Here is a 71457-nt window from a genome sequence, read left to right as displayed (position 1 = left end):
TGGGAGGGGGGAGAGGACGTGGGAGGGAGGAGGACGTGGGTGGGAGGGAGGGGGGGAGGACGTGGGAGGGAGGGAGGACGAGGGAGGGGGGAGAGGACGTGGGAGGAGAGAGGACGTGGTGGGGGAGGGGAGGATGTGGGAGGGGGAGGGGGGGACGTAGGGGGAGGGGGGGACTTGGGAGGGGGGGGATGTGGGAGTTGGGAGGGGGAGGACGTGGGGGGAGGAGGGAGAGGACGTGCGGGGGTGGGGGGGAGAGGGCGTGGGAGGGTGGGACGAGGGAGAGGACGTGGGGGGAGAGGACGTGATGGGGGGGAGAGGAAGTGGGAGGGGGGGAGGACGTGGGGGGTGGACGTTGGAGGAGGGGGAGGGGGAGGATGTGGGGGGGAGGACGTGGGGCGGGGAGAGAGGACATGGGGGGGGAGAGAGGACATGGGGGGGAGAGGACGTGGGAGTGGGGGAGAGGACGAGGCGGGGAGGACGAGGTGGGGAGGGGGAGGACGAAGGTCGGGGGAGGACGAGGGGGGTAGGGGAGGGAAGGGGGGGAGGACGAGGGGGAAGCGGGGAGCAGGGGAGGGGGGAGGGTGGGGTAGGGAAGGAAGGGGGTGGGGAGGGAGGGTAGAGGGGGAAGGTGGGGAGGGGGAGGGAGGGTAGAGGGGGAAGGGGAGGGGAGGAGTGTGAGGGGTGAGGGTGATGTGAGGGTTATGGAGGGGTGAGGGGGGGTGTGTGAGGGTTGTGGAGGGGTGATGGGGGTGTGAGCGGTGGTGTGGGTCATGTGTGGGGTGAGGGGTGTGTGTGTGTGAGGTGTGTGTGTGGGAGGTGTGTCTGTGTGAGGGGTGTTGGAGGTGTGTGTGTGAGGGGTGTTGGGGGTGTGTGTGTGTGTGAGGGGTGTTGGGTGTGCGTGTGTGAGGGGTGTTGGGTGTGCGTGTGTGAGGGGTGTTGGGTGTGTGTGTGAGGTGTGTGTGTGTGGTGTTCGGGGTGTGTGTGTGTATGTGTGTGAGGTGGGTGTGTGTGTGAGGGGTGTTGGGTGTGTGTGTGTGTGAGGTGGGTGGGTGTGTATGTGTGTGAGGTGTGTGTGTGTGTGTGTGTGAGAGGTGGGTGTGTGTGTGTGTGTGTGAGAGAGGTGTGTGTGTGGGTATGTGTGTGTGTGAGGTGGGTGGGTATGTGTGAGGTGAGTGGGTGTGGGTGTGTGTGTGTGTGTGTGAGAGGTGGGGGTGTGTGTGTGTGTGAGAGAGGTGTGTGTTTGGGTGTGTGTGTTTGTGAGGTGGGTGTGTGTGTGAGGTGGGTGTGTGTGTGTATGTCAGTGTGAAGTGTGGGTGTGTGTGTGAGGTCGGTGTGTGGGTATGTGTGTGTGTGAGGTGGGTGTGTGTGTGTGAGGTGGGTGTGTGTGTGTGTGTGTGTGTGTGAGAGGTGGGTGTGTGTGTGTGTGAGGTGTGTGTGTGTGTGAGAGAGGTGGGTGAGGTGGGTGTGTGTGTGAGGTGGGTGTGTGGGTGTGTGTGTGAGGTGGGTGTGGGTGTGTGTGTGAGGTGGGTGGGTGTGTATGTGTGTGAGGTGGGTGTGTGTGTGTGTGTGAAGTGTGGGTGTGTGTGTGTGAGGTGGGTGTGTGTGTGTCTGTGTGAAGTGTGGGTGTGTGTGTGAGAGGTGGGTGTGTGGGTATGTGTGTGTGTGAGGTGGGTGGGTGGGTGTGAGTGAGGTGTGTGCGTGTGTGAGAGGTGTGTGTGTGTGTGTGTATGAGAGGTGGTTGTGTGTGTGTGTCTGTGAGGTGTGTGTGTGTCTGTGAGGTGTGTGTGTGTGTGTGAGGTGGGTGTGTGTTTGTGAGAGGTGTGTGTGAGGTGGGTGTGTGTTTGTGAGAGGTGTGTGTGAGGTGGGTGTGTGTGTGTGAGGTGGGTGTGTGTGTGAGAGGTGTGTGGGTGGGTGTGTGTGTGTGTGAGGTGGGTATGTGTGTGTGTGTGAGGTGTGTGTGTGTGAGGGGTGTTGGGTTTGTGTGTGTAGGTGGGTGTGTGTGTGTCTGTGTCTGTGTGAAGTGTGGGTGTGTGTGTGTGAGAGGTGGGTGTGTGGGTATGTGTGTGTGTGAGGTGGGTGTGTGTGTGTGTGTGTGTGAGGTGGGTGTGTGTGAGGTGGGTGGGTGTGTGTCAGGTGTGTGTGTGAGTTAAGTGTGTGCGTGTGTGAGAGGTGGGTGTGTGTGTGTGTCTGTGAGGTGGGGGTGTGTGTGTGTGTGAGAGGTGGGTGGGTGTGTGTGAGGTGGGTGTGTATGTGAGAGGTGTGTGTGTGTGTGAGGTGGGTGTGTGTGTGGGTGTGTTGGAGAGGTGGGTGTGTGTGTGTGGGTTTGTGTGTGAGGTGGGTGTGTGTGTGAGAGGTGTGTGTGACGTGTGTGTGAGTGGGGTGTGTGGGTGTGTGTGTGTGTGTGTGAGTGAGGTGGGTGTGTGTGTGTGTGTGTGTGAGAGATGGGTGGATGTGTGTGTGTGTGTGTGAGGTGGGTGTGTGTGAGGTGTTGGGGTGTGTGTGTGTGTGTGTGTGTGAGGTGGGTGTGTGTGTGGGGTGTTGGGGGATGTGTGTGTGTGTGTGTGTGTTTGAGGGGTGTTGGGTGTGTGTGTGTGTGTGTGTGTGTGAGCTGTGTGTGTGTGTGTGGGGTGTTGGGGTGTGTGTGTGTGTGTGGGGTGTTGGGGTGTGTGTGTGTGGGGTGTTGGGGGTGTGTGTGTGAGGGGTGTTGGGGTGTGTGTGTGTGTGTTTGAGGGGTGTGTGTGTGTGTTTGTGTGTGTGGGGTGTTGGGGGGTGTGGGTGTGTGTGGGGTGTTGGGGGGTGTGGGTGTGTGTGGGGTGTTGGGGTGTGTGTGTGTGGCGTGTTGAGGTGTGTTGGGTGTGAGTGTGAGGGGTGTTGGGGGTGTGTGTGTGTGTGAGCTGTGTGTGTGTGTGTGTGTGTGTGTGTGTGGGGGGTGTTGGGGGGTGTGTGTGAGCTGTGTGTGTGTGTGTGGTGTTGGGGGGTGTGTGTGGGGTGTTGGGGTGTGTGTGTGTGTGGGGGGGTGTTGAGGGGTGTTGTGGGGTGTGGGGGGGTGTGTGTGGGGTGTTGGGGGTGTGTTTGTGAGGGGTGTTGGGATGTGTGTGTGTGTTTGAGGGGTGTTGGGTGTGTGTGTTTGTGTGTGTGGGGTGTTGGGGTGTGTGTGTGTGGGGGGGTGTTGAGGGGTGTTTTGGGGTGTGGGGGTGTGTGTGTGGGGTGTTGGGGGTGTGTTTGTGAGGGGTGTTGGGATGTGTGTGTGTGTGTTTGAGGGGTGTTGGGTGTGTGTGTTTGTGTGTGTGGGGTGTTGGGGTGTGTGTGTGTGTGGGGGGGTGTTGAGGGGTGTTGTGGGGTGTGGGGGTGTGTGTGTGGGGTGTTGGGGGTGTGTTTGTGAGGGGTGTTGGGATGTGTGTGTGTGTGTGTTTGAGGGGTGTTGGGGGTGTGGGTGTGTGTGGGGTGTTGGGGTGTGTATGTGTCGGGTGTTGAGGTGTGTTGGGTGTGGGTGTGTGTGAGGTGGGCGTGTTTGTGAGGGATGTTGGGGTGTGTGTGTTTGTGTGTGAGTGTGGGGTGTTGGGGGTGTGTTTGTGAGGGGTGTCGGGGTGTGTGTGTGTGTGGGGTGTTGGGGGTGTGTTTGTGAGGGGTGTCGGGGTGTGTGTGTGTGTGTGGGGGGGGGTGTTGGGGGTGAGTTTGTGAGGGGTGTCGGGGTGTGTGTGGGGTGTTGGGGGTGTGTTTGTGAGGGGTGTCGGGGTGTGTGTGTGTGTGTGTGTGTGGGGTGTTGGGGGTGTGTTTGTGAGGGGTGTGTGTGTGTGTATGGTGGGGGCGTGTTGGGGGGTGTGTTTGTGAGGGGTGTTGGGGTGTGTGTGATGTTGGGGGTGTGTTTGTGAGGGGTGTTGGGGTGTGTGTGTGTGGGGTGTTGGGGGGTGTGTTTGTGAGGGGTGTCGGGGTGTGTGTGTGTGTGTTGGGTGTTGGGTGTGGGGTGAGTGAATCCGATCTTTTATCCCCTTCACCATCAGCACGGATCACCTGAAGATGGTGGGAAGATGTTTCAGAGGGGCCGGGGTGTGCACCAAATTTTGAGACAAACGTATCATCAAGGTGAGGCTGAAACGGGAGATTTTTGGGAGCACGCTCCATTTTGGGTAAAACCATGGTAATCATGTGTCAGCCACTCACTCTCTTGTTGTACGTGGGACGTCTGGCCCCTTCCCTGTTGCAGTCACCGGAGCCGTCTTCCACTTTGTCTGGATATCTAAGATGGACCATGTCCGCAGGGACACCATGTACAAAGCTGGGGAGAAGGAACCTACCCAACACCAGCCTCACCTTGTGGCTGTATCATGCTGTGCGTAGACCATTGTTACAAAAGCTCCATGTGTCCCTACGTGCTGAGGCTCTACCTCAGTGTTGCAAAGGGTGGGACTGGCCTCACTGCCTAGTAGTTAGGCTGTTCCATATCACCTGTCCTTCATGGAGAAATGTGCAAAGAAAAATACCTTTGTGGCCAGCACATCCTTGAGGCCCCGTGGGAAAAATGAAAGGGTGGATCCTGGTGGGTTGTCCCCTGAGCAGGCTGTAAAATCATTTGGCAGAATGCCTCCTCGCCTTAACTTTCCATTGAGCACCAAGCTATCTGTTCGCTGGTGGTCAGAAGGATACTACCTGTGAGACCCTTCATGTCCACCCAGTCAGCCTGCACCACCACGAGGGTTGAGAGACTGTCACATCTCCTGCTGGAGTGTACCTTTGCAAAGGAAATCTGGAGAGAGATGCAGTGGTTTTTGTTGAGATTAGTCTTGAACCTCTGTGACGCAGAACTCTGTGCTGTATGGACTGTTCCTCAGTACACACACCAAGACCCATTGACTGCACCTGAGTACCATCAACTCAGTGAAAGATACTGTTTGGTCTGTCCAAAACTTGTTTGTTTTCCAGCACAAGGAGTCGACCTTAACCGAGTGTTGCAGACTGGCACATTCCATTGTCCAGGAATACGTGCTGAGGGATGCATTAGAGCTTGGGGCAGCTGCTGCCAAGGGGCATTGGGGAAAGACCACTGTCTGAGGTCTTTCTGCCAAAGCACAGTGAGGTTCCATTCAATTATCAGACCCTCTCGATCACTCAATATGTTTAAATATTGCCCTGCGCAAATAAGAAATGCCTTAGTTTTTTCAGAGATAGGAACTGCAGATGTTGGACAATCTGAGATGACAAGGTGTGCAGCTGGATGAACACAGCAGTTCAAGCAACATTAGAGGAGCGGGAAGGCTGACCTTCCTGCTCCTCTGATGCTGCTTGGCCTGCTGTGTTGATCCAGCTCTACGCTGTGTTATCTCTTGCCTTCGTTTTTTGTTTGGAACTGCAGGAAATGTCAAATTTCAATTTTTCCTTTTTCTTCATGTGTAAAGACTGTACAGAAATGCTTCAGTAACTATGTATGGATATAAAGATTTTTCACGAATGAAGTATATTTTTGCAATAAAAGAAGTGAGAGCAAGAATCCAAGAGGGTGAGTAGGAATATCCCAAAGGGCAAGTGGGAATGTCCCTGAGGGTTCTCTTTTCACGGATGCTGGCACATTTGAATTTCTCAACACTCTCTGGCTTTCGCTGCTCTCCTCAGGCAGTTTTTTTGACATTCGGCCCAAATTCTGGACTGTTCTGTCAGTTACCTGCACCTAGCCCCTGACCCTTGCACTGCAGCCTGCAGTGACATTCCTCACAACCTCAGCCCCATTCCTCACCCCTTCCACACCCCATTTCTCACCCGCCCACCCAACCTTCACCCCTACCTTTGTCCTCCCTCATCCACGTCTCTAACCCCCATCTCCCTTCACCTCATGCCCCTTCACCCCATCACTAACATTACATGACACCTTCACACCCAAACCCTACCAATGTCTTTCCTCCACCTGACATCCCCAAACCCTAGACTCACTCCAAGCACTCCAAAGGCATTTTCCCAATTCCCATCCCTCCAAGGATGCTATCTTTCCCTTTCTTGCCCCCCTCTTCCCCCCCCCCACCAAATCCAGGCAAGATGTGACACTATGAAATGTTATCTCCTGAGATACAATAGTTTTCAAGTTTTACATAGTACTTTCAGTAGTAGTATCATGCAGAGTCAAATCTCTGATTGCCCTCATTTACTTATTATTTAGAAAGCTATAAATGTCAAACTTCACCTGTCTTCCATCACCAATCACATTGGCTCCTTGAAATCGCAAAACTAGAACTTTCATTTTGTAATTATTCAACGTGGGAATGTCAACTAAGGGAAATTTGACCAGCTTCTTAAAACAATATTTTGCAACAATATTGCTGAACTGACGAGGTGCAGTGATGAGTATGTACTTCAATAAGCTAATGATCCATTAGACAACTTGCAATTGCTCCTTCCTTCAAGAAAAACAAACATCTTAAATAATAGCAGAACATTTCACACAGCTGGTTCAGAAGGTGATCCGGAGGACTGGTATGCTGATGTATTTACACACTCTGCAGTCAGTGCATATTGTTTTCCAAAGACTTGCATCAATTAGAACCTGCTGGATGACAAGCAAAGGTGGGGATCAGTTTTGGAACAGGGCAGCAGATCAGCTCAAAGCCAGTAGAAATAAAACCAACAGCGATGAACTGTAGGTACAGTAAATGATAAGCCCTACAAGAAATAGGAACAGCATTAGTTCCCCTTTATTCTGAGACTATACCCTTTGGTTCTAGACTCTCCCAAGAGGGGAGACATCCTCTCAGCATTGACCCTGTCAAGCCCCTTAAGGATCCTATATGTTTCATGAGGTCACCCCTCATTCTTCTAAACTCCAGTGATTAGAATCCCAAACTGTTTAGCCTTTGGTCATCACACAATCCCTCCATACCAGGGGTCATCCTAGTGAAGCTTCTGTGAACTTCCTGCAATGCAGTAACATCTTTCCATAATTATGGGGAGCAAAAGTTTTCACAGTACTTCAGAAGTGATTTCACCAGCATCTTGTACAGTTGGAGTAAGACTTCTCTACTGTTATACTCCAGCCCCTTTCTGATTACTTGCTGCTCCAGTGTGCTAGCTTCCAGTGTTTCATGCGCAATTACCCTAAGTACCTTTCAGTTGCAGCTTTGCAGTTTTTCTCCATTTAAATAATCTATTCTTTTGTTCTCCCCTCCAAATGAGCAACTTCACATTTTCCCACGTTATGCTCCATTTGCCAACTCTATAATAACTTGTTTAATCTACCAATATCTCTCTGTAAACTTTGTATCCTCTTTGCAACTTCCCTTTCCACCAATTTTAGTGTCATCTACAAATTTGGCTACATTCACTTCCTTCCTCCAAGTTTGGTTCTCCAAGCTCGTCGGTTAGGCCATTATCGGAATACTGCATGCAGTCCTGGCCTCCCAGCTATAGGGAAGACGTTGCGAAGCTTGAAAAGGTTCAGAAATGATTTACAAGGATGTTGCCAGGTTCAGAGGGTTTGAACTATAGGGAGAGGCTGAATATAGGCTGGGGCTATTTTTCCTGGAGCATCGGAGGCTGACGGGTGACATGATAGAAGTTTATAAAATCACGAGAGGTGTGGATAGAGTGAGTAGACAAGGTCTATCCCTGGTGTTGGGGAGTCCAAAACTAGAGGTTTAAGGTGAGACTGGAACAATTGAAAAGAGACCTAAGAGTCAACTTTTTCACACTGAGGGTAGTGCATGTACAGAATGAGCTGCCAGAGGAAGTGGTGGAGGCTGGTACAATTATAACATTTCAAAGGCATCTGGATGGGTACATGAATAGGAAGTGTTTAGAAGGACATGGACCAAATGCTGGCAAATGAGACTAGATTAATTTAAGATATCTCTTAGGCTTGGATGAGTTGGACTGAAGGGTCTGTTTCTGTGCTGTATATCTCTGTGACTCTGGTCAGGATGTGGGGAAGAAAGTAAATCAGGAGATAAAAAAGGCAGTGTAAGAAAGACACTATTACAACAATAATGAGGGATTTCAATGTGCAGGTGGACTGGGAAAACTAGTTTGGTGGTGGATTCTAAAAAAAGGAATTTGTGAAATGCCTAAGAGATGATTTTTTTGGACAGTTTGTGCTACAGCCCCCAGGGAACAGTCAGTTCCAGATTTGGTGATGTGTAATGAGGCAGACTTGATGAGGGAGGTTATGGTGAAGGAGTCCCTAGGGGTAGTGACCAAAATATGATGGAATTCACCCTGTGGTTTGAGAGACAGAAACTGGAATCAGATGTAATGGTATTACAGTTGAGTGAACATAACTACAAAGATGTGATGGAGGAACTGGCCAGAGTGGGTTGGAAGGGGAGTCTAGCAGGGAAGATGGTGGGACAGGAATTTCTAGGAGTAATTCAGAAGACAGAACAGAAATTCACCCAAAGGGAAAAGGAACTTACTAATGAGAGAATGAGGCAACCATGGCTGACAAGAGAAGTTAGGAACAAAATAAAAGCAAAAGGAAAAGCATAGAGTTTTGTGAAGATTATTGGGAAGTCAGAGGATTAGAAAACCTTTAAAAACCAGCAAAGGACAACAAAAAAAGCAATAGTGGGGAGGAAGTGAAAAACAGGAGTAAGCTATCTGGTAATATAAAAGAAGATTGCAAGTATGTTTAGATAGCTAAAAGGCAAGAGAGATGGAAACATGGACATTTGACTACTGGAAAATGAAGCTGGAGAAGTAGTACTGAGGAACTAAAAATGATGGAGGAACTGAATAGGTATTTTGCATCAGTTTTCATAGTGGAAGACACCAACGCCATCCGAGAACTTCAAGAGAGTCAGGGGGCAGAGGTAAGTGTAGTGGCCATCTCTAAGGAGAAGGTGCTGAGGAATTTGGATAAATCAGATGCACTACACCCCTGAAGGAGATAGCTCAGGAGATTGTAGAGGCATTGATGGTGATCTTTCAGGAATCGCTGGAGTCAGGAATGGTCCCAGATGATGGAATATAGCTAATGCTCCTGTTTTAAAAAGGAGGGAAGCAAAAGACAGAAAACTATAGGCCAGCAAGCTTGATCTCAGTTGTTGGTAAGATTTTAGAGTCCATTATTAAGGGTAAGGTTGCAGATTACTTGAAACTGCATGGTACAATAAATCTGACTGAGCGTGGCTTCACCGAGGGAAGGTCATGCCTGACAAATCTGTTAGAATCCTTTGAGGACAGGCAAAGCAAGTTTGGCAAAGGAGAGCCGATAGATGTGATCTATTTGGATTTCCAGGAGGCCTTTGCCAAGGTGCTACAGAGGAGACTGCTACATAAGGTAAAGGCCCATGGTGTTAGAGGCAAGTTATGGTATAGATAGAGCATAGGCTGACTGGCTGAAGACAAATGGTGAGGATAAAGAGGTCTTTCCCAGGCTGGTAGCTGGTGACTAGTGGAGTTCTGCAGGGGACAGTGTTGGGACCACAACTATCCACATTAACAATTTGAATGAGTGAACTGAGGGCATTGTCGCTTTGTTTGCAGATGACACAAAGATAGTTGGGGGTCAGGTAGTGTGAAGGAAGCGGCTGGCTGCAGAAGGACTTGGACGGGCTAGGAGAGTGAGCAAAGAAGTGGCAGATGGAATACAATGTGTGAACATGTAAAGTTATACATTTTGGGTGGGAAGAAAAGAAGTGTAGACTATTTTATGAATGCAGTCTGGCTTCAAAAATCTGAAGTGCAAAGAAACTAGCAAATCCTATTTGAGGATTCTCTACAGGCTAACATGCAGGTTTTGTTAGCAATTAGGAATTCAAATACAAGGCTAGCATTTATTTCAGCAGGGCTAGAAAACAAGAGCAGAGCTGTAATGCTGAGGCTGTGTAAGGCTCTGGTCAAACCACATTTAGAATATGGTGAGCAGTTTTCAGCCCCACATCTAAGGAAGGATGTGTTGGTGGTGGAGAAGTCCAGAGGAGGTTTACAAGAATGACCTCAGCGATGAAGAGCTTGTCACATGAGTGTTCAAGAACGCTGGGTCTATACTCAGTGGAGTTTAGAAGAATGAGGGGGGATCTGACTGAAACTTATGGAATACTGACAGGCCTGGTTAGTATGGATATGGAACAGATGTTTCTTCTAGTAGGAGAGACTAGGACACAAGGGCACAGTCTAGGAGAGAAGGGATGACCCTTTAAACCTGAGATGAGGAGGAATTTCTTCAGCCTAAAGCTGGTGAATCAGTGGAACCCATTGCCACAGAAGGCTGTGGAGGCCAAATCATTGGTGTATTTAATCCGGAGATAGATAGGTTTTTGATTAGTAAGGGCAATTGAGGGCAATGGGGAGAAGGCAGGAGAATGGGGTTGAGAAACATGTCAGCCATGATTGAATGGCAATGCAGACTCAATGGGCTGAATGGCCTAATTCAGCTCATATATCTGACAGTCTTATGGTCTATTTTCTGTTAATAATTCTCCATCTCACTTTTTACAGGATCAATTCTCACTTCATTAACTCTCTTTAATTACCTCTCAAAACTCATAACATTTGTTTTCATATAGCTAACTTTCGCTCCCTTGTATTCTAATTTTTCCATTCTTAATAACTTGCTTTTATAGATATTCCATCCAATTTTATGACCTGTCATCCATTTTAATGTAATAATATGCTTTTTCTTTAAGTCTTATATTGTTTAACCTTCTTAGTTAATGATAGGTAGTAAGAAATATTGCAAAATGTTTCATAAAATCATAGATCAGACAAAATTTGACATCATTTACCTGAAGAATTCTTTATTTTTCTTCTTCTTGCAACCTGCAAAAGGTGAAATGAAAGATGCATGAGTCACTATTTGAGCTTCACAGTGCCAGAGATTTTGTAACGCCTCATACATTGAGGTAAATACAGTGGGGCGACAAGGGAAACTTTGCAAGGAACGTAGAGACCCGAATACTCATCAACCACAGGTGCTCTGATAGTGTGTAGCACTGACTGATCTCAGGGTGCTGTACTGGAGCACCAGTAATTCGTTCATTGCTTTTATTTTATCCATTCTCAGTGTCAGTGATAAGGTTGGAAGTTACAGTTGTCTCACTAGTTGGGATCTGGACTTATGTAAGGGTAGAATTTCACTGAGGGCACAGTATTCTGCCCGATACCAGTGATTACAGTGAGAAACATGTTCCTGGCAGTCAGGGCTACCCCACAGTCATTAGCTGCAGCAAGTTGTCAACTCCTCACTCAGGAGGAAGTCCTATCTCAGATTGCAGTGTAGTCTCAGGAATGTCACCAGGAATGGTGGCCACTGCTGGGATTACAAACTGTACCCAGAGCCAAAGGGCAGAATTTTAACAGAGGGATTTGCAGGGTCTGTAAAAGAGCCAAATAATCTTCCCACTATTCTCCTGCCCACCCCCAATTTGTACAGTTTATTGGTGGTGGGAGAGACCTGGGACAGCCTGAATGAGGATGAAAACTTCTTTTCAAGTCATTTGTTGCATCTGGAGGGCAAATAGCATCAGTGGGGATGTATTCCTTACCATCTGGAGAATAGGACACATGCAAGTTTAGGGTCTTACAGTGGGGATGGGAGATCAATGGGGTGGGGTCATAATTGGAAGTACAGGCAGGTTAGATGCAGTAAGGCAGCTGAGAACCTATATTGTGTGTTTTGGGATGTCAGGGGATCTATAATCCATTGTAATCCATAGTATTTCCTCTGCTTCAAATCTGATTTACACTATTGGCCAATATCCATCCATCATCTTCCCTTGCACAAGCAAAGGCTCAACTTTTGTTTTCAATCCCTGAAGTTCCATTCCTGTTGTTGATGAGCTTCCCAATGGGGATCATTTTGTATCCCAGCTATTTCAGGGAAGAATCTGGTGCCTTCTGTGATTTCAGGTTAACCATCTTTGAAAATGGTCAGTGAGTATCCAGATCCATGAACTTTGCTCTGGTGACAGCTTTGGGGTAGGGAAGCTGAAAAAATGTTAAAACGAATTTTGTGAAACAAGTTTGGACATACAAATTAAAATAAAGTCTATTTTTCCTGACCATATTAATAAAACTGTCACCAGAATCTATAATATTTTATTCCTGTTGAATATTGGCATTTTCACACATTTCTAAATTTGTGTGCAGAGCAAAGACGTGGATTCCTCTCTGAAGTTTCACGGACAACTTGATGAAGACAATGTAAAGCATTGCCAAAGGACTAACGCTGGGAAAATGTTCTTCAGCATTGAAGACCATGTGGGATTTCTGTCACAAGTTCGAGTGCTCTCCAATAGGTAAATATTAAATTATCAGATTTAAATTCAGGTTTAATTTATCAATTATGTATTTTTATATACATGTGATAATTAACCTGAATCAGAAAATCACAGCAAGAAACAAGAATTAAAATTTTAGTTATACTTGTGGTTTTAAGAAAGCTTTCTCCATTTTCTGTGAGAAACATTTGGGGATGGTTAGGGGATGAATTTATATTCAAAAGGCTGGGATCAGCTAAAGATATTTTGGTGCAGCCTTACTCTACCTGGCCCTATCGTAATAGATAAATGCTACCTTTGGGCTCCTGTTCAACAAAACTTCCAGCTATACTGTGTGTTGCATTCATGAGACCAAGAATAGTACCTTGCCTTCTCCCCACAACCCTCGATCCCCTTATTAATCAAGAATCTACCTCTGTCTTAAACACATCCAGTGACTTGGCCTGCACAACCTTGTGCGGCAGGGGGTACTACTTGTTATCTCCTCAAAGAATTCTAACTAATTTGTCAGGCATGGCCTCCCCTTGATGAAGCTATGCTGATTCAGTCCTATTTTGCCATGCACTTCAAGTACTCTGCAATCTCATCCTTAATAATGGACTCTAAAATCTTACCAGTGACTGAGTTCAGGCTAACTGGCCTATAGTTTCCTGTCTTTTGCCTCCGTTCCTTCTTAAACGGGGGTATTACATTAGCCATTTTCCAAACCTGTGAGATCCTCCCTGACTCCAGTTATTCAAGTGCTCGATCCTTGAGCACAAGTGAGGTCCCTGGGGACTGGAGAATTGCTAATGTTGTCCCGTTGTTTAAGAAGGGTAGCAGGGATAATCCAGGTAATTATAGACCGGTGAGCCTGACGTCAGTGGTGGGGAGGCTGCTGGAGAAGATTCTTAAGGATAGGATCTATTTACATTTGGAAGAAAATGGGCTTATTAGTGATAGGCAGCATGGTTTTGTGCAGGGAAGGTCATGTCTTACCAACTTGATAGAATTCTTTGAGGAAGTGACAAAGTTGATAGATGAAGGAAGGGCTATAGATGCCATATACATGGACTTCAGTAAGGCATTTGATAAGGTTCCCATCATAGGCTGAAGGAGAAAGTGAAGTTGCATGGGGTCCAGGGTGTACTAGTGAGATGGATAGAGAATTCCATTCCCCCTCCCATTCTTGAGATGACATGTCCATCATGGGCCTCCTGCAGTGCCACAATGATGCCACCCGAAGCTTGCAGGAACAGCAACTCATATTCCGCTTGGGAACCCTGCAGCCCAATGGTATCAATGTGGACTTCACCAGCTTCAAAATCTCCCCTTCCCCCACTGCATCCCAAAACCAGCCCAGTTCGTCCCCTCCCCCCACTGCACCACACAACCAGCCCAGCTCTTCCCCTCCACCCACTGCATCCCAAAACCAGTCCAACCTGTCTCTGCCTCCCTAACCTGTTCTTCCTCTCACCCATCCCTTCCTCCCACCCCAAGCCGCACCTCCATCTCCTACCTACTAACCTCATCCCACCTCCTTGACCTGTCCGTCTTCCCTGGACTAACCTATCCCCTCCCTACCTCCCCACCTATACTCTCCTCTCCACCTATCTTCTTTTCTCTCCATCTTCGGTCCGCCTCCCCCTCTCTCCCTATTTATTCCAGAACCCTCACCCCATCCCCCTCTCTGATGAAGGGTCTAGGCCCGAAACGTGAGCTTTTGTGCTCCTGAGATGCTGCTGGGCCTGCTGTGTTCATCCAGCCTCACATTTCATTATCTTGGATAGAGAACTGGCTGGGCAACAGGAGACAGAGAGTTGAAGTGGAAGGGAGTTTCTCAAAATGGAGAACTGTGACCAGTGGTATTCCACAGGGATCCATGCTGGGACTACTGTTGTTTGTGATATACATAAATGATCTGGAGGAAGGTATAGATGGTCTGATCAGCAAGTTTGCAGATGACTCTAAGATTGGTGGAGGAGCAGATAGTGAAGGGGACTGTCAGAGATTACGGCAGAAATATGGACAGATTGGAGAGTTGGGCAGAGAAATGGCAGATGGAGTTCAATCCAGGCAAATATGGGGTGATGCATTTTGGAAGATCCAATTCAAGAGTGAACTATACGACAAATGGAAAAGCCCTGGGGAAAATTGATGCACAGAGAGACCTGGGCGTTCAGGTCCATTGTACCCTGAAGGTGGCAGCACAGGTCGATAGAGTAGTCAAGAAGGCATACGGCATGCTTTCATTCATCGGACGGGGTATTGAGTACAAGAGTTGGTAGGTCATGTTACAGTTGTGTAGGACCACATTTGGAACACTGCGTACAGTTCTGGTCACCACATTACCAAAAGGATGTGGATGCTTTGGAGAGGGTGCAGAGGAGGTTCACCAGGATGTTGCCTGGTATGGAGGGTGCTAGCTATGAAGAGAGGTTGAGTAGATTAGGATTATTTTCATTAGAAAGACGGAGATTGAGGGGGGACCTGATTGAGGTCTACAAAATCATGAGGGGTATAGACAGGGTGGATAGCAAGAAGCTTTTTCCCAGAGTAGGGGACTCAATTACTAGGGTTCATGAGTTCAAAGTGAGAGGAGGAAAGTTTAAGGGAGATATGCGTGGAAAGTTCTTTACACAGAGGGTGGTGGGTGCCTGGAACACGTTGCCAGCGGAGGTGGTAGAGGGGGGCGCAATAGCGTCATTTAAGATGAATCTAGACAGATACATGAATGGTCAGGGAGCAGAGGGATACAGATCCTTGGAAAATAGGCGGCAGGTTTAACTAGAGAATCTGGATCAATGCAGGTTTGGAGGGCCAAAGGGCCTGTACGTGCTGTAATTTTCTTTGTTCTTTGTTCTATTCCTAGAAGATCAGCACCAATGCTTCTACAGTTTCCTCAGCTATCTCCTTCAAAACTTTGCAGTACAGTCCATCTGGTTCAGGTTATCTATCCACCCTCAGACCTTTCAGGTCCCTCAGCACTTTCTGTTTAATGATGGCCACTGTGTTGACTTCTGCCGCTGACTGTATGGAAGTTCTGGTATGCAACTGGTTAAGTTCCCCTGTGAAGACTGATGCAAAGTACCTGTTCTGCATTGCTACTTTTCCAGTGATCCAATGTCCACTTTTTCTCCCTCTTTCCTTTTAGATAGTGAAAAAAACTCTGCAGTATTCTTTTATATTACTGCCTAGCTTACATTTATATTTCATCTTCTTCCCCATTATTGCCTTTTTAGTTGTCCATTGCTGGTTTTTAAAGGCTTCCCAATCCTCTGGCTTACCACTAATGTATGCAACATCATATGTTTTTTCTTTTTCTTTCATGCTGTCCCTGACTTACCTTGTTAGACATGGTTGCCTCATGCTCCCCTCGGTATGCTTCTTCCTCCTTGGGATGAATTTCCGCTGTGCCTCCCTAATTACCCCTGGAAATTCCTGCCATTGCTGCTCCATCATCTTCCCTGCTAGGCTCCCCTTCCAACCCACTCTGGCCAGTTCCTCCATCACATCTTTGTAGTTATGTTCACTCAACTGTAATACCATTACATCTGATTCCAGTTTCTCTCTCTCAAACCGCAGGGTGAATTCTATCATATGGTCACTACCCCTAGGGACTCCTTCACCTTAACCTCCCTCATCAAGCCTGCCTCATTACACATCACCAAATCTGGAACTGACTGTTCCCTGGGGGCTGTACCACAAACTGTCCAAAAAAACCATCTCGTAGACATTTCACAAATTCCTTTTTTTAGGATCCACCACCAATCTGGTTTTCCCAGTCCACCTGCACATTGAAATCACCTCATTATTGTTGTAATAGTGCCTTTCTTACACTGCCTTTTTTATCTCCTGATTAATTTTCTTCCCCACATCCTGACTACTGCTAGGAGGTGTGTACACATCTTCTTTTGTGGTTCCTCAACTGTACCCTCATAGTTTCTACACTTTCTGAACTTGTAATTGCTTCTTGCCAATGAATTTCTTATTAACAAGGCAGTCGTACCCCTCGCTGTCCATCTGTCCATCCTTTCGATAGGATGTGTATTCTTGGGTATTTAATTCTCCTCCCTAATACTCTTGCAGCCATGTGATGCCCACAATATTGTAGCCACCAATCTATGCTCACAGCTCAGTTGCCTTGTTTCATATATTGTGTGCATTTAAGTATAACACCCTCAGACTGCCAAGTGCCTCCATGGACTTTGGTGAGGACTCAGAGGGATATGGACCAAATGCCAGCAAGTGGGATTAGTTTAGTTTGGACAACTTGTTCGGCAAGGACAGGTTAGATCAAAGGGTCTGCTTCTGTGCTGTAAGACTCTATTTCTCCTTCTCTAAGATTTTGAGACAAGGCTGCTTGCTTGTTGCACGTGTGGTTTGCTGCACAAACAGCTGGCACGTGGAGCAAGTGTGAGACTGACACAGCACAACTGCCATATAGCAGGTGTACACGCCCGTGACTGAGGACTGCTGACCCATGCACACTACCTGGTTTTATGGTACAGCCAAGAAGAGCATAGATAGTATGAGTATGTAGATTTCAGATACCAATGTTTCTGGACGAGGGGTGCGTGAGATGATGTTTGGTTCTGAACAATATTGAGACTCGTTGCAGCAAGTGGTGAGCTGCAGTCACCAGGAACCTGCTCTGTGTCAAGAATGCACATGTTGACCTTGTTTGGTGAGATGGGAAATTGAATGTTAATGAAGTGAGTTGTGATATTAATAAGGGGTTTAGCAAACTGTAATCCCCTTCTTTGTCAACTCACTATTGCCTAATGAGAAGTCCCCCTCATTGATCAGCAAACGCATAAAGATACAGTAAGTTGCACCTGCCATCAAGATAAGCCTCATCAGACTTCTTACATAATTCTGTTTCAAATTGTACTGTGCCTTTCAAGCCCAAGATTCTGTGTGACTACTTTTTCAGGAATGACAGGATCATTTCCTGTGCCTAGGGTGAACGTGGATGCTCTGTCCAGTTTTGATGGATTTTGGAGGCAATCTGATGCAGGCATTTAGGATCAACCACATTGCTGTGGTCTGGAGTCACATGGGCCAGCCCAGGTAAGGATGGCAGATTTCCTTCCCTAAAGGACATTAGTGAATCAGCTCACTGCCATCTTCTCCAGGGCAATTAGGAATGGAATAAATGCATACCAATGGACAATACAAAAAACTTCGCAGTCACTATTGGACTAGTTTTTTTTATTCCTGAGTTAGTAAATTAATTTAAATTTCACCATCTGCCATGGTGTAATATCAGCCCAGGTCCCCAGAACATTAGACTAGGCTTCTGGATTTCCAGAGCAGTGACATTGCACTGCATCATTGTTTGTGAATGAAGGGAAACAGATTCTTAATGTAATTAACAAATGAAGAAATGGTGCCATGAAAAATGTGTCATACAGTGATGGATAACAAAGTGTGGAGCTGGATGAACACAGCAGGCCAAGCAGCATCTCAGGAGCACAAAAGCTGACGTTTTGGGCCGAGACCCTTCTTCAGAGAGCTTTCTGATGAAGGGACTAGGCCCGAAACATCAGCTTTTGTGTTCCTGAGATGCTGCTGGGCCTGCTGTGTTCATCCAGCTCCACACTTTATTATCTCGGATTCTCCAGCATCTGCAGTTCCCATTATCTCTGAGACAGTGATGGGGTAGGATCTGAAATGTGCTGGCTGTAAATGCAGTAGAGATAGGTTCAGTTGAAACTTTTAAAAGACAACTGGATCATGTGAAATGGAAAAAGCATGAGAGCTGTTGGGAAAAGACAGGGTGGCACAGTTGTAATAGCTCTGACAGAAAACTGGCTGAATTGCCTCCTTCTGTAACCATTCTACAACAACACAATGATTTGTCTTTTTATGCTGTGAAGCTTTACTTTAATTTTGCTTACCCTCATTTGGTGTAACTTCAAGAGTTCTGTCATCTTGCACTTTTTTGAACAATATTTTCTGTGGACTCTCAATTGAGCTCACTGCAATTTTATTTTTCTTTGTATTCTTCCGTTTTGTAACCAAGCCTGGAATGAAGACATTGCTGGTTTCTCCTTCAATCATCTGATCCTTTGGCTCTGGAACATTCTGGTTTTAAAACAAGAAGCATAATATGATGTTGATCAAGTTTTTATTATTTTTTAAGTATTTAGCGTTCAACAAGAACATAGACCTCGCATTTCCCTTGCTAGGGTCATCTAAGCGAGCTCCTTGCGGCAGCTAGCAACCCATACTTATTGCACAGTTATATAAGGATTTGATTTTTTTGTTATTCTCTGGCTGGGGGTGCAGTTATTGTTCTCTGTCCACATTAATAGTCACTTCAATAGCTTCAGTGGACGCAGTGTAAATGTGATACCACCAGGGATTGGTCTTTCAGGGCAGGATTTCAGTCTGTAGCCAATGGTGAGACTTTGATGGCCATAGTCACAAATCACCCATTCCTTGTGTTTCACTTGTGGAGCCAATAATCAATTCTTCCCTGGTCTATCCTCTACCGTTTCAGGATGTCCAGATTTTCCCTGGATGGTTGAACCTGGGACTTTGCTGCTAGGATTAGTTCCCAGGTAGTGTTTGATGATGTTTAGATTAGATTAGATTCGCTACAGTGTGGAAACAGGCCCTTCAGCCCAACAAGTCCACACCACCTTTTGGGGCATCCCACTCAGACCCATCCCCCTATAACCCAAACATCCCTGAACACTACGGGCAATTTGGCATGGCCAATCCACCTGGCCTGCACATCTTTGGACTGTGGGAGGAAACTGGAGAACCCGGAGAAAATCCGCAAAAACACGGGGAGAATGTGCAAACTCCACACAAACAGTCACCCAAGGCTGGAATCGAACCCAGGTCCCTGGTGCTGTGAGGCTGCAGTGCTGACCGCTGAGCCACCTACAACAACTGAGGTCTGTGTTGTCCAGAGGTGGGGCTGTCACTGATTGGCAGAGTGTGGAATGTATTCTAATGGTGACTGTGGGATTGCAGATAACCAAGGGTTTTTTTTGAGGTCCTACATCAATGGGAGTGCTTTGTTAACTGTTGAACAACAGTGTTCTGAGGAAAGGTCACTGGACCCAAAATGTTAACTCTGATTTTCTTCTTCACAGATCCTGCCAGACCTGCTGAGCTTTTCCAGCACTTCTATTTTTGCTTTTGACCAATAGTGTTCTTTGAGGAGACTGATTTCTTGGCACACACAGCAAGTTCAGTGGACATTAGCACAGGCACTTGAGATAATGGGAACTGCAGATGCTGGGGAATCCAGGATAACAAAATGTGGGGTTGGATGAACACAGCAGGCCAAGCAGCATGTTAGGAGCACAAAAAGCTGATGAAAAAAGAAAACTTCTTCTGATGAAGGGTCTAGGGCCGAAACGTCAGCTTTTGTGCTCCTGAGATGCTGCTTGGCCTGCTCTGTTCATCCAGCTCCACACTTTGTTATCCTAGCACAGACACTTCAGGTGTGTTAGTTTTAATGACCCAGCAATAATTGTTGGACAGTTATCACATTATAGCAGCTCCTGAGCTGGGTTGAGTAACAGTATTCTATCACTGGACAGGTCCAACAAAGCAGTGTCTAGTGTATTAGCTCTGCTGTCTCAGGTTGTAGCTAACATTATGGGATTCACACTTCATCCTGACTTCAAAAGCTCTGTAGGCATTGCCAGTAGTCAATGTACAGTCACGCGGGAACCCAAAGTATTTTGACATTGCGTTATGGGTAAATGGTTAGTCATAGAACTGGAAATGTAGTTCTTCCCTCAGACTGGAATGGCAGCCTTAACAGTGTTTGGTCAAATTCATCATTTTCTGAAATAGGCCGAGATGCAGCAAGCTGGGCTTCATTGAGATCTCACCAACCAAAGCACTCACCTTAGAGATGAACCAGTGAAGGTTCACTAGATTGACTCCTGGAATGAGAAGATTGTTCGAAGATGAGTAACTGACTAAATTGCGATCAGCATTCAGGAAACTCTAGGCTGTAGCCAGAGGTCACTGTGGGGGTCACATTGCAGGGGGGGCACCCTGTGGGGGTCACATTGCAGGGGGGCACCCTGTGGGAGTCACATTGCAGGGGGGCACCCTGTGGGGGTCACATTGCATGGGGACACCCTGTGGGGGTTACATTGCATGGGGGCACCCTGTGGGGGTCACATTGCGGGGGTGGCACCCTGTGGGGGTAATACTATGGTTGTCACCCTGTGGGGGTCACAATGTGATCCAGCTGCTGTGGGCACTTTTAATATAGTCCTCTCAAAGTCACAGAGAGGGTTTTCATAATGTTTCTGGGGATAACACTTTTTCCAGCACCAATTCCAAAGAAGAATCTTTCAACTGAAAACATTAACCCTGTTTCTTTCTCTCCACAGAAACTGGGAATCTTTCTCTAGTATTTTCTATTTTTATTGCTATGTATGATATGGCCTGAGTGCACCTAGATGTGAGTCAGTGTAACATATATCACAAAGGCTGGGTTCTTGTTGAGACAAATGTCTTGAAATGTATTGATAAAACTCATTGTTTACACTGCTACAATATCTCAAAAATAACCTTAGCATGGATTCAGTACTTAGTGAATACATAAAGGTTCAGTAAATGCCAACCAGCTCTAACCATCACGACTGATTGCTACAACCATTCCTACTGAAGGTGAGGCACCTAACTTTATACTGGAACATCGAATGTCACAATATCATCTGAATGTTTTAAAGTACAGGCCTTGTTAGGTCTGGAATCTATGCGATGCTACAACAGAAATCTCTCTCTACCTCTTTCCAGAATGGCAAGGCCACAGCTCCCCTTTAAGTTAGAGGTTCTGATACTGGGCTCCCAGCTTTGAGAGATAACTACCATGCTCAATTAAATGACAGTCCAATTTTTCGGCAATAACTGATAAATTCAGGGAAATACACTGTTTGGTGCCTGTCGCCTACACAGCATGAGGTTGTCACCTCCATTTGATCTGATCTGATTTGACCTGGGGTCCCTCGCAATAGTAACAGTCCACTTAAACATCAGTTTCATCTCTTAATTGAGAAGAAAATACAAACATAATTTTTCAGAAGGTTTTAATAAAAGAGAAGCAGGAATAATCACCTGGGTTAGACTCTTGGCAACAGTCTCATTATAAACAGGCTGGAATGGGTCATTGACCAATTCATCCTCCATCTGAGATTCACCTTTTTTCTGCTTCCTTTTGAGTAAGCACATCAGAAATATTCAGTTTGTCATTGAAACACAAACATACAATCCTGATGCAAGCATAAAATCCCAATTATTCTGCTACCCACTACTTAAATACTCTCTACCTCACCAAAATTCACCAGAAAGAAAAGAATGGGAAGGATCAGCACTCACTTTGCACAGCCTCTGAAAAACTCTTGCTAATTTGATTTGCTCACTGACCGATTCCATACAACAATATTTTGCGAAATTTCTCTGTCATGATCAATTTATGAAATCCTAATTTACCCTTGAAAGGAGGAGAGGGTTTGGGGAAAGAGGAGAACTGAAGAGGAACAAGGTGGGAGAGGGGAGCACAGGTGCAATTTACTTCCTTGCCACCCACTTTCCAGCTTTGAGTGTTATGTCAGTTGGGATGCAGAAGTGGAATGGAATCATGGGAAGCAGAAACGGTGAGGACGGGATGGATCACTTTCTCCAGGACAACTAGTGGTGGGTAATAAATGCTGGGCCCAGCCAGTGACGCCCATGTCATAGAAGTGAAGAAAAAAAGTTAGGTAATATGGTAAAATAAATTCAGTTAGAGTCAGTGAAAACCTAGGCATTGTTTGTGTTTGATCTCCAAACAAACTGCAGCTAACAACTGGAACAAGGAACCAAATTTCCATGAATGTTCTCCAATCTTCTGTTACTGATAGAAGGTGAGGCCCTTAGCTCTAACCCTGAAAGACTGAATCAATTGGAAATCTGTTCACATCAGACTTTGTCTGAGTCTAGACAGGATCTCAACACTAGAGCAATGCAAGTTGCTGAAAATGCAGCGACCCTCATATTTCTTTGGTATTCTCCAGAGGAGCAGGACCTCACAATCTTCATCTGCCCCAAACATGTGCTCCACATCGCAAGTGGGTCTGCATGCAGCAGCTGCTCGTAAATGGAGACAAATTTGGTAACATCTATGTCCCTGCTGGAGCCTCGGCTGATAAATCCCCATTCAATAAAATGATAGTGATAGTATATTCATGTCTTTGCCCTTTTCTCTGATGAATGGCCTCATGCAGCTGGTTCTTGCCATGTGAGCAGTCTTGCAAAATCCTTCCTATGGTACAGATTTTATGATACAGTTATACACAGGAAGGAGGCCATTTAGGTCTTCATTCTTGTACTGGCTCTTTAAATGAGCTATCCAATTGGTCCCATTTACCTGCTCTTCCTTATAGCCCTGCAAATATTTCCTTTACAACAATTTATCCAGTTCTCTTTTGGAAATTATTTTCAATTTGCTTCCATCATCCTTTCCACTGCTCAGTCCAAACTACAATAACTCATTGCAGTAAAAAAAAGATTCCTTGCCCATCAGGCATTTTTGCCTGTTTCCTGCGATTTATGTGGATTGTACAATATCAAATTATTTCAAACATATGACTAGGACCATTATGCAATCTCTTAGTCAAACCTGCCAGTGAATAATTTCATATTTTCTGATCCCCATTACCGTTCATACTCCACACTGAATCTTGTCTCTTGGTCAGTCTTTTGCTCCATTGTGTTTGTCACTTGAAAATAAAAGTGTTCTTTCTTTTCATCAGTAAATTGGTTTGGTTTTTCAGCTGAGTGCAACAAAGCACAAAGCAAGATTCCACAGCAAAGGCACAAACTATTCCGAAGCGTTGGGTTCGACAGCAGCTACGAAGATCTGTTAAAAACAAAAGGTTGAGATTTCAAATCCTACATCCTGTTTTGAGAACACGATCCAAGTCAATACTTCAATGCAAAACATAGGGAAAGCTGCACTGTCAGAGGTGCTAAGAAGTGTTAAAGTCACTGCTGTTTAAACCGATTCTGCTATTCACTCAATCTCTCTCCTAAACTTTGTCATTTTCTTCCCTGAACCCTCAGTCAGTTTCACCTGTAGACTCTTACATGCCATTTGTTTGTCTCTCAGTAATTTGTTGTTTAATTAATGTGAAAGGGCAGTGTCATAGAAACAGCCTTGACACCTGTAATTTTATCTCCTTTATAATGAACATAGTCTGTGATTGAATCAGATAAGCAATGATTCAAAGCAAACAATCAGGAATTTCTGCAGTGAAAACACTGATCCTTATTTTTATTTAATGAAGTTAAGCTTGTTAATAAGTTTCCCGGTGGAAGAATTTGGTGTACCAAAAGCATCTTGGAAGTGTTCTACTACATTGAAATGCCACATAAGTTTTTGTTGTTGAATGGAGACATTTTCTCTTTAAGGTCATATTGACTCCAGGTTTAACAGGAGATTAAAAACATTCTGCTGCTAAATGAGTAACTAGATTTTGGAGCCAGACTGAACTGGTTGATTTGCTGGCAATGCCAGTCATTGACCACATTGACAGGGCTCTCTATAAGTCCATAAAAAATAGCAACAAAATTCAGCGAATTCAACCCAACAGGTCAGCTCCACCATTCAATGAGATCATGGCTGATCTGATCATCTTCAATGCCATTTTCCTGCCTTTTTCCCCTTCCCCATAACCCTTATTTCCCTTACTGATTAAAAATCTGTTTATCTTGACAATTAATGTATTTAATAACCCAGCACTGACAGCCCTAACCCTAACCCTAACTCTATTGCAACAAAGAATTCCACAGATTTACTACCCTCTGAATGTTGAAATTCCTCCTCATCTCTGCCTTAAATGGTTGATTCCTGATTGTGAGATTATGTCCTCTAGTCCTAGACTCTCCCACAGGGGGAATCAACCTCTCAGCATCTACCCTGTCAAATCCCCTAAAAATTTACATGTTTCAATAAGATCTACTGTTGTTTGTCTAAATTCCAATGAGTACAAATTCAACCTGTTCAGCAGCACCTACTTATATAAGAGGACATAAACTGTTCTAACCAGTACCTTGTATAGTTTTAGCAAGACTTCATATACTTAGGCTCCATTCCCTTTGAAATAAAGCCCACGTTCCATTTCTCTCCCCTGTCATCTGCTTAACTTGTAAGATAGTCTTTTGGGATTCATGCATGAGGATCACCAAATCCTCCTGTGTTATAGCATTCTACAGTCCTTCTGCATTTAAATAATATTCAGCTCCTCTATTCCTTCTACAGAGAACAGCATCTATCACCCTAATTATTACTGTTCCCTACCACAATTACATTCCTATTTTCTCCCCTCACTCGAATGGCTCCCTTACAAAGGTATTATGGTCAGTTACCCATCAGCCCTGCAGTCCCCACTGATGTCCACGCATGAGATTCTTGTAACAGTTGCATGGTCTGACACCCCGTGGCCTCTCTCTGATGAAGGGTCTAGGCCTGAAACGTCAGCTTTTGTGCTCCTGAGATGCTGCTTGGCCTGCTGTGTTCATCCAGCCTCACATTTTATGATCTTGGAATTCTCCAGCATCTGCAGTTCCCATTATCTCGGGTCCTCATACCTGCCTCTTCTGCAGTCACTGATCACAGAGCCAATTGGAATTCCCTAAGCTGAGAACTGTCACTGCCTCGTGGGGTCAAGTGTCCAAAGGTAACTTCCCTCCTCCTTGATGTGGCATAATGTCTGCAGCTTGAACTCCAGCTCTTCAATTCAAACCCAACATTTCTCGAGCTGCAAACACTGCAGGTGATCAGCCTTGATCACCATGATGCCCAGTGGTATTCAGATCGCAGCAGATTGCCCATGCTGCCTGTTTTAGTTAATTTATTCATGAATTACTCTAGATTCTCTGCTACTTACACTTGAAGAATCCCCATTCATTACATTTTATTGTGATTAAGTTATTTTATACAGTATCTATTTAAAGAAGTGATAATGGGAACTGCAGATGCTGGAGAATCCAAGATAATAAAGTGTGGAGCTGGATGAACACAGCAGGCCCAGCAGCATCTCAGGAGCACAAAAGCTGACGTTTCGGGCCTAGACCTTTCATCAGAGAGGGGGATGGGGAGAGGTTTCTGGAATAAATAGGGAGAGAGGGGGAGGCGGACCGAAGATGGAGAGAAAAGAAGATAGGTGGAGAGGAGAGTATAGGTGGGGATGTAGGGAGGGGTTAGGTCAGTCCAGGGAAGACGGACAGGTCAAGAAGGTGGGATTAGATTAGTAGGTAGCTGGGGGTGCGGCTTGGGGTGGGAGGAAGGGATGGGTGAGAGGAAGAATAGGTTAGGGAAGCAGAGACAGGTTGGACTGGTTTTGGGATGCAGTGGGTGGAGGGGAAGAGCTGGGCTGGTTGTGTGGTGCAGTGGGGGCAGGGGACGAACTGGGTTGGTTTTGGGATGCAGTGGGGGAAGGGGAGATTTTGAAGCTGGTGAAGTCCACATTGATACCATTGGGCTGCAGGGTTCCCAAGCGGAATATGAGATGCTGTTCCCGCAACCTTCAGGTGGCATCATTGTGGCACTGCAGGAGGCCCATGATGGACATGTCATCTAAAGAATGGGAGGGGGAGTGGAAATGGTTTGTGACTGGGAGGTTTGTGACTGTTTGTTGCGAACCGAGCGGAGGTGTTCTGCAAAGCGGTCCCCAAGCATCCATTGTACCCGGTGTGGCTTCCTCTACATTGAGGAAACCAAGCGAAGGCTTGGGGACCGCTTTGCAGAACACCTCCGCTCGGTTCTCAATAAACAACTGCACCTCCCAGTCGTAAACCAGTTCCACTCCCCCTCCCATTCTTTAGATGTTATGTCCATCATGGGCCTCCTGCAGTGCCACAATGATGCCACCCGAAGGTTGCAGGAACAGCAACTCATATTCCGCTTGGGAACCCTGCAGCCCAATGGTATCAATGTGGATTTCACAAGCTTCAAAATCTTTCCTGCCCCCACCACATCACACAACCAGCCCAGCTCTTCCCCTCCCCCCACTGCATCCCAAATCCAGCCCAGCCTGTCTCTGCCTCCCTAACCTGTTCTTCCTCTCACCCATCCCTTCCTCCCACCCCAAGCCGCACCTCCATCTCCTACCTACTAATCTCATCCCACCTCCTTGACCTGTCCATCTTCCTTGGACTGACCTATCCCCTCCCTACGTCCCCACCTATACTCTCCTCTCCACCTATCTTGTTTTCTCTCCATCTTCGGTCCGCCTCCCCCTCTCTCCCTATTTATTCCAAAACCCTCACCCCATCCCCCTCTCTGATGAAGGGACTAGGCCCGAAACATCAGCTTTTGTGCTCCTGAGATGCTGCTGGGCCTGCTGTGTTCATCCAGCCTCACATTTCATTATCTATTTAAAGAAGTTGTTTTAAGAAAAAATGAGAAGGAGGTCTAGTAACTGAAACACAAACTAAAAGCCTTACCTTAATTTTAAAGATGAGAAATACTCATCAATCCCATTCAACAATCAGCTGCTGTGAGTACACTTGGTGGTTCATGATGTCACTTTGCCACTGGTCTGACTCAATAAGGACTCTTGAACAGCCTTTTATCTTCTTCCACTCAGCTATTGCTCAAAAAGTACTGTTTTCATCATTGACATCATGGGCATTGCTTGCAATTGATCACACAGGTGGTGCTGGATATTGACCAGCTAATTTGGTTCAAAGCTCTGAACTGGTAGTATAGGTGAGTCAATGAGGAGGTGATGCTTAATGGCTCAGCTCCACTCCCTGAAGCCTGTGTCCCACAGAGGATTTTCAAAACTGGAAAAAGGATGTGGTTTTCCAAATCCTTGATCTGTCATCGTCAGTCTGAGATCCCAAAACCTTGGCTCTTTACAACTTGTGACCAATATTCTTTGATTTGTTTATTGGAGTCGAGAGGCCAGGAATATAGTTGGGGAGGGCAGTAAGGAGAATTTCATACAAGTTCCTGTAACCACCCAAACACCCGCTCCCCCCAGAGAACTTGTAGCATTTGCTAAACCCATTTACCAGGAAAATCTGATAAGAAATCTGAAGCCTGTTATGTGTGAGGACTTTCTCTCTCTGCCACATTTTCCTCCTCATCCAGAATTAATTTTGACTTTGCTTCCTACACCCTGATTGCTTTGAGTCTGAATGTTTGTCATTTCAAATACAGTTGCATCAGGAAATCTAGTATTGTTTTGTGTTTTACTCACGTCTTGGCCTGGGCACCCATTGGAACACAACCGTCACCTACTGATCCCATTCATTCACCTGGAAATATCCTGTGGCTCTGTGCTGTCATTGGTCTAAACATGCGTTGTCAGTGGCATTTTCATCCCTTTGAGACAAGGGATGTTTGTTGAAGAAAAGGTGTCACAAACTGGATGGGTTCCAGAAGGGAGAGGAAATATGGAGAAAAGATCAGGAAGAAGGGGAGAGGGAGCAGTGAAAATGAGAGAAAGGTGGAGGGAGGTGATAGGAGGGAGCATGTATGGGAGGTGAGGGAGGGGGAACATCCTTGCTGAAGCGGCCTTACATTTTATAATATTGTATTCACATTTCAAATGAAAGCTTCCCAACCATAGTGGAGAATGTGACGTTGAAATGAATATGTACGTTGAACTGTGAGGTTAATAATTTATTTGATACGTAAATTGAGGCCAGTACATAGAGAGAAGAACGACAGTCACACCTCTTGCCTAAGCCCCTGCATGCTGCCTCTGTGGGTTTGCAATTACTGAGATGCTCCACTGCATATGCTAAAAGCTTTTCACTTCATGTCACCTGATGCCTTGTTCCATGACTTGGACCGAATTGGCAAAATCAAACAATGAACAATCTACATGTGTGTAGCCCTTTTATTGTAGAAACAGTATTCCATGGCACCTGGAAGTGTCTAATTGTAGAAAAATTTACACCAAGCCAAAGAAGGAGCGATAAGGAGGAAAGGCAAAATCGATATCAAAGATAATGAGAACTGCCGATGCTGGGGAATCCAAGATAACAAAATGTGAAGCTGGATGAACACAGCAGGCCAAGCAGCATCTCAGGAGCACAAAAGCTGATGTTTTGGGCCTAGACCCTTCATCAGAGAGGGGGATGGGGAGAGGTTTCTGGAATAAATAGGGAGAGAGGGGGAGGCGGACCGAAGATGGAGAGAAAAGAAGATAGGTGGAGAGGAGAGTATGGGTGGGGATGTAGGGTGGGGACGTAGGGAGGTGATAGGTCAGTCCAGGGAAGATGGACAGATCAAGGAGGTGGGATTAGATTAGTAGGTAGGAAATGGAGGTGCGGCTTGGGGTGGGAGGAAGGGATCGGTGCGAGGAAGAACAGGTTGGGGAAGCAGAGACAGGTTGGACTGGTTTTGGGATGCAGTGGCTGGAGGGGAAGAGCTGGGCTGGTTGTGTGATGCGGTGGGGGAAGGGGACGAACTGGGCTGGTTTTGGGATGCGGTGGGGGAAGGGGAGATTTTGAAGCTGGTGAAGTCCACATTGATACCATTGGGCTGCAGGGTTCCCAAGCGGAATATGAGTTGCTGTTCCTGCAACCTTCGGGTGGCATCATTGTGGCACTGCAGGAGGCCCATGATGGACATGTCATCTAAAGAATGGGAGGGGGAGTGGAAATGGTTTACGACTGGGAGGTGCAGTAGTTTATTGCGAACCGAGCGGAGGTGTTCTGCAAAGCGGTCCCCAAGCCTCCGCTTGGTTTCCCCAATGTAGAGGAAGCCACACCGGGTACAGTGGATGCAGTATACCACATTGGCAGATGTGCAGGTGAACCTCTGCCTGATGTGGAAAGTCATCTTGGGGCCTGGGATAGCGGTGAGGGAGGAGGTGTGGGGGCAAGTGTAGCATTTCCTGCGGTTGCAGGGGAAGGTGTTCATCCAGCTTCACAGTTTGTTATCGATATCAAAGAGATGAGTTTATGGAATAAAAAAAAACCCGAAAGGACTGCAGGCGCTGTAAATCAGGAACAAAAACAAAGTTGCTGAAAAAGCTCCACACGTCTGGGAGCATCTGTGAAGGGAAAAAGCAGAGTTAACGTTTCGGGTCCCACTGACCCTCAGAACTGCTCTGAGGAAGGGTCACCGGACCCGAAACGTTAACTCTGCTTTTTCCTTCACTGGTGCTGCCAGAGGAGTTCATGGAAATTCTTGAAGGAATTAAGCTGCTGAAAGCAGAACTGGCAATGTTGGAGTGAAGAGTCATTTTTGCGCAAGAAAGCAGAATTGAAACAATGAAATGCTGTGGGATAAACGGAGAAGCTGCCCTTTGGCCATTAAATTGCAATTTCCCGGAACTCCCAGGACTATTCCCCCAGACTGTGCCAGCTTCTGTGCCCAATTTGAGCCCAAGGGTGGGACCTTGAAACCTAAAGGGAAAATCCTACCCCGACAGTCTATTCACAATTTGTCTGTTGTGTTTCTTTTACATGATTTTAAAACGTTGTCACTGTTACAATTTCGCTAATGGGCTGTAAAGTACTTTCGGGCGTCCGGGCGTTCTGTCAATGCAAGTCTATTTCTCCATTCACCTCACGAATAATCAAAGTTATCAAGGCTATTTAACAGGATAAAGCTCCACGGCAGGTCTGTTCTCAGTCATTTACAGCCGAATGACAAAGAATTAAGTTTATTGGTATCCCGATCAAGATTAGTAAGTAGCTTCCAGTAAGTTCCTGTTTTAATGTGACTAACCAGGAAATTGTAACAAATATATTGAGCAAAGTTTCCGTGCATATTTCCAATTTCTCTACCAGCAAACATTGAAAGTTCACTTTGACGTTATGACCATGTTAGTGGAAAGTGGCGTTAGTAACAAACCGCTGAGATGGAATGAATTGGTGAATGTCATCTTGCGAAGCTGGAGCATCAACCCGGTCTCTCAGGTCAAGGTGTTGCATCAGGACTCGTAATATTGAGCCAGGGTTAAGAGGAATCAAGAGTTATTGGTTACAATAGATTAATTTATCTGCTGCCTGTACTTATTTCCTCACCTCATGTATTAACAAATGGGGGAGGGGTGACATTTAGAGACATTGTGAAAACAAAGCAAATAAATGTGTCAAATTGAGACTCCTGGCAGTATGTCTCTCTCACTGGCAGCATACCCTGTTAATTGAACATTATCCTATGTAGATGTGGATATTAGGTGAGCATTCACTTCGGCCCATACACTAAAAATAGACTTGCTGAATTATGTTTGTAATGGTTAGCTCCAAATAAATGTAAAGGTGTGTGATCCCAACACAAGCTCTAGTGCAGAAAGCTGACTGTGGTGATTAAGTTCATTTTTGAAAAAAAAATTCGTGTTGACCTTCTGAGTTGGCCAACATTTATTGTCCGTTGTCCTTGAGGAGGTGGAGGCGAATGGTCTTCTTGACCTGCTGCAAACTATCTGATGTTGGTTGACCCACAATGTTGTGAGGGAGGGTGTTCCAGGATTTTGACCCAATAGTACTGAAGGAATGATGGTATATTTCCTAGCCAGGGTGGTATGGGGTTTGGAGGGAACTCTGAAGTTGGTGGTGTTTCCATGAACTTGCAGCCCTTGTTCTTCTAGATGGTAGCAGTGGTGAGTTTGGAAGATACAGTTAAGGACCCCTTGTGAATTTTGGCAGTGCATTTTGTAGATGGTACACACTGCTGCCACTAAGCATCATGGATGACAAACTGTGGGCTCCTGATATGTGTTTCTAGAATCCATCACAGCAGACACAGCCGAATCTTTTTTTCATGTTTTATAAGTCCATGAGAGGACAATAAGTGTCTGAAGCATGTTCTCCTGCAGTGCTGTCCACTAATTACAGCAAGAGATTGAGAGAAACTCCATAGAAATTCAGGAGCAAAGTCCAGAAAGTAACAAATTACAAATGACATGAAACTTGCAAGAATTGTAAACTGTGAAAAAGACAAAAAGGCATTGACAAGTTTGTGGAGTAGGTAGATAAATGGCAGATAGGATTCAATACAGACAAATGTGTGATGATGTACTTTGATAGAGCGAATGTGCATAAACAATCTACACTAGTGGGTACAACTCTAAAAGGAGTGCAGGAGCAGAAGGACCTGGGCATATGTGTGAACAGGTCACTGGAAGTGTTAGGATAGAGCAGAACAGTTTAAAAAGCATTCAGTGTCCTCACATTTATCAATAGGAGCCATAGAGTACAAGACAAAGGAGGTGATGTTGAGCTTGTATAAGGCTTGTATCAACTGGAGCATTCCCAGTTATGGAAGCCAAAACTATAGGAAAGATGTGAACACTTGGATAGAGTGCAGACGTGATTTACAAGAATGACTCCAGGAATGAGAAACATCAGTTATGAGGATAGATTAAAGACTGTTTTCCATGGAGAGAAGAAGGCTGAAAGATGATTTGAAAAGGTTTTCAAAATCTTGAGTGAGCTTAACCGAGTAGATGGGGAGAAGTTGTTCTCACTTGTAAAAGGAACAAGAATGAGAGGGGCATAGATCTAAAGAGATGTGCTAAAGAAGAAGGATGATGTGAGATATAGGATACAGAATGCACTACCTGCAAATGTGATGGAGGCAATTCCAAGGTGGGCATTAGGTGGTCTTTCAGATGGAAATAGAAGGAAAGGTAGGGGAAAAATTAGGGGATTATCACTGGGTAATGATGCTCATTTGAGGAAGCCTCCTTCTTTGTCATATCAATTCTGTGATTTTGCAAGGTTTTAGGAGATTCAGTTCCTTTCTCAATGGGTATCATAAGTTGGAGAATCGGCACAAACATGAACAAGCAAAAGGAATAGGCTGCCCAGCCCTTCAAGCTAACTCTGCTATTCAAGCAGATCTTGGTTGATCTGATTGATGTTAAATCCACCATCCCACCTTGCCCAATAACATTCCCCGCTTTTGCTTGACATGAATCTCTCCATCTTTGCCTTAAAAATATTGAAGGATTCTGCTTCCATCGCCTTTTCAGGAAGACCGTTTGAAAGATCCATCACCATCTGAAACACAAATTTTTTCTCATCTGTCTTAAATGGGCAACTTCCTCTTCCTCCAAACAGTGACCCCTAGTTCTAAATTTTCCCACCAGAGAAAACATCCTCTTCACAGCACCCCTATCAAGACCCTTCAGGGTCTTATGTTTCAGTGAAATCACTTCTTAACCTTCTAATCCCCAGCAGATACAAGTCTAGTCTGTCCAACCTTTCTGAATGCGATTTCTGAAGAAGGGTCTAGGCCAGAAACACCAGCTTTCCTGTTCCTCTGATGCTGTGTTCATCCAGCTCTACACCTTGTTATCCCACAACCATCCATTCCAGGCAGCTGGGTCACCCCACCCTCCATGTGACCCTACCCAGCCCCACTGTCTGTCTGATCCCAGCACTCCACCCTCTCCAATGATCGCACTCACCTACCCTGATACTGATACTCATCAGTCAAGATCCTGCCCCTGATAACAAAGTGTGGGGCTGGATGAACACAGCAGGCTAAGCAGCATCTGAGGAGCGCAAAAGCTGATGTTTTGGGCCTAGACCCTTCATCAGAGAGGTGAAGGGTCTAGATGAAGGATCTAGGCCCAAAACATCAACATTCCTGCTCCTCTGATGCTGCTTGGCCTGCTGTGTTCATCCAGCTCCACACTTTGTTATCTCGGATTCTCCAGCATCTGCAGTTCCCATTATCTCTGATACAATTAAAAACAGATCATCAGGTTACTGTCACATTGATGTTGTAGGATTTGACCGCACAAATTGACAGATGCATCTCCTATTTTACAGCAGTAATTACAATTTCAAAAGTATTTAATTTGTCTATAAAACATGTCATAAAATATACTGTGCAAATGTGAGTTGGAACCTCAAACAGCCAGATACAATACACCACAACACAAAGAAATGAAATCAATACTTTATTATTTCAGACTTTGATTAAATTGAAATTAATTAAAACCAAATTAAGACCCCTCTCTGATGAAGGGTCTAGGCCCGAAACATCAGCTTTTGTGTTCCTAAGATGCTGCTTGGCCTGCTGTGTTCATCCAGATCCACACTTTGTTACCTCAGGTTCTCCAGCATCTGCAGTTCCTACTACCTTTGAGCAGAAAATGATTTCTTTGTTAATCATCTGCTGCAAGGTTCTTGTTGTGAATTGTTGGTAACGCCTACTGTCAGTACGAGGGGACAGTAGCCCAGAGGGAATTGAACTGGATCTACAACTCCCAACTTGCCTAATTACGCAACTAATGAAATTAATTCAGACGATTTGGTCATTTGTGAGTTAATTGGCAGCAGAAAAATATCATTGAGAGTTGTGTTAAAAACTGCTTCACAAAGTAGATGTACCAAGGTTAGGGTGATTACAGCCGCTCACTTTGCATTGCAGTTTACTGGGAAGTGATCGAATAAGCTCCTCGATTGTCAGAGGACCAGGAATGTACAATAACCTTGGCTGCTCACACCTTGGATCGAAATGCTATTTGAAAACTGCCACCATTGTCTGAGCGGTTTGTTTGTGGTTGTGAGGAGAACATTCCCAACTTGTCCGAATCCGCCCCCTCCGCAATCTAGACGAGATAGTTTTCTGAATCCCAGTCTCATTATCTGTACCAGGGGACTCTGTGGCTTGCTCCTCCCGGAGCCCAGGGTGAGGTAACAGAGCTGTTTCCCGCAGGGTGGGGATCAGTATATGCTGCAGACACAGACGGAAAGTGGAATCTGTGGCTCAGGGCGTTGGAGCGTTGGAGCTGCCTGTAAATAGAGAAATTGTACTTCAGTGGATGAGGGGACTTCAGCTGTTTCCCTCCAATCTGTTGGGAGGATAATACAATTCTCAGGCTACAAGGTGAGTAATACTGCACTGATTTATTCACCAAATTATCCTGCAGCTTCACGTCTTGCTTTTCACACATCAACGTTCGTTTCCGCCCTTTTAAAATAACAATCCTGGAAGTGTGGGTGTCAGCAGATTCGAGTCCAGCATTTGTTGCGGATTGTTTCCGAGATCGCAGCTGCCATTCGGTCACCTCAGGTATCAGATCCTTCAGGCCGTGCTGATGGAGGTGACCATCCATTCCAGGCTGTGCACAAAGCCCTACTCAATCTTGTTGAACTCTTCTGTTGATCATGGCGCTCTGCAAAATTTCGGTAAGCGTCTCCAGGGGATATAGACAGATGATGGGAGTAGGCATAAACCTGGCAGATTCAATATAATGTGGGGTCATATACTTTTGCAGGAAGAATAAAAGAGTTGTATTTAATCCATTATTTAAATGGATGTCTTGGGAATCTTGTTAAAACTATACAAGCCATGATTTAGACCACACCTGCGATGCTCCTGAGATGCTGCTTGGCCTGCAGTGTTTATCCAGCTTCACACCATGTTATCTCAGAAATCTATCAATCTCAGGTTTGAACATTTGCTTCCTGTAGTGTGCTGCCTAGAACTGACCATGGTCAGGTAGATGTGATGTGATTAAAATTCTCCACAAATTAACTTCTTGTAATTTCCCTTGAAAGAAGAACAGTTCAATCATTGGGCTTTGTGTAAATTACTCTTTGCCGCTGTAAGGGATTTCTGCAGTCTGAGGCTGAAATCTCTGCTGCTGCATCATTTCACATCTCAGGTTAATCCAGTTCATGCTCAGGCCCAAGAAGATTGAGCTCTCACTTGCCTAGTTTGATCTTCATCTACTCCAAGTGCTCAACCCACCTGCTCCAAAAGATTCCCATTTTTTTCTGCTTTAGACCAACAGGAGACTAACTGTTTCTTTAAATTGTAGATCTCCCTAAAGTCTCAGAGTTACTTTATTTTCTCACACCAAATGGTCTCCCTGATTTGCCTGACATTGAGAATGTTGTTGTGACAGTTACGCTCGTACATCACTGCCACTCCCTCCCCAGCTTGCCCCTACTTGCTTCAGTTGCCAGGCTATTCACAGTGGATTCTCTCTGTCTGATTGGAGCACTTTGGGAAATATATATCATTATATCCTTCTGGCTGTGACAGTATTTTGATGCTCGATTTTTCAAAGAATAGCTCTGCATGTTTAGAGCTCAAACAGCTGAACATGTGAAATGTTGGGATATAGTGTGATTTTTCTTATTATCCTTCCCTCACTTCCCAGCGTTGCCATTCTTCCTGAATAGAGTTCACCTGCGTACTATCAATGGGTGTGCAGGGCAACAGCAGCAGGAGTGGAACATAGCACAGGCACGCTTCTGTAGACAGAAATTAAACAGACAGTTCACATTGTACACCAGCAATTGTCAATAAACTGCTACAGCGACCAGCCTTGATTTGCCTTTCCACAGGGATTCTCTAATGCTAACTCTAGGCAGAGATTTATACATCTCGCCTGGAAATAGTTCAAGGGCTCTCCTGTAACTGGCCATGGACAGAGAGCAAGAGCAGGCTATTTAGCTGCTGAGCTTGCTCTCCTGCAATATATGTACCAGACCAGAGATTAGGCATAAATCAAAAGCAGATTGTTTTTGATGTAGTAGCCTTCACTTTTCTTCAAAGCCTTCTGTTCTTACTTTTTTGCAGACCTACATGTAAAGCCCTATGACTTAGAACATAGAACAGTACAGCACAGCACAGTACAGGCCCTTCAGCCCACAATGTTGTGCTGAACTTTTACCCTAATCCTAAGGTCTATCTAACTTCCACCCCTACCTTGTACTATCATCCATGTGCCTATCTAATAGCTGCTTAAATGCCCCTAATGAGGTCAACTCCACTACCTTCTCCAGCAATGCATTCCATGCCCCGACCACTCTCTGAGTAAAGAACCTACCTCTGATATCTCCCCTGTATCTACCGCCACTCACTTTAAAACTATGCCCCCTCGTAATAGTTACCTCCACCCTAGGAAAAAGTCTCTGTCTGTCTGCTCTATAATTACTGTGTCATGTTCTTGTGGCCACATGAGGACACATTGAGTATATTTAAGATGGGGACAGTTAGGTTCTTGATTATCAAGGGAATCAAGGGTTATGGGTAGAAAGCGGGAAAATGGGGTTGAGAAATTTATCAGCTATGCTTGAATGGTGGAGCAGACTCAATGGGCTGAATGGCCTAACTTCTGCTCCAATGTCTCATGGTCTTATATTAGGGCAGGACACTAAAAGATAACTTAGTCAAAGAGGTAGGTTTTAAGAAGAATCTTAAAGGCAGAAACAGAAATGGAGATAACAAAGTGTGGAGCTGGATGAACACAGCAGGCCCAGCAGCAGAGAGGTCTCTCTGAAGAAGGGTCTAGGCCTGAAACGTCAGCTTTTGTGCTCCCGAGATGCTGCTTGGCCTGCTGTGTTCATCCACCTCCATACTTTGTTATCTCGGATTCTCCAGCATCTGCAGTTCCCATTATCTCTGAACAGAAATGGAGAGCCACAGGGAAAGAACTCCGGAGTTTAGTACATTGAGATTTGAAAGCGTGGACAATAGTGGGAGGTTGGGTGGTGTAGATCTGAAGTGAATAACAGGGTAGGGAGAGCTGTTAGTTTCCATACAGGAGATTCCCTTAGCACTGTGTCTGTCAGACATTTGGGAGCCCATCATTCACAAATTATCCACAGCATTCTGTTGTGAATTGGTCACTTAAACAACACAATATGAAAGACAACTTGTGGAACTGTTAAATTAGACAATGATTACGCATTGATATCTGACATGCTGTGGAGGGAAAATTCCGAGTGAATGAAGTTTTTCTGTGGTTAGAAGTTCGTTGTACTAGGAACTACGGGCTAAGTTATTTCCCTTGCTATCTGGCAATACATGTTCAGTGATCAACTGTACTCGCCCACAGGAAAGGAAACTATTTCATTATCTCAGTGTCACTTCCCAGAATGGTGTTTTAGTCACATGGTACAATAACAGCCTCCCGTACGGGCCTCTGCAGTCTGACTCTGGGCAGCATAGTGACTGGTGCTTATTTCCAGACTGCAGAAAGGGGCAACAATTGGTCAGAGGTAGGGGTTTCTGAATTCACCTCTTGACTGGTTTCCACATCAAGTCGGTGAAAAGTGCTTGGAAGACTCTGAACTGTGAACTGCTTTTAACAAATTGTAAGAAGGAAGCAGGTGCAAGAGGCTTGAAGTTCACACTGTGCAACATGACAAAGTTGGTTCCGAGAACTCAGCTTGCCTTCTCATTCCACAAGCAGGACTCTTTCTGAGGGCTGTCTTGGTGAGTGACCAACATTTCCTGTTCTATAAACAGCTATAGTTCACACTGCGAAAAGATGTATTCAATGTATTTCATTTAGAAATAGTTCCTAATCTTAGCTCTGGCTGGTTGTTAGTGTGGTGCAAAGACTTTTAAATGGTCAGCTTAACTGGAAAATATTGAAGCATATTTTGCAATAGATTGGTTTAACAAATGCATAGTAATAATAATATCAGATGCTAACAGCATCTTCATCTGGAGAAACTGTCTTCCTAAGCATTAACATCAGTCATCCAAATAAATCACTTGAAGATACACAGACAGTAGAGTGTGTGAGAAAACACTGTTACAATTGTATTTTGTTTTATGACTGTTTCAATTTTAATTGAGTAGGAGGACATTGTTCATTCTTCTGATGAATAAGAGGTGGAATTTATTGCATAACCTTAATTGTCCTGGCAAGATGTTAAGAGATGATACAGTGTGAAGTTGGATGAACGCAGCAGGCCAGGCAGTATCAGAGGAGCAGGAAAGTTGACGTTTCGGGCCGGGACCCTTCTTCAGAAATAGGGCCAGAAATATCAACTGTTCTGTTCCTCTGATGCCGCCTGGCCTGCTGCGTTCATCCAGCTCCACACTGTGTTATCTCTGACAGCATTGGCAGTTCTTACTGTCTCTGCCCTGCGAAGATGATGTGATCCTCTGTTTGAACTGCTTGTAGTCAGTGTGGAATGATGCCCCCACAGTGATGTTGGTTAGAGTTCCAAGAGGTTGATGATGTTGAGAGGGGAATGTTGGTGTATGCCTTTCACCAGATATTCGCTCTTTAGTAAACCACCTCCAGATTAACTTTTAAAGGTGCTCTGTCCTTTTAGTGAAGTGTTTAGATAACATTAGAACTGGGAGCAGGAGTAGGCTGTTCAGCCCTTCGAGCCTGCTTTGCCATTCTATAAGATCATGGCTGATCTTTTCGTGGACTCAGATCCATTTACCCGTGTTCTCACCATATCCCTTAATTCCTTTATTGTTCAAAAAAAATCCACCTTGGCTTTTAAAATGCTTACTGAAGTAGCGTCAACTACATCACTGAGCAAGGAATTCCATAGATTAACATTAAATTCCATCTGAGTGAAGAAATTCCTTCTCAATTCAGTCCTAAATCTGTTCCCTCTAATCGTGAGGCTATGCCCTCTTGTCCTACCTTCACCTGCCAGTGGGAACATGCTCTCTACTTCTATCTTATCTATTCCCTTCATAATTTTACATGTTCCCACAAGATCCCCCCCCAGTCCTCTGAATTCCAATGAATATAATCCCAGTCTACTCAGTCTCTCCTCATAAACCAACCCCCTCAACTCCGGAGTCAACCTCGTGACCCTCCTCTGCACACTCTCCAGTGCCAGTACATCCTTCCTCAAGTAAGGAGACCAAAACTGTACACAGCACTCCAGGTGTGGCCTCACCAGCGCCTTGTACAGCTGGTAATTAGGTCTTGTTATTTCCAAGCTGTTCTTTGTAAAGCCTGAGTGCCAAAGCTGCAGTTTTGGTGTTAATGGGTGAGGGGGAGATGAGACTCAGCCAATACTCCAGACAGCCTGCTCCTGATGTCCCCAGGGAAGCTGCATATACCCTGTCAGTGAGGATGATGCTGGTTGCTCAAACTTTTTTTCCAGTTCCCAGAAGGCAAGGTAATGGAAACGTTTACTTGCATAACACAATCTCTGAACATCCCAGAGCCAACAAAGCAATTTTGAAATGTAGTCACTGTTGTAATGTAGAAAACAGGATAGCGATGTATCTACAGCAGCTCCCAAGAACATCAAATGGAAACCTGACCAAATCACCTGTCTTTATTTTTGATTGAGGGAAGGGAATATCCTGGAATTCACCCATGTAAACAGACAGGCATGATTTAATATCACATCTGAATAATGACAATTCCAACAAACACGACAGTCCCTCAGTATCGTGTGAAAGTAAGCATCAGTTTGGATTATGGGCTACAGGCCTCTGGAATGTGACAAATCCACAACTTCAGTATCAAAGATTATCAATAAACTGTCCAAAACTTAAAGAAGGTGCAGAACAACCAAAGGAAATTTCTAAATATTGAAAAGAGATTAAAATAGAAAAAGGCGCAGTGGTTAGGCTCAGTGGTTAGCACTGCTACATCACAGCGCCAGGGATCGGGGTTCGATTCCAGTCTCAGCTGACTGTGTGTGGAGTTTGCATATTCTCCCTGTGTCTGTGTGTGTGCACTCCGGTTTCCTCCCACAGTCCAAAGATGTACAGGCTAGGTGGATTAGCCATGGGAAATGCAGAGTTATAGGGATGTGAATTTGGGTGGAATGCTCTCCAGAGGGGTCGTGTAGACTCTATGAGCCGAACGGCCTTTTTCCACACTGTAGGGATTGTGTATTCAAACAAGGAAGTAATCCTCTCTCTCTAAACTGGTTCCTCTTATTAACCAAAGGTAATAAGTGGCTGAGTTCCTACACTGGGATCTTGTACATTAGCTCATTTGGGTAATGACGCCTGGGTACAGCTGGTGTAGATTTAATTGTGTGGGAGTGGGACTAAAGTAGGTGGTATCCCAGACCAAGAAATTTGAATCAGTGAATCATGCTTAAAAATTCAACTAAGCTGTTTGGAATGTCCCATTTCGATGTTAGCCCCTGAAATTACTGATTGCAATCACATAAGCACTAGGTCCCTGTATTTTCATAAATCAGCAGTTTTCGATCAGGAAACTAGATCAGAATCTGCTTAAAGGACTGTGGATGATGCTAGAGGTGTGTGATAACAGGCTGGAGACGTTTGTGTCCCATTTCATACTGGTGTTGGTTTTCCCAGGACCAATGATGCTAATTACATTGAGATGCATTTGGTGAACGGGAGTGATAATAAAATGTGAGGCTGGATGAACACAGCAGGCCCAGCAGCATCTCAGGAGCACAAAAGCTGACGTTTCGGGCCTAGACCCTTCATCAGAGAGGGGGATGGGGGGAGGGAACTGCAATAAATAGGGAGAGAGGGGGAGGCGGACCGAAGATGGAGAGTAAAGAAGATAGGTGGAGAGAAGAGTATAGGTGGAGAGGTAAGGAGGGGATAGGTCAGTCCAGGGAAGACGGACAGGTCAAGGAGGTGGGATGAGGTTAGTAGGTAGATGGGGGTGCGGCTTGGGGTGGGAGGAAGGGATGGGGGAGAGGAAGAACAGGTTAGGGAGGCAGAGACAGGCTGGGCTGGTTTTGGGATGCAGTGGGGGGAGGGAACAAACTGGGCTGGTTTTGGGGTGTGTTGGTGGAAGGGGAGATTTTGAAGCTGGTGAAGTCCACATTGATACCATTGGGCTGCAGGGTTCCCAAGCGGAATATGAGTTGCTGTTCCTGCAACCTTCGGGTGGCATCATTGTGGCACTGCAGGAGGCCCATGATGGACATGTCATCTAAAGAGTGGGAGGGGGATTGGAAATGGTTTGTGACTGGGAGGTGCAGTTGTTTATTGCGAACCGAGCGGAGGTGTTCTGCAAAGCGGTCCCCAAGCATCCACTTGGTTTCCCCAAAGTAGATGAAGCCACACCGGGTACAATGGATACAGTATACCACATTGGCAGATGTGCAGGTGAACCTGTGCTTGATATGGAAAGTCATCTTGGGGCCTGGGATAGGGGTGAGGGAGGAGGTGTGGGGGCAAGTGTAGCATTTCCTGCGGTTGCAGGGGAAGGTGCCGGGTGTGGTGGGGTTGGAGGGCAGTGGACCCATCCCTCACCCTCCTGGACCTCTCTGTCTCCATCTCAGGCAACCAGCTTGTAACTGATGTCCATTTCAAGCCCACTGACTCCCACAGCTACCTAGAATACACCTCCTCCCACCCACCCTCCCGCAAAAATTTCATCCCCTATTCCCAATTCCTCCGCCTCCGCCGCATCTACTCCCACGATGAGGCATTCCACTCCCGCACATCCCAGATGTCCAAGTTCCTCAAGGACTGCAACTTTCCCCCCACAGTGGTCGAGAACGCCCTTGACCACGTCTCCCGTATTTCCTGCAACACATCCCTCACACCCCGCCCCTGCCACAACCGCCCAAAGAGGATCCCCCTCGTTCTCACACACCACCCCACCAACCTCCAGATACAACGCATCATCCTCCGACACTTCCGCCATCTACAATCCGACCCCACAACCCAAGCCATTTTCCCATCCCCACCCCTGTCTGCTTTCCGGAGAGACCACTCTGTCCATGAATCCCTTGTCCGCTCCACACTGAATTGGATTCTCCAGCATCTGCAGTTCCCATTATCTCTGATACAATGGGAGTGACTTGTTGTGTTTGTAGCTCACTGGGGCAGATTTAGTCAAATACATTTAGAATGGTTGCTAAAATGTTGTTTCAAATCTTGTGATATTAGACTTAATTTCAAACTCAGATAGAAAATTCAGCGTGAGCAAGGGCTTTTCCTCATTCGCTATATTTTCCATAAAGTGCTGTTGCGCATAAGTAGGTAAACACGCCCCGAGACTTCCAGTACCTTTAACTGGAGTTCAGTTTGCGGTGACATAAGCAGGCAGGGTGTGGTTCATTGCACCTTGTGGGGTTTATTGAGAGTCGGAGAGGAGCCAGCATTGCTGAGTACTGTCACCGACCAATTCTCATTTTCCTCCATTTCATCGATGGAATGCGGTAAAACTTGAATTCCCATCTTTAGAGTTACTTCAAAGTTGACTAAACTATTTCAGCGGCATCTTGCCACCAGGAGGTGAGCCAGAGATAGTAGGAACAGCAGATGCTGGAGAATCTGAGATAACAAGGTGTGAAGCTGGATGAACACAGCAGGCCAAGCAGCATCTTAGGAGCACAAAAGCTGACGTTTCGGGCCTAGACCCTTCATCAGGGATGGGAGAGGGAAAGGGGGTTCTGAAATAAACAGGTAGAGAAGGGGAGGCGGACCGAAGATGGAGAGTAAAGAAGATAGGTGAAGAGGAGAGTATCGGTGGGGAGGTAGGGAGGGGATAGGTCAGCCCGGGGAGGATGGACAGGTCAAGGAGGTGGGATGAGGTTAGTAGGTAGGAAATGGAAGCATGGCTTGAAGTCGGCGGGGGGAGTAGGAAAGAGGAAGAATAGGTTAGGGAGGCAGGGACGAGCTGGGCTGGTTTTGGGATGCAGTGGGGGGGGGAGGAGAGATTTTGAAGCTTGTGAACTCCACATTGATACCATTAGGCTGCAGGGTTCCCAAGCGGAATATGAGTTGCTGTTCCTGCAACCTTCGGGTGGCATCATTGTGGCACTGCAGGAGGCCCATGGTGGACATGTCGTCTGAGGAATGGGAGGGGGAGTTAAAATGGTTCGCGACTGGGAGGTGCAGTTGTTTACTGCGAACTGAGTGTAGTCCACACCCGGCACCTTCCCCTGCAACCGCAGGAAATGCTACACTTGCCCCCACACCTCCTCCCTCACCCCCATCCCAGGCCCCAAGATGACATTCCACATTAAGCAGAGGTTCACCTGCACATCTGCCAATGTGGTATACTGCATCCACTGTACCCGGTGTGGCTACCTCTACATTGGGGAAACCAAGCGGAGGCTTGGAGACCGCTTTGCAGGTATACTGCATCCACTGTACCCGGTGTGGCTTCCTCTACATTGGGGAAACCAAGTGGAGGCTTGGAGACCGCTTTGCAGAACACCTCCGCTCGGTTCGCAATAAACAACTGCACCTCCCAGTGGCAAACCATTTCAACTCCTCCTCCCATTCCTCAGACGACATGTCCATCCTGGGCTTCCTGCAGTGTCACAATGATGCCACCCGAATGTTACAGGAACGGCAACTCATATTCCGCTTGGGAATCCTGCAGCCCAATGGTATCAATGTGGACTTCACCGGCTTCAAAATCTCCCCTTCCCCCACCGCATCCCAAAACCAGCCCAGGTTGTCCCCATCTCCCTAAACTGTTCTTCCTCTCACATATCCCCCCACCACCTCAAGACACACCTCCATTTCCTACCTACTAACCTCATCCCACCCCCTTGACCTGTCCGTCCACCCCGGACTGACCTATCCCCTCCCTACCTCCCCACCTATACTCTCCTCTCCACCTATCTTCTTTTCTCTCCATCCTCGGTCCGCCTCCCCCTCTCTCCCTATTTATTCCAGTTCCCTCTCCCCATCCCCCTCTCTGATGAAGGGTCTAGGCCCGAAACATCAGCTTTTGTGCTCCTGAGATGCTGCTTGGTCTGCTGTGTTCATCCAGCTTGACACTTTGTTATCTCGGATTCTCCAGCATCTGCAGTTCCCGTTATCTCTTCGCATCACAGGAGCAGGTTCTTTCCGAGAGTTAAATGTTAGTGAGAGGGCAAAGTAAAACCAGAATGAAGGACACTTCTCCCGAGAGAGAGAGAAACAGCAGTCCACGCTTTCTCTCCTGCCTATAGCGTCTTCCCTCCCTGTCCCTCCCTCTCCCTGTCTCTCTTCCCTCCCTGTCCCTCCCTCTCCCTGTCTCTCTTCCCTCCCTGTCCCTGTCCCTCCCTGTCTCTCTTCTCTCCCTGTCCCTCCCTCTCCCTGTCTCTCTTCCCTCCCTGTCCCTCCCTCTCCCTGCCTCTCTTCCCTCCCTGTCTCTCTTCTCTCCCTGTCCCTCCCTCCAGCCCTAGTCTGAGCTGCCAGCTACATGTTTCAGCCTCATGCTGGTGAGACAAATAGCCGCCAGCTTCTGTGATTAATCATCACTTGGAACATTCTCACTTTACAATGTGCACTTCTTGCGTTTTCACATTTCTGTCTTGGATTTTTCAAATGGGAATGCAGTGGGATGTGTTCCTGAACTGGGATTGACACAAAACGTACATAACCATACCCTTGGTGTCGTGTGGTTTCTGACCTTGTCCACTCCAATCCAACACTGCACTTCCACAACAAAGCAAAATAATAAGGAAAAACCATGAACATGTCCATAATGGGGGACATTCTGGTCCCAGCGAGAGGGGAATTGGCCCCTTGTGTTAATGGGAATAGTCACCAAGGGAGAATTGTCACTCTTGCAGTCAGTGTAGAGCAGGAAGTTCCAGGAAGTTTGAGCAGTGCCCGGGGTTATCAGCAGAGTATGGAGCCTTTGCGTACCTGCCCCATTCCCTCCCATTCTGTCAGTGCCAGGAGGTCACTAACTGGTGAAATTTCCAGGTAAACACTTCCCAGGAAGGAGCAGCCCCATTGGCAGTGATGGACCATGATGCTGTAAATACCCCCCCTTCCCTGACTAGGCTGGGGGCTGGTGCTAGGGCCTGGGGTGGTGGAGAGCTGCCTGACCAATTGTCAACAACCTTTTTAATTGGCTGACACCAGTAAAATGCCACACAGGGTCCTGCTGCCCATGGGCACAGCATGGGTTCCCACTTTCAGCCCCAGCAATATGGGACTTCAGCAGTACTGATGAAATATTGCTCAAGTTGAACTTAAGTTTCCTGCCAATTTCATTACAATAGCATAAATGTAAAACTGTCAGAAGTAGCTAAATCTACTCTGTTTAAGGAATGAAAATTGAAGTGTGATGTATTTAAGAAACTACAGTCAAGGAAGCTTTTCCTATTTCCGTTGATTGACCTAATGCATTAAGTCTCATTCCCTGTCCACATGTGGTGCCTGACCTGCTGAGTATTTCCATGCCTTGTGTCAAAAAAGTCCTTCCCAAAACTGGAATTTACAGGTTAGGACTCCTAACATGATAATAAATTGATATTGTTTGCCGCAGCTGAGAATCTGGTAGTAAATTAAGGTAACACTTTGCAATAGACCATAAGATGTAAGAGCAGAATTAGGCTTTTCACCTCATCAAGACTGGCCCACCATTCGATCATTGGCTGACATGGTTCTCAACCCCATTCTCACACCTTCTTCCCATAACCCTTGATCCTCTTCATAATCAACAACCTATCTACCTCTGTCTTAAATACACTCTATCTTAAATAGAGGGCACAGACGGTTTATTAGTGGATAGACTGACAGATAAACATAAACCATGGAAAATAGGGCATTTTTCAGTGTTTAATGTGCTATGTAAATTCACTGTACACTTACATGGTTCATTTGAAACATTTTTCAGACCACCTGCTTGATATGCGATCAGATTGGGCAGGTCTCAGAGCTCAAAAGCACAAGATATCATAACTACAGGATACTGTTCCTCAGGTGAGGTCATTTATACGTTTTCTCCTGCAAACTTTTGTTTCATAGAAAACCCAGGGTGCAGATAGAGGCCATTCAGTCCATCAAGTCTTCACCTACTCTCTGAAGAGTATCCCACCCTCCTGCCTATTCCTGTAACCGCACATTTCCCGTGGCTAATCCATCTGATCTGCACATGTTTGGACTGTGGGAGGAAACCGGAGCACCCAATGGACACCCATGAAGACACAGGGAGATGTGCAAACTCCACACAGACAACCACCCAAGGCTAGGATCAGCCTTGGGGCCATGCTGCTGAGAAGTAGCACTGCCAGACCACTGTATCACCCACAAAAACTCTGCTATCAAGAGTAGGGTTCGAACCCACAAGGACCGATGTCTATTGGATCTTAAGCCCACGCTTTAACTACTTGACCATCCTAGTCAGAGATACAGAAAATCCTGGCTGGAGTGCCGCACTATCGGCGGGTCAATGCTGAGGGAGTGCCGCGCTGTCAGGGAGGGTCAGTGCTGAGGGAGTGCCGCGCTGTCAGGGAAGGTCAGTGCTAAGGGAGTGCCGCGCTGTCAGGGATGGTCAGTGCTGAGGGAGTGAGAAGCTGTCAGGGAGGTCAGTGCTGAGGGAGTCCCGCACTGTCAGGGAGGTCAGTGCCGAGGGAGTGCGCACTGTCAGAGGGTCAGTGCTGAGGAGTGCAGCGCTGTCAGGGAGGGTCAGTGCTGCGGGAGTGCCGCACTGTCAGAGAGTCAGCGCTGAGGGAGTGCTGCACTGTCAGAGGGTCAGTGCCGAGGGAGCGCCACAGTGTCAGAGGGTCAGTGCTGAGGGAGTGCCGCACTGTCAGAGGGTCAGTGCTGAGGGAGTGCCGTGCGGTCAGGGAGGGTCAGTGCTGAGGGAGTGCCATGCTGTCAGGGAGGGTCAGTGCCGAGGGAGCGCCGTGCTGTCAGGGAGGGTCAGTGCTGATGGAGTGCCGCACTGTCAGAGAGTCAGCGCTGAGGGAGTGCCGCACTGTCAGAGGGTCAGCGTAGAGGGAGCGCCGCGGTGTCAGACGGTCAGTGCTGCGGGAGTGCCCCACTGGCACAGGGTCAGTGCTGAGGGAGTGCAGCTCTGTCAGGGAGGGTCAGTGCTGAGGGAGTGCGGTGTGGTCAGGGAGGGTCAGTGCCGAGGGAGTGCCGCGCTGTCAGGGAGGGTCAGTGCTGAGGGAGTGCCATACTGTCAGGGAGGTCAGTGCCGAGGGAGAGCCATGCTGTCAGGTCGGTCAGTGCCGAGTGAGTCCCGCACTGTCAGAGAGGGTCAGTGCCGAGGGAGCACCGCGCTGTCAGAGAGGGTCAGTGCTGAGGGAGCGCCGCGCTGTCAGGGAGGGTCAGTGCTGAGGGAGTGCCGCACTGTCAGGGAGGGTCAGTGCTGAGGGAGTGCCACGCTGTCAGCGAGGGTCAGTGCCGAGGGAGCACCGCGCTGTCAGGGAGGACACTGCTGAGGTAGCGTCCCACTGTCAGGGAGGTCAGTGGTAAGGGAGTGCCGCGCTGTCAGGGAGGGTCAGTGCTGAGGGAGTGCCATGCTGTCATGGAGGTCAGTGCCGAGAGAGTGCCGCGCTGTCAGGGAGGGTCAGCGGCCAGGGACGGTCAGTGCCGAGAGAGTGCCATGCTGTCAGGGAGGTCAGCGCTAAGGGAGTCCCGCACTGTCAGGGAGGGTCAGTGCCGAGGGAGCGTCGCAGTGTCAGAGGGTCAGTGCTGAGGGAGTGCCGTGCGGTCAGGGAGGGTCAGTGCCGAGGGAGTGCCGCACTGTCAGAGAGTCAGCGCTGAAGGAATGCCTGACTGGCAGAGGGTCAGTGCTGAGGGAGTGCCGCGTTGTCAGAGGGTCAGTGCTGAGGGAGTGCAGCGCTGTCAGGGAAGGTCAGTGCTGAGGGAGCGCCACGCTTTCAGAGGGTCAGTGCCGAGGGAGTGCCGCGCTGTCAGGGAGGGTCAGTGCTGAGGGAGTGCCATGCTGTCAGGGAGGTCAGCGCCGACGGAGCGCCACGCTTTCAGAGGGTCAGTGCCGAGGGAGTGCCGCGCTGTCAGGGAGGTCAGCGCCGAGGGAGTGCCATGCTGTCAGGGAGGTCAGTGCCAAGAGAGTGCCGCGCTGTCAGGGAGGGTCAGTGCCAAGGGAGTGCCATGCTGTCAGGGAGGTCAGTGCCGAGGGAGTGCCATGCTGTCAGGGAGGTCAGTGCCAGGAGAGTGCCGCGCTGTCAGGGAGGGTCAGTGCCGAGGGAGTGCTGCGCTGTCAGGGAGGGTCAGTGCCGAGGGAGTGCCGCACTATCAAAGGGTCAGCGCTGAGTGAACACTGCTCTATCAAAGGGTCAGCGCTGAGGGAGTGCCGCACTGTCAGACGGTCAGCGCTGAGGGAGTGCAGCGCTGTCAGGGAGGTCAGCACTGAGGGAGTGCCGCACTGTCAGAGGATCAGCGCTGAGGGAGTGCCGCTCTGTCAGAGGGTCAGCGCTGAGGGAGTGCCGCTCTGTCAGAGGGTCAGCGCTGAGTGAGTGCCACACTGTCAGGGAGGTCAGCACTGAGGGAGTGCCGCACTGTCAGAGGATCAGCGCTGAGGGAGTACCGCGCTCTCAGGGAGGTCAGCGCTGAGGGAGTGCAGCGCTGTCAGGGAGGTCAGCACTGAGGGAGTGCCGCACTGTCAGAGGATCAGCGCTGAGGGAGTGCCGCTCTGTCAGAGGGTCAGTGCTGAGTGAGTGCCACACTGTCAGGGAGGTCAGCACTGAGGGAGTGCCGCACTGTCAGAGGATCAGCGCTGAGGGAGTACCGCGCTCTCAGGGAGGTCAGCGCTGAGGGAGTGCCGCACTGTCGGAGCGTAAATAATGATGAGGGTCACTGTGAAAGTGCAGCACAGGAATATTCTGTCAGCTTTCCTTTATGGTTGTGTGATAAGACCTGAAACTGAAGGTGATTAACCCTCTCAAGTAGATTTGAAAGATTCTGTGGATGAATTTAAAGAACAGTAAAGCAACTCTCCCACGACCCTCGCTGTTATTTAAATAAAGACAAAGATCACAAAACCATTTATCTGGATGCTTCTTGAGGAATCTTACTCGACAGATATATTCTGTTTGGTTTCCAAATGGAAAGTGAGTGGATCTGAAAAGCAGTTTGTTTTCTGTCAGATTGTCATCGAGCTGTGAAAAATGCTGTAAGAATGCAAATTTTTATTTTTGTTATTTACTGAATGCTGTAAAATCACTTACGGTACCCTGGGTTGCTGCTGTCGTTTTGGTTTTTTGATCTTGACTATTTTGGTTTCTTTTAGGAACAATGAAGGACAGACTCGAAGAATTGATAGAGTGTTCAAAATTTTACCATCAGCAAGCAGAGGCCGAAGACGAGGTGGATTGTGCTCATGAAGGCTTGGTATTTGAATGTGACTTCATTCTGCAGATCCTTCAGAAAGAAGTGCAACAAATCCGAGAAGAAAATGGGCGCCTGAAAGTGGACATTAAACGTCTTGGAAAGCAGAACACTCGCTTCCTGACCTCAATGAGACGTCTCAGCAGCATAAAACGCGATTCAAACTCCATTGCCAAAGACATAAAGAGCCGGGGTGAGAAGATCCAGCGGAGGTTGCAGGACCTGAGCAATTACATCAACGAGATAAAGAACACACATGGGCCTAATGCTGCCATTGTTCGCATCGGCCAGGCACAGCACTTTGCTCTCTTGTGCACGTTCTACGATGCCATGTCGGAGTACAACAAGGAGGAGATGAAACAGCAGGAAAATTGCAAAGCTCGGATCCAGCGGCAGCTGGAGATCATGGGAAAAGACATTTCCAACAACGAGATGGAGGAGATGATAGAGCAGGGGAAGTGGGACGTGTTCTCTGGGAACCTGCTGAGTGAAGTGCGAGGGGCGCGGACCGCTCTGTCAGAAATTGAGCAGCGGCACCGAGAACTGCTGAAGCTGGAGTGTCGAGTTCGTGAGATCCATGACTTGTTCCTGCAGATGGCGGTGTTGGTGGAAGAACAATCAGAGACCCTCAACAACATCGAGGTAAATGTCCAGAAGGTTCAAGATTATGTAGGTGAGGCTAAAGTGCAGCTGAAGAAAGCTGTGGAGCACAAGAGGAACAACATTTGTCGAAAGATGTTTTGTTGTTGCTGCCCCTGATGGAACATGTGCCGGTGCCCAGCTGTGCCTGGTGTCATTATGTCAACCCAGCAAAATACTCTCATCTCCAAAGAAATGCTTTTGCATTGAATGTTGCATCAACAGCTGGAAGTCTGGGATTTTGTCCCTTTCTACCAGAGACCACACCAATTCGAAAGGAATTGTATTGCTAAGTTTGCTTTACCTCCTACAGCTGCGTATCAGTGCACCCACTCTCCCAAATCCAACTCTCCTTCCAACTGCATATTTCCAAATCTTCAAAATTTTTGGTTCATCATCTGATGTTACTCAATAGCTAGGCTATTATCATAGACCTGCAGTCATTTGTCTCCGTTCTAGACTGAAACACAGGGATGCATCACATTGAAAATCCTTCACCAATCAAGATGACTGAAGTTCTCTTCTGTCTGCAGAACGAGGGTCCAGGGCCCCCTCCAGTTCATCCAAGAAGATGGTGCGAAGGCTTTCCTGTGGTCAGCTTGACCCCTGCTGTTAATCAGCAGTGCTTTCAACTCCATGAAGAGTTTTTTCTTCATGGCTGAGGTTGGGTAAATTCCATTAGGTGTTTAGAACAAGGGCTGCTTTGTGCTTCAGGTTGTAGCTCCAAGCAACTCTCAGTTTTTACTTTTTCTGCTGAGTCTTTGTTTCCTTATTTTGGTTCAAGTAAAGTTGGTGTCAGAGGCAAGTGAGAGGGCAGAGAATAAAGGACAGGTGGAGAGATTACACCTGTATGTACCATGTCACATTTTAAACTGATCACCCCCCTCCTTCTGATCTTCACCTCCAGAGCTGCGGGACGCTGATAGGTGCTGAAATGAAAGTGCTCACAAACAATAAGAGGACAGGAATGTGATGATAGTGGGCACAAATTCAAATCCCAGCGATACCAAATTATAGAAGTGCATTGTTTAAATTTAAAACAAAGAAATTAAGATTGTGGAAACCTAAAACCAGAAGAGAGAGATTGTTAGAAAAACTGAGCAGCAACTGTGTAGTGAAAGTAAAGTAAACGTTTCAGGTCCCGTGACTCTTTTTGAGAACAGTGTTTCCAGAGTGATTCAGGCCGACTGGCAATGGTGAGAGTGTTGGATGTGGTTGAATGAATCCCACATTAATATAACAATCCAGGCTGCAAATGTAACCATCCTCCCAGACTCCATATGTTGACTGATTAGCCTGAAACCGTCTGTTTTAAGCCCTTTCTAATCAACCAAAGGCAATAGAAAGCATGTTGAGAGAGAGCAGATTGAAGACTGCATTCATCTCTTTCTCCATGATTAATAGACTGGTCCATGGGAGTTTACTAATAGCAGTCAGTTCAACTCTCATAAGCAGTGCCTGAGATAGATGATGATTTGTTTCCATTCTGGTAAGATCCATTCTGAAATTCTGATAAATCCAATATCCAATCTGCCAACTCTGACACGTTCTCAAAGGGTCAGGTAGATGGGGGCACAGGTGGCTCAGCGGTCAGCACTGCTACCTCACAGCGCCAGGGACCCGGGTTCGATTCCAGCCTCGGGAGACTGTGTGGAGTTTGCACATTCTCCCCGTGTATGTGTTTCCTCCATGTGCTCTGGCTTCTTCCCACAGCCCAAAGATGTGCAGGTTAGTTGGATTGGCCATGCTAAATTGCCCATAGTGTTCAGGGGTGTTTAGGTCAGGTGGGTTAAACATGGGAAATGCAGGGATAGGGGAATGGGTCTGCTCTTCAGAGGACCAGTGTGGACCTGTTGGGCTGAATGGCCTGTTTCCACACTGCAGGGATTCTTTGAACTCTGAGTGGCTTGGAAGATTATACACTCTCTCTGACACCTCAACTTTGCTTCTGTGTGCTCCCAATCTCATATCTTAAAATGTTCAGTGCCTTCCTGAGCAAACCTTCCCTGTTTAGATTGTTCACAAGTCTGGGATTTTGAAGAGTTGGTAGGGGATTCCTGCCCTTTTTGGGAACACTTTGAGGACATGCTGGAAAAGTTTTTGTTGTCCTCCTGGAGGTCTCCAGCCATGTGTGAGTGATTTCTGAGTCAAACAGTTACTTCAGGGATAATAACATGTGGGGCTGGATGAACACAGCAGGCCTAGCAGCATCTCAGGAGCACAAAAGCTGACGTTTCGGGCCTAGACCCTTCATCAGAAAAGGGGGAGGGAGACAGGGTTCTGAAATAAATAGGGAGAGAGGGGGAGGCGGACCGAAGATGGATAGAGGATTACAAGAGAGTTGCAGTGGGAGAGAGATCCCCTGAGGTTTGTCTGGAGGGAGGAGGGTAACATCTTCAGGTTAAGCATCTCTGGAAGAGGCTTCACAGTGAGGTTAAAATTGTATCAGAGATATTGGGAACACAAATACTGGAGAATCTGAGATAACAAGGTGTGGAGCTTGCTGTGTTCATCGAGCTTCACACTTTGTTATCTCGGATTCTCCAGCATCTGCAGTTCCCATTATCTCTGAATGATTAGTGCCTTGTAGCTGGGCAGGTTGGTTTAAGAGAGGACAATGCACTTGCCACTGGATTTGAAAGATCTTGTGAAGGCATTGCTATGGCTTTCCCTAATAGTTCATTGTGCTCGCTTTAGAATTTCCAAGTCCCCCACACTCATAAGCACCTCACCATTTTGTAGTAGCTTCATGCAGGGTCAGTTTTAAAATTCAACAGACAATGAATGGGAAGTGTTTCTGCTTCTAATCAGAATCTTACTCCAGGTCTGTCACTATTGATCTCACAGCAGTATAACTTCGGTCTCACTTGAAGCATTCACGGCACTAGAGGCTCTGTTTCAAATTCTAGTTTAATGTTCAAGACTGTTCCAATCAGAATCAAAACAAACGTTACATTTCAAATTGATCCCTAGTCAACAGCTGTTTTGTAAAACAAAATTGTAGTTGATGGGTGTCTGAGATTGGTGTAAGAAGAGGAAAAGCATGATTTTGATACAGAAAAACCTTATTCATATTTCTGGTATCTGAAAAATACATCTTACCACCCGCAACAAAGCTGATTTTTTTCTATGAGTTTGGATTTCTGATCCAGAAAATATTTTGTTTTCAATAAAGAAGCAGGAGACATTCAATATCATTAACTTTCATTTCTGGACAGGGAGAACATGAACATTTTTATACTGTATTGTAAATATTTATAGATTTTGTGTTTATTCATAAAACTCTGAATACAAGTCTAATCCTTAGTTTTTAACTTTATTGTGTGTAATCTTCTTTAAACTCTAGCTAAAAATATGACGCCCAGTTGCTTTGAAGATAAAATACTTCTTTTAAAGGAGACAGTTTATCTACTAATTCATGTTGCAATGTCCCTGCCCCATTAACTAAGAATTATTCATTTTAGGAAATTACAATGATAGTATAAGGTTTACTACCTAGTGATGTTCAAAACAGAAACCTTATACCATCATTGTAATTTCCTAAAATGAATAATTCTTAGTTAATGGGACAGGGATAACTGCATCACCAAAATTTGTCTCTGGTCACCAATTTCCTCTTCATAATGTGGTTTTGTTGGAAATGCGTGCCTATAATGACTAAACAGCAAGCCTTAGGAATTTCTCCATCGATGTCATTCTCTTTGAGAAACATTTGCTTCAAAAACCTAACATCCCTGACTAAAGATGTGAAGCTTGTCTGGAGTATTTGGAGAGGACATTTCAGCAGGTGAGCTAACATTAGGCGCTAGGAGGCAGACATCATCTGATCTGTGGATTATATCTTTTCATCAATTTGTTTTGTTTTACTGTTTTCCCAATGGGAAAGAGGTAGACAGTCCAGGAAATACTTCTGTTGTGTGACAGTATGGTAATTTCTTTTCATCAGGATATTTTTATTATCTAAGTGAGCTAAATTTATTAATAAAATATTTTTATTCAATCCAAAGACAACTATGAGTGTGTTTCTGTCTTTCCTCTGTATTTAAAACAGAGATTGGCGACAGGTGGGGATATGGGGTGGTGTATGATGTTCCAGCTGCAATTCAGATCTGTGTGCTTCACAAGAAGTGGTACTTATTAAAGTAAATAGGGTCTAACCACACATAGACACCTACAAACTGTCAACATATAACTGTACTTATTAAACTTGAACTGCCTTCTAAACACCCACCCCCTACGAATGTGTACAGTGCAACAAAAGCATTGGTTTTATAGACCGAAGGGGAAAATAACTCTGATCACAGTTCAATAGCACCAGTACATGGAGTTTACTGAGATGATCCTTTTATTTGGCAGCATTTTCTGTTTCTCCAGGATCCTTTCACTTCTTTGGACGTAGCACAAGGTGATTTGTACGTTAACTACAAACTCTTTTAGGTCACAGCTTAAAGCAACTGGTGTGACAAAATAACTGGCTTTCCTCAGAATCAGGAGCTTCCGCTGTACACAGAGTCACCATTTCTCCTAGCAGTCTGAAACGTATTCACTGTGTCCTTCAAATCCAAGTTGTTCAGCTGTTGAGGAACCAATGAGAGTTGTCATCAGGCTGATGACCTTTGGCATCCTCAACTGGTTACAATTCCTCAAGTAAAACAGCTACCTTTTCCCAGCTGAGTCTTGCTTCACAAACTCACCCCAGTGCTGTACAATCTCTCCCTGCACCTTCCCTCATTGCTTGCAAAGCCATGGTGTAAACATAACTCAGAATGAGTTTCACTAACATGCTATTTAAAGTCCAGTACCTGTATTGGTGTTTTGTTGTAGAACAGCCCTTTCCCCAATTCAGCCCACATTCAAGATAAAATCAAGTGATACAGTGTTTAAGATGAAATATTGAATAGTGTGGAGGAACAGAGGGACCTTTGAGTCTGTGTTTACAGATCCCTGAGGATAGCAAGCCAAGTCAAAACGGTGATGAAAAAGATAGATGCGGTACTTTCCTTATTTAGCTGAGGCACAGAGTATAAAATACAATAGGTTGTACTCAAACAGTGTGCAATACTGTTTAGTCAGCAGCTAGAGTATTGCAAATCTGGTCACAAAATCATTATTAAGGGAAAGTCCTGATTGTACTGCAGTGGGTGCAAAGGAAAGTAAGATAATTAGTATTGGATAAAACGTTACTCATACTTATCCATGAGTTGAGATATTATCTTCTGCCACTAGTCATTGATATTCATCAAGTTCTGATTTTTTTTAAATCACTTCTGAAAGTTCAGTGCTACATTTTGAATTGTCCAGTTCAACTGATAGTGATGTTCTTTCAGCCAGTTATCTCCCTGGACTATGGGCTCCACTTCTCCCTGTCACTCCTTTAAAATGTTCCCTAAGATTCACCAAACTTTTCATCAGCCTTCATCATATTTCCACCTCTGACATGACATCTGGTTTTGTCTCTGAAGCAGATTTTCTCCATGTGTGTGACCAGATATATTGTGACAAGTTTTCCTTTGTCCCCCAGCATAATTCATAGGGTAGCAAGAGAGAAAGGAGGACCTTGACTGATTCTCCCAAGTCTCCCTGTGGCTGCTATGGTTGAGGCACCTCCTCACAGCTTGACTAGAACAAGGTATCTCCTCTGCAACAAACTGCTGACAAAGTCCAACACTGGCACCTCCATATCATAAACTATTGAGGGGAAGAGAAACTGCACATTTCACTTTGTGTCGGAAGTCTCACTGATATGGATGGCTGTCTCAATGTTAACAATGATCAGGAAGCAATTAATAAACTGCTCATGTAGCCTGAACAGTTTTTATCGATTTTAAAATACCTTGGGGAAGTCTTATCTTTAAAGTGCAGACAAGGGAAGGGGGTGACAGCCAATCAGATGGCGAGCAGCTAGGGTACATGCCTTCAGGCTATGAAAGTAACTCTGCAAAGCTGTGCTGGTGTTATGTTGATTTATTAAACCAGTTGTCTACATTCAGTACCAATGAGAAACAAACTGAAAAAGAAGCAGGAAACATGTTGGTTTTCACTCATCCATGCAGCTGGTACAATTTGTGTCAAATCTGTGGCTGATGATGTGACATTGCAAGCTAAGTTTATTTTGCAAGCATACACATGCTGTGCAAGATACATTTCAACTAAATGTCAATGTTTGTGACAGATTGTGTTCAGATGAAAGATATGTTTCTGCAGTGTTTACAGTACAGAAACAGGGTATTTGTCCCAACAAGACTATACTGGTTTTTCTGCTCCCCATAGATTAGATTCCCTACAGTGTGGAAACAGGCCCTTTGGCCCAACAAGTCCACACTGCCCCTTGAAGCATCCCACCCAGACCCATCCCCCTATAACCCCTGAACACTACGGGCAATTTAGCATGGCCGATCCACCTAGCCTGCACATCTTTGGACTAGGTCTTCTCAGTCCTCATTTCATTGAAACACATCTCCATTTCCTCTTATTTCTTTCCCTGTAGCATGAACATTTGGTCTCCCTATAAGTGCATCGATACAATTCACCACAATTATTTCTTGTGGTAGGAAGTTCTACATTCTCATCATTCTTGATATAAAGACATTTCTCCTGAATTCCTTTCTGGGTTTATTGGTGATTATGTTACAGTTCAAGTGGAAAACAGAATCATGATGTGACCCCCTTAAAACCTTTCATGATTGTACAGATCTCAATCAGGCCACTACTCACTGTCAACAAATGTGAAGCTGGAAAAGCATAGCAAGTCAGACAGCATCTGAGGAGCAGGAAAGTCAACATTTCGGGCTGAAACTCTTTTTCAGAACAGGGAATAGGGAAGGGGGAAGGGAACCCAGAAATAAATAGAGGGAGTGGGCTGGGGCTGGGGGTAGGGTAGGTGGATGCAGGTAGGAGGTTATTGTGGTTGGTCAGTGGGAAGGAGCAGATAGAGGAGTAGGAAGATGGACAGGTTAGGTCAGGTCAGGGAGGTGAGGAGGAGAGGGAGGGCTGGACATCGGATAAGGCTGGGGATGGAGGGATTTTGAAGCAGGTGAGGTCAATATTGAGGCCAATGGGCTAAGAACTCCCAAGGTGAAATATCAGTTGCTGTTCCTCCAGTTTACGTTTGGCCTCTGACAGTGGAGGAGGCCAAGGATGGACATGTCGCCAGGGGAGTGAGAGGGGGAAATAAAATGGATGGCAACTGGAAGTTTGATTTGGTTGGTGCATACAGAGCGCAGATACTCTGCGAACCAGTCCCCAAGTCTGCATTTGGTATCCCCAGTATAGCGGAGACCACATCAGGAGCATTGGTTACAATAAATCAGGTTGGATGATGTGCAGGTGGATCTCTGCAGATTTGGAAGGGTTATTTGGGACCTTGGGCAGAGGTGAGGGGGAGCTGTGTGGGGCAGGTGTAGCACCTCCTGCGGTTGCGGGAAAGGTACTAGGTGTGGTGGAGGGATTGGAGGGGTGCATGGAGCTGATGAGGGAGCCAGGGAATGAACGGTCCCTGCAGAAAGCAGACAGGGTTGGGGTGGGAAATATCTTTCTGGTGCTGGGGTCCGATTATAGGTGGCGGAAATGTCAGAGGATGGTGCATTGTATCCGGGGTTGATGGGGTAGTATGTGAGGGCTAAGGGGACTCTATCCTTGTTGTTGGGTGGAGGGGATTTGAGGGCAGAAATGTGGCAAATGGAGGAGATGCACCTGAAGGCATCCGTAATAACTGGTGAGGGGAAAACTGTAGTCCTGAATGATGAGGATATCTGGGAAGTCCTAGAGTAGAGAACGCCTCTTCCTGAGAGTAGATACTGTGGGGGCAGAGGAATTGTGAGTATCGGATGGCATTTTTACAGGATGGTGGGTGAGAGAAAGTGTAGTCCAGGTATTTGTGGGAGTCCACAAATCCTACAAAGAGACAGGTATAACTTGGGCCCATGCAGGTGCCCATAGCCACCCCATTGGTTTGTAGGAAATGGGAGGAATCCAAGGAAAAGCTGTTAAGGGTGGGGACCAGTTCCGCCAAGTGAATGGGAGTGTCGGTGAAGGGGGACTGGGTGGGCCAATGGGAGAGGTAGAAGCAGAGGGCTTTTAGGCCATCCTCATGGGGGATACAGGTGTATAGTGACTTATCATCCAAGGTTTAGATGAGACATTTGGGTTTGGAGAATTGAAAGTTTTGGAAAAGCTGGAGGGCATGGATTGTGCCTTGAACATAGGTAGGGAATTCCTTGCCCAAAGGGGAAAGAATGCAGTCCATGGAAGAGGAGATGAGTAGGGGTAAGTAGGGATAATGGGTCACCGATGCAGTCAGGTTTATGGATTTCGGATAGGAGATAAAAACAGGCGGTGCCGGGTTGGGGAATTGTCAGTTTGGAGGCTGTAGATGAGAGACCACCTGAGGTGGTAAAGTTGATGGTTTGGGTGGTGATGGCTTGGTGACCAGAGGTTGGGTCATGATCGAGGGGACCATAGGAGGTGAGGTCAGTGAGTTGGCATCTAGCGATGTAGAGGTCAGTGGGCCATACTAGCCCACCCCACCACCCCCAACCACCACCACCACCACTCTTCCTCACCCCCCCACCCCCCGTTGGTGGATTTATTGGTGAGGTTGAGGTTGGAGCAAAGGGAGCAGAGGGCCGTGTGTTCTGATGGAGAGAGGAAGGTGTAAGTGAGAGGAGTGGAGAGATCCAGGCAATTGATGTTGTGGCTGCAGTTGGAGCTGAAAAAGCCGAGGGAGGGTAGGAGGCCAGGAGGGGGTGTCCAGGAAGATGGAGTTTGTTGGAAGCGGGGAAAGAGGTTGTCAGAAGGTGAGTTGGATTCTTTTTGCCAAAAATAGGTGCAGAGCCAGAGGCGGTGGAAAGAGCTTGACGTCGAGGTGGGTGTGGAATTTGTTCACGTGTGTGCAGCGGAGGATGAAGGTGAGTCCTTTGCTGAGGATTGACCACTGCATTCTTCCCTTTCCTTAAAAAAAAACTTTTTCCCCATTTTCTCTCTTCCAGTCCTGAAGGTGGAGTCTTTTCATCAGACTGCATTACTCCAGTATCTTATCCCACTGTTTAGGTGGCATGGTGGCTCAGTGGTTAGCACTGTTGCTTCACAGTGCCATGGCCCTGGGTTTGATTCTGGTTGTCCGTGTGAAGTTGGCACATTCTCCCTGTGTCTACTTGAGTTTCCTCCATGTGCTCCGGTTTCCTCCTACAGTCCAAAGATGTACAGGCTAGGTAAATTGACGGTGCTAAATTGCCCTGTGGCGTGCAGGGATACCTAGAATGGGCTGGGATTCTCTGAGGGTTAGTGTGAACTTGTTGGGCCAAAGGGCCCGCTTCCACACTGTAGGGGTTCTATGTCTTTTGTGTGTAATTCTCCATAATAGCAACATTAACATTTTCCTTAATAATTTGAGTAATTTTGCTGCAATGACTACAAGGTAATGGAATATGCTGGAAATGAAAAGGTATAGAAATTATTAAAGTTGATAAATGTTCAAAAATATTAACTGATGCTGATTGCAAACAGCAGGGTGGTTTTATTATGTAAAAAAATGTAACAATTATGCCAATGTACCAAATCAATCTGTAAGTACGACAATTTCTGAATTCACTGTCCCAGAATAGATTTCCAAACTTGCTTATAGACTGTGTTTTTCACCATTTCCTGTGAATTATTCATGTATGTTTAGGCTAACAGCAATTAAAATGGTGCCTGGTCCCTGTGACTATCTTTGGCACACAGAGGCAGCAGTTTATTCAACACTGCAGCATCCTTTGGGAGCAGCTTCCAGAGTTGCAGCATCTACCATCTTGAAGGATAAGGGCAGTAAGCATCTGGGAGAACTGCCAGCATTAAAGTCACACACATTCCTAACTTGGAACTATACTATGGCTCCATCACTGCGACAAGATCAAAATCCTTGACCATCTCCCTCCCTCCCAGCATAGTGTCCAAGCACACAGTGGTTCAAGAAGGATCATCCTTCTCAAGGCTGATTAGGAATGGCTATAAGTCCTGGCCTACTTCAAGCCATGAATAATGCAGTATTTAAAATACTTTATTTTCATCACATTAAAATTTAGAACCAGATTCTGCTGACTTGGTCTCTTGTTAGCGAGTTTTGAGAAGATTTGTAGCTCAGGTTGAGGTTCTGGATGTGAGTTTGCTCGCTGAGCTGGAAGTTTATTTTTCAGATGTTTCGGCACCATTCTAGGTAACATCATCAGTGAGCCTCCGATGAAGCGCTGGTGTTATGTCCCACTTTCTATTTATCTGTTTAGGTTTCCTTGGGTTGGTGATGTCATTTCCTGTTCTTTTTCTCAGAGGATGGTAGATTCGCTCCAAATCAGTGTGTTTGTTGATGGAGTTCTGGTTGGAATGCCATGCTTCTAGGAATTCTCGTGCGTGTCTCTGTTTGGCTTGTCCTAGGATGGATGTGTTGTCCCAATCAAAGTGGTGTCCTTCCTCATCTGTACGTAAGGATACGAGTGATAGTGGGTCATGTCGTTTTGTGGCTAGTTGATGTTCATGTATCCTGGTGGCTAGCTTTCTGCCAGTTTGTCCAATGTAGTGTTTATCACAGTTCTTGCAAGGTATTTTGTAGATGACGTTCGTTTTATTTGTTGTCTGTATAGGGTCTTTTAAGTTCATTAGCTGCTGTTTTAGTGTATTGGTGGGTTTGTGGGCTACCCTGATGCCAAGAGGTCCGAGTAGTCTGGCAGTCATTCCGGAAATGTCTTCATCACCAATCTACCATCCCCTGAGAAAAAGAGCAGGAAATGACATCACCAACACAGGAAATGACATCACCAACCCAAGGAAACCTAAACAGATAAATAGAAAGCGGGACATAACACCAGCGCTTCACTGGAGGCTCACTGACGATGTTACCTAAATTGGTGACAAAACATCTGGGAACAGACCTTCAAGCTCAGTGAACCAGCTTACATCCGGAACAAAATAAAGACCCACTCTCTTGTGGACCGAGAGGAGGAGAGTGCTGTCTTGGAGGTGAAAGGAGGACGTCGGGTTGGCTGTGCACCCTTGCGACCAGTGGATCTTAATGCTGGCTTCGGCCTAACGCTGGTTCAGGGGAGCAGCCAACCTGCAACGATGGCTGCGGCAAGTGCTCGTGCCCCAGGTCAGGGGGTCCGGAACACCATCCGTGTTTCCGTGAAGAAGGTGGATGAAGGTGCACCTGTGGACCGCACCTTCTTCGTGAAGAGGGTCCTGTTGGACTGTTGTGGGTTCGCTGCTGCGGACATTTACTGCCTGCAGGATTTCCCCGGAGGAGGTTTTTACGACGTGACCTTCAGGAGTGCCAAGCTTTGCGAGCGCCTCCTGGAGGTTTTCAAGGAGAAAGGAGGGGAGGGCCCCCTCTCTGTATTGACCGCTGTCCCGCTGTTCGTGATGCCAGCACAGAGGAGCCGTATGGTGACTGTACACATGTACAACCCGCATGTGCCAGCAGTTGATGTCCTGACCTTCCTCGGAAGGTACGTGAAGGTGGAAGGGGACCTAACTGACATCGTGGACCCCTTTGGCATCTGGACGAGTAAGAGGCAGGTCAAGGTGACGCTGAGGATGGGCGCGGACGGGAATGTCGTACACCCACCGTCCAGCTTCGCGATCGGCGGGAGCAGGGGCTACCTGACCTATGCAGGGCAACCTAAAGTCTGCCATGCCTGTGGTAGGTCAGGTCACATGGCGGCCGACTGCAAGCCACCATCTGCAGGAACTGTAGGGAGGAGGGATACCTTGCAAAGGATTGCCCACAAGAGAAAAGCTGCAACCTTTGCGGGGAAGCGGGCCACCTCTACAGGGCATGCCCGCAGCGGGGGACCACCTACGCCCAGGTCGCCAGCAGGGGCAATGCGGGGCCAGCCCCACCGGAGGAGAGGAAGGCACCAAGGCCCAGCAAGGGCCCCACTAATGTGCAAGAGGGCCAGGTCGTGCAGGAGGGCCCAGCCCCGCAGGATGGGCCCGAGGCCAGCGAAGCGCCCCCTGCAGGCTCTGCTCCCCGCCGACAACCCAGAGTCGATGGAGGCGGCAACAGGCGACCCAGGGGAGTGGACAACGGTCTGGAAAGCGAGGAGGAAGGTGCGTCGACAGGCCCAGGAACCACAACCATCAGGCAGGAAGAGGCAGCTACAGGGGGGCTATAAGAGCTCCTCTGACGAGGGGGATTCGGACAGGGCCCACCCGAAGCAGAAGTTAAAGATCTCGAGGGAGAAGGAAAGCAGCACCCCGCTTCCAGGTGACGGGAGGCATCCTGAGGCTCCCTCCGACACCCAGTCAAGTGCCGCTGGGGCACTGGAGGGCCCCCCGGAATTTCCAGGCGGGAAGGAGGAAACAGCGCGTCCCCAGCCTGACCCGGAGCCGGACCCTCCTGCCTCCACACCCCTGACGGCGGCATGCTACCCGGAAGGCAGCACGGACGGTTTCCTGAGCCCGGAGAGCGTCCAGCAGTTAGCCCGGGCAATGGGCATGAAGGGACAGATGGAGGGGCTGGATCTTGGACTTGGGGAGGGTACTGCGGTCACTGCCCACAATGGGGGTACGAGTTGCGAGCATTAATGTGCGCAGCGTTAAGTCAACCACAAGATGTGTGTCCACGTTGGCCTACCTGACCACCGTCGAGGCGGACCTCCTGTTTCTGCAGGAGTGCGGGATACCGCACCTCAGCAGGTACGGGAAATGGTCCGGCGCCTGGACCTGTGGGCCTTCGATCTGGTCGGGGGGTAACGACTGTCGCTCCTCGGGCCTGGCTATTCTGCTGCTAGGTCCACCGGCGTCGAGCCAGTGTTCTTCTCTGACCACTGCCTCCTGCTGGCCGACTGTCACTTACAGGACGACCAGCCGGCCGGCAAGGGGACGTGGAAGCTCAACACGACTCTGTTGACCCCAAAGAACGTCGAGGACCTTAAGAGGGAGTACGCCAGTTGGAGAAACGTGAAACCCCTCTTTGAGTCTCCGGGCGACTGGTGGGAGACGGTGAAGGAGAACATCGAGAGGTTCTTTGTCCTCAAGGGTGTTCGGAAGGCGAGAGAGAGGCGGGGAAAGCTTTCGCGACTCCAGAAAAGGGTGCAGAACCTGCTCCTTCTGCAGTTGATGGGGGGTCGATGTCACGGAGGACCTCCACGAGGTGAGGTGCCAGCAAGCCTCGCTCTTCACCGCGGAGGCCTCCAGGATAATCTTCCGGTCCAGGGTCCGCTCCGTGGAGCAGGACGAGACGTGCTCGCATTTCTTCTTTCAGAAGGTGCACAAAGAGAGCTCTGTGCTTTGCCGGCTGAAGGAGGACGATGGCTCGGTGACGTCGTCTCGGCCCGACATTTTGAGGATCAGCAGGTCCTTCTATGCCGGACTGTACGACACAAAGCCCACGGACAGCACGGCCTCCGAGTCGTTCCTGTCATCTATCACGGAGGTCTTAGACGACGGCACGAGGGAGTGGCTGGACTGGCCGATATCCCTGGATGAGCTGACTAGAGCCCTCAAGTCCTTGGAGAGGAATAAGACTCCCGGGAGCGACGGCTTATCGGTCGAGCTGTATTCCGCTCTGTGGGACCTGGTCGGCCAGGACCTGCTGGAGGTGTACGATAGTGCGCTTCGGGCAGGGGAAATGTGCAAGTCCATGAGGAAGGGCATCATCACCCTCATTTACAAGAGGAAGGGGGAGAGGGAAGAAATTAAGAATTGGCGTCCCATTTCACTATTGAATGTGGACTACAAAATCCTGGCCAAGCTCATAGCCAACCGGGTCAGGTCTGTCCTGGAGTCGGTGATTCACCCTGACCAAACCTGTGCTGTGCCGGGCAGGAAGATCGCTGACAGCCTCGCGCTCATCAGGGATACGATCGCCTACGTACAGGACAGGCGGGTGGACACCTGCCTCGTCAGCCTGGACCAGGAGAAGGCCTTCGACAGGGTCTCTCATGCTTACATGAGGGACGTCCTCTCCAAATTGGGGTTCGGGGAGGGCATCCGCAATTGGATCCGGCTGCTCTACGCCAACATCGTTAGCGCAGTCTCGATCAACGGTTGGGAATCGGACAGTTTTCCCGTCAGTTTTGGAGTCAGGCAGGGCTGCCCGCTCTCTCCTGCCTTGTTCATGTGCTGTGTGGAGCCCTTCGCCGCATCCATCAGGAAGGACGTGAGCCTGAAGGGCGTGACTATCCCAGGCAGCGGAAGCCTTCAGGTCAAGACCTCCCTGTACATGGACGATGTCGCCATCTTCTGCACCAATCATCGGTCGGTGAGTAGACTGTTGGACATCAGCGGCCAGTTTGAACTGGCCTCGGGTGCCAAAGTCAATAGGGGTAAGAGCGAGGTCATGTTCTTCGGGAACTGGGACGGCCACTCCTTCATCCCCTTCACTGTCAGGACAGACTACCTGAAGGTGCTGGGTGTTTGGTTCGGTGGAGCTGGGGCGTGCACGAAGACTTGGGAGGAGCGTATCACCAAATTGAAGCAGAAGCTGGGCAGGTGGATGCTCCGGTCCCTCTCCATCGCAGGTAAGAACCTGGTTGTCAGGTGCGAGGGGCTTTCGGTACTGTTGTATGTGGTGCAGGCCTGGCCTATTCCCTGGACCTGCGCCGCTGCGGTCACCCGGGCCATCTTCCACTTCATTTGGGGGTCGAAGATGGACCGGGTCCGCAGGGACACCATGTACAAAGACCTGGGAAATGGGGGAAAGGGCGTACCGAACGCCACCCTCGCCCTGATGGCTACCTTTGTGTGCGGCTGCATCAAGCTGTGCGTAGATCCTCAGTATGCAAACACCAAGTGTCACTACTTACTGAGGTTCTATGTGTCCCTGGTGTTGCGAAGGCTGGGCCTGGCCTCGTTGCCGCGGAACGCTCCGAGTAGTTGGACCGTTCCGTACCACCTGTCCTTCGTGGAGAAATTTTTGAAAGGAAACACCTTTGACCACAAGGCCGTCAGGCAGTGGTCAGCACGTAGTATCCTCGAGACCCTTCGGGAAAAGGAGAGGGTGGATCCCGTCGTGTGGTTCCCCACGCAGACTGCCAAAGTCGTTTGGCAGAATGCCTCATCGCCAGAACTTTCAAACAAGCACAAGAACATTGCTTGGCTGGCGGTGAGAGGGGCTCTGCCAGTGAGATCCTTTATGCATGCCCGGAATCTCTGCGCCACCGTACGCTGCCCTCGAGGTGGCTGCGGCGGGAGGACGAGACTGTCGATCACCTCCTTCTGGAGTGTGCCTATGCATAGGAGGTCTGGAGGGGGATGCAGTGGTATTTGTTGAGGTTCGTCCCAAGCAGCTCCGTGACGCAGGACACCATGCTCTACGGGCTGTTTCCGGGGACACACACGGAGACCAACATCAACTGCGCCTGGAGGACCATCAATGCGGTGAAAGACGCTCTTTGGTCTGCCCGCAACTTGCTGGTCTGCCAGCTGAAAGAACTGACCCCGACCGAGTGTTGCAGACTGGCGCACTCCAAGGTCCCGGGCTACGTGCTGAGGGACGCGCTAAAGCTTGGGGCAGCTGCCGCCAAGGCGCGGTGGGGAAATACCACCGTATGAAACCCCTCGTCTAGAATAGAAAAAAGGGCCCTATCTGGTAACTGGGCCCAGCTGGCGCCTTCCCCAACTGGTCAGGGGGCCAACGGGGACTGTGCCGGGTGACGACTGCCGGGGTGTTTTCTTTGCTTTGTGTTTTTTTTCTCCTTCTTTGTTTGTTTTTCTTCCTTTAGTTGGTGTATGTACCCCCTGGGTAACCTGGAGCGGCTTGCATGACTGGATAGGTGTGCAAATATGTTTTATTTTGCACATCTTACGAATAAAGTATATTTTTTCAAATAAAAAAAGGTGACGAAACGTCTAAAAACTAACCTTCCAGCTCAGCGAGCAAACTCACATCGGTCTCTTATGTGATGTGGTTTGATGCCACACTTTGTGCTTGTGTTCGATACAAAGTGACGAACGAGAAGACAAAGAATGTCTTCAGATTGAGACTTCAAAGTTACACTGTTTGTTATACATGAATATGATATACCACTGCATGTGGTAATCATTTTTTTATTTCAGAAATATACTTTATTCAAAAAATAACTTTGTATATATACATAGACATGCACAGTATCATACTAATGAAACAAACAAAGATTGGAATTTGACTGAATCTAAACATACAAGATTACATCTCTATGTATTTGAGGGTCGAGGAGGGTCTAATAACTGAACAGACCCCCTAACTTCAGCAGGAAGTGCTCAGATAGTGGTCTTTCCCCAGTGCAGCCACCCCAAGCTTCAGAGTGTCTCTTAACCAAGAGGTTTTTTTACCAACATCTTCCACCCCAACCTTCAGTTCACCTGGGCCATCTCCAGCACATCCCTCACCTTCCTGGACCTCTCAGTCTCCATCTCAGGCAACCAGCTTGTAACTGATGTCCATTTCAAGCCCACCGACTCTCACAGCTACCTAGAATGCACCTCCTCCCACCCACCCTCCTGCAAAAATTCCATCCCCTATTCCCAATTCCTCCGCCTCCGCCGCATCTGCTCCCACGATAAGACATTCCACTCCCGCACATCCCAGATGTCCAAGTTCTTCAAGGACCGCAACTTTCCCCCCACAGTGATCGAGAACGTCCTTGACCGCGTCTCCCGTATTTCCCGCAACACATCCCTCACACCCCGCCCCCGCCACAACCGCCCCAAGAGGATCCCCCTCGTTCTCACACACCACCCTACCAACCTCCGGATACAACGCATCATCCTCCGACACTTCCGCCATTTACAATCCGACCCCACCACCCAAGACATATTTCCATCCCCACCCCTGTCTGCTTTCCAGAGAGACCACTCTCTCCGTGACTCCCTTGTTCGCTCCACACTGCCCTCCAACCCCACCACACCCGGCACCTTCCCCTGCAACTGCAGGAAATGCTACACTTGCCCCCACACCTCCTCCCTCACCCCTATCCCAGGCCCCAAGATGACATTCCACATTAAGCAGAGGTTCACCTGCACATCTGCCAATGTGGTATACTGCATCCACTGTACCCGGTGTGGCTTCCTCTACATTGGGGAAACCAAGCGGAGGCTTGGAGACCGCTTTGCAGAACACCTCCGCTCGGTTCGCAATAAACAACTGCACCTCCCAGTCGCAAACCATTTCCACTCCCCCTCCCATTCTCTAGATGACATGTCCATCATGGGCCTCCTGCACTGCCACAATGATGCCACCCGAAGGTTGCAGGAACAGCAACTCATATTCCACCTGGGAACCCTGCAGCCTAATGGCATCAATGTGGACTTCACCGGTTTCAAAATCTCCCCTTCCCCCACCGCATCCCTAAACCAGCCCAGTTCGTCCCCTCCCCCCACTGCACCACACAACCAGCCCAGCTCTTCCCACCCACCCCCTGCATCCCAAAACCAGTCCAACCTGTCTCTGCCTCCCTAACCTGTTCTTTCCTCTCACCCATCCCTTCCTCCCACCCCAAGCCGCACCCCCATCTACCTACTAACCTCATCCCACCTCCTTGACCTGTCCGTCTTCCCTGGACTGACCTATCCCCTCCCTACCTCCCCACCTATACTCTCTCCACCTATCTTATTTACTCTCCATCTTCGGTACGCCTCCCCCTCTCTCCCTATTTATTCCAGAGCCCTCATCCCATCCCCCTCACTGATGAAGGGTCTAGGCCCGAAACGTCAGCTTTTGTGTTCCTGAGATCCTGCTTGGCCTGCTGTGTTCATCCAGCCTCACATTTTATTATCTTGGAGTTCTCCAGCATCTGCAGTTCCCATTATCTCTAGCTTTTTTTAGAAACACAGTTCAGTTCTGTATAGTAGCATATCAAGGAAACAAAGAAACATTGGAGTTTGACTCTAAACAAAAGAACCCAAAGGCACATCTTACACATACATGACTATATTTGAGATATACCAGGTTCTGTCTTTAATTAGGAATGCACTAATCTGTCTTCATGCGTCCTGTGTGATGGCTCACTCCTTGGTGGTGGAGATCTGGGATTGGCTGCCCACATTGGCATTTAAAACATAAACGTCAAGTCATTTAAAAGGAGCCAGCATTTGCTTTGGAAATTCTGTAACCTGCAAGTCTATGGAACAATGGCTGATTGTAGTGATTAAAGTGAGCAGTTAGTTTATTCAGTCTCAACAGACACAATAGGCCGTGGCCTCCTCCAGTAGAATAACTTTTCCATGGCGAGTCTTCCAGCCTACATTTTGCCATCTATTAGTGTTCCTCCAGAATGTTCGTACAAGGCTAATTCAGTAGCTTTCATATTCAATGATGTGCAACTCCACGATATCATTGCATGGAGCTGGAGGAACACAGCAGGCCAGGCATCATCAGAGGAGCACGAAAGTTGATGGAAAGTTTTCTATAATCCATGTGCAATATCATCCTCTTCAAGTAACTGACCAATTCCTTCACATCTGCATTTCCCCAGTTTCCATTTACCCAAATAAACAATGAGATAGAAGACAAGAATACTAAATAAGCAAGGGACAAAGGAAATAAATCCAGTAACTATCACTAGAGAAAGTTATTAGGAAAGAATGGGGCTAAAGATTGATAGGTCCCTTGAACCTAACGGGATGTATGCTAGGATATTAAAGCAAGGCCCTTTTAAAACAGACTTAGGGGCAATGCACAAAAAGCTTGTGATTTTAAGTTCATGGTCGCTCAGTGGTTAGTACTGCTGCCTCATCGTGCCAGGGTCCTGGGTTCAATTTCACCCTCGGGTGGCTGCTTGTGTGCAGTTTGCACATTGTCCCTGTGTCTGTGTGGGTTTCCTTTGGGTGCTCCGGTTTCCTTCCACAGTCCAAAGGTGTGCAGGCTAGGTGGATTGGCCATGCTAAATTGCCCGCAGTGTTCGGAGAGGTGTAGATTAGGTGGGTTATGGGGAAAAGAGGTAGGCGGATGGGGTTGGGTCTGGGTTGGATGCTGTTTAGAGAGTTGGTGTGTATGTGTTCCGCCGAAGGGTTTGTTTCCACACAATGGGGATCCTATGAAACCTGTTGAACTATAGCCTGGTATTGCATGACTACAGAGGTGAGAAGAAATTTCTTCTCTAAGGCCAGTGAGTCTGTGGAATTCTTTACCACATAGAGGGCTATCGAGACTGTGTCATTTAATATATTCAAGGCTGAGATATACAGATTTTTAATCAGTAAGGAAATCAACTTTTACTGGGAAAAGATAGAAGAGTGAAGTTGCAAATTGTTAGAACAACTGTGATTCTCATTGAACAGTGGGACAACTTGATGGGCTGAATGGCCTACTTCTGCTCCTATATTTTAAAGTATTATGGTTACAAAGAGAAACTTTTTGATTGATTGATTGATTTATTGTCACGTGTACTGAAGTACGGCTTTGTTTACAAGCTGTACAAGCAGATCATAGTAAGCAAAGGATATACAGATCAAAAAGACTTAGACAGAGGCGTCCATGTTACATTGTATGGGGCATGCACTCGGTGAGATCAATGTTAGCAAGATCAGTGTTATTTAAGGCTGGAGCATTCTTTCATCAGTCTGGTAACAGCCGAGAAGAAGCTGTTCCTGAACCTGTTGGTGTGTGTTCAGGTTTCTGTATCTTCTGCCTGATGGAAGAGGATGTAGGAGATCATTACCAGGGTGCGATAGGTCTTTGATGATATTGGCAGCCTTTCTGTGGCAGTGAGCCGTGTAAGTGGAAACAATGAATGGAAGGCTGGCTAGCATGACGGGCTGGGCTGTGCACATCCGCTTCTGTCGTTTCTCACAGTCCCTGGCAGAGCAGTTGCCGTACCAGGCCATTATTGTGCCCAGATGGTACACTCTCAATGGTGCATGTGTAGCAGTTGGTGAGGGGCCTTATGGATGTGACAAATTTCCTGAGCTGCCTGAGGAAGGAGAGACATTGCTGTGCCTTAGAGATAATGGGAACTGCAGATGCTGGAGAATCCGAGATAACAAAGTGTGGAGCTGGACGAACACAGCAACTCTCCACCTATCTTCTCCTCTGTCCATCTTCAGTCCGCCTCCCCCTCTCTCCCTATTTATTCCAGTTCCCTCACCCCATCCCCCTTTTCTAATGAAGGGTCTAGGCCCGAAACGTCAGCTTTTGTGCTCCTGAGATGCTGCTCGGCCTGTTGTGTTCATCCAGCTCCACACTTGGTTATCTTGTTATTGTTTTATGGCAGGACGCCTGCCACCAGGTGGTATGAAGTGGCAATGCAGGCGAGAACTGGGGGGCGATGCCAAAGCAACGGGTCGGGGGCCAATTAACACATCGGGCGGGGCTTGGGCCGGTGGGCGGGCGGTGTGGGGAAATGGGCGGGACCAGTATCGATGCGGCCGCGCTCGGGGCAGAAGGCGTGGCCCGTGTCGGAGGGGCGGGAGCGGGGACAATGGGCGTGACCAGCGTCAATGGGGCGGAACCTGCGGTAGAGGGCGGGGCCCGGGTCAGATGGCGTGACCTGGGTCCACAGGGCGGAGCCGGGGTCAGTGGGCGGGGCCAGGCCCGCAGCTCCGCTACTGGGCCCAGGGTCGTGTGACTCACTGTCGCTGCCCCGGAGCCGCGGGTCCGAGGCGGGGATTCTCGGTGGTACCGCAGGCTTGGGTACTCCCACCAAAATACATAAAAACTCACCAAAACTGGCGAACGCTACCATCAACATCATGGGGCCATGTTGCAATACACTTGCTACCTTCGACCAGGATGGCCGAGTGGTTAAGGCGTTGGACTTAAGATCCAATGGACATGTGTCCGCGTGGGTTCGAACCCCACTCCTGGTAGATGTTTTTTGTGCAGCAAATTTAACATCTCCTCACTTGTGACAGATTTTCAATTCGCTGCTCGCTTCAAAAAAGGATGTCATTAAAAAGTATACAAAATATTGCTCAAAAATATGTATTTTGGGAAAAAATTTATGCCGTCCACATTCATTCAAATTATACAAACCAGACCTTTAAATATCCAGCACGTGCAGTTCCCATTATCTTTAAATATCCATCTTGACATTTTTATATCTGAAAACTATTTAAAATATTATCAAAACGCCAGTCTACAAACAAAGCAAATTTAATGTTCTAAATTATATTACACATCAAAATTGCAATATTAGTGTCTATTTATTATTTAAAGTGCTCGTGACACTTCAATTTACGTTAAGTGAGAAATCCGAAGAATTATTAAACAAGGTTTACACGATGAGGGGTCACTGGACCCAAAGTATTAACTCTGATTTCGCCTTCACAGATGCTGCCAGACCTGCTAAGCTTTTTCTCAACTTGTGTTTTTGTTCCTCATTTACAGCATCAGCAGTTCTTTCAGTTTTCATTCATATTCTTCTTCCAAGTCAGCCGTCCGGAATTGAAGATGCTTTGACCCCATGCCAGTTCGAAATGGCTGTAAAATTTGATCTGTACATTATGCTACGTGCAAGGGTAGGTAAAGTTGTTCGAAGGTTTGTGCGATCTTTTTCATGCCTCAGCTTTGCTCAACAAATGTCCCCAGTGTATTCGGTGCTTTCCCAAAAGAAACCTGCGCCACTTTGGCCAGGCATTAGCTAGCGTCTCCCACTTATCAGCACGATATTTCAGCTCATCAGGAGTGTTGGGCAGGCATCCTTAAAATGTTTCCGCTGCCCTTTAATTTATCCTATTAATCCTATTGAGTAAATACTATAATATAGTTCATTTCTATAATATGTGAGGAAAGTGATGATGTGTTTGCAATTAAAATGTTATTTTAAAAAATTTAAAATGCACGCTGCTTAATTATTCAAAACTGTTGCATCTGTAAAAAGTACTTTATAATATATAAGCCCTAAAATATGAAGTGAGTAAGCAACAGTCTCAATTTTCCTTATTCATTCATGGGATGAGGGCGTCGCTGGATTAATGTCAAAACATGTTTTGCAGATTAAGATCAGGCTGTGATCGTATCTACATCTGGATGAAATG

At 47.3% G+C, this 71457-nt stretch overlaps 1 protein-coding gene and 1 non-coding gene across 5 annotated transcripts; both read left to right on the top strand.

Annotated features, from left to right (window-relative positions):
• The first annotated feature begins 33817 nt into the window (after positions 1–33817).
• stx11a (syntaxin 11a) lies at positions 33818–53541 on the top strand. 4 transcript variants are annotated; one of them, XM_048536389.2, is made up of 3 exons: positions 33818–34014; positions 45431–45516; positions 48794–53541. In XM_048536389.2, exon 3 carries the CDS (start codon positions 48799–48801, stop codon positions 49648–49650), a length of 852 nt encoding a protein of 283 aa, XP_048392346.1. In that variant the 5' UTR covers positions 33818–34014; positions 45431–45516; positions 48794–48798; the 3' UTR covers positions 49651–53541. The 4 variants fall into 4 exon arrangements, with proteins under 4 accessions (XP_048392346.1, XP_048392345.1, XP_059504271.1 ...); XM_048536388.2 differs by lacking the exon at positions 33818–34014 and adding an exon at positions 37088–37359; XM_059648288.1 differs by lacking the exons at positions 33818–34014; positions 45431–45516 and adding an exon at positions 37088–37359.
• A 16663-nt stretch (positions 53542–70204) lies between these two features.
• On the top strand, positions 70205–70287 carry trnal-uaa (transfer RNA leucine (anticodon UAA)). Its single transcript has one exon. It is a non-coding gene; the product is annotated as a tRNA-Leu (tRNA).
• The last annotated feature ends 1170 nt before the right edge of the window (positions 70288–71457 follow it).

Source organism: Stegostoma tigrinum, chromosome 9 (genome assembly GCF_030684315.1).
Source record: "Stegostoma tigrinum isolate sSteTig4 chromosome 9, sSteTig4.hap1, whole genome shotgun sequence".
Taxonomy (NCBI): Eukaryota; Metazoa; Chordata; class Chondrichthyes; order Orectolobiformes; family Stegostomatidae; genus Stegostoma; species Stegostoma tigrinum.
Note: the sequence above shows the minus strand (reverse complement) of the source record. Positions and strands in the feature narration are given on the sequence as shown.

Excerpts from the sequence above, each read along its gene's own strand:
- stx11a (XM_048536389.2), top strand. The coding sequence starts at position 48,799 with ATGAAGGACAGACTCGAAGAATTGATAGAGTGTTCAAAATTTTACCAT.